The following is a 72,089-nucleotide window of genomic DNA, read 5'->3' as shown; positions in this document are numbered from 1 at the left end:
TCCAAGGGGAATGGAGTAGGTCGACATAAACATCATGTTGTGACCAAGCGCAAGTCTGACCCGACCATGGTCAGGCATCTGTATAGGAACAATAGAACTGGGCAGTTTCTGTTTCAAGAAGATCACAACTGTAAAACTGTGTATAAGCAATAGTTTATGAACAACATATATAACAGAAAATAGCTCGTACCATAAGTTTCTCAACACAGTTGGACCTATTCAACGAGTGCAGTAGTGGCACACATATCCCACGTGGCCACCATTGAAACGCCCCACAAGGACCTCAAGACGATCAATAAAGTGTAGGAACTTGTGGATGTCGTCCCAGTCAACTTCAGTGCCATCAGTAAATGCCGAGTTGTTACAGAATAACAAACAAGCAGCCTGCTTAACTCTGAAAAAACCTACACGTGCCACCAATTATAAGAAAATATTAGTTAGAAGTAGCATCTTCGTGAGAGATTCGTTGCTACTTCTAAAGTCAAATTGTGATCACTTAGACAGAATAGGTGGATTAAGAAGTAATCGAGGCAACAAGCAAGAACCAGATACAAAACTAACATGGATGAACAATTGGAACGGCGTCGGGGTGGAAGATCGTAGTGAAGATGAGACCAGGTTTTGCTATTTCCATCAACATTCGTGCGCCCACTTTCAGTCCGTAACACTTGAGGAAGTTTATCCAAGTTCGGCCATAAAAAAGCAGCGATCTTCTTGGTTCATGAACCCAACTCGAAACTTATATCCATGGCTTGTCTTCACTGTTACCATTAAACTGGTGTATTCAGTTATGGCAAGGCCGAGCATCTTGAGTACATGTGTTCTGGCAGAGCAAGGAATGCATTGCAGGAAAAATAATATGAGAACACAATTTATTCCCTATATCCAAATCTAGAAATACTTTCCTCCTTCACATCAGTGTTGAGCATGGTAGTAGTACCTTTTATCCAAATATAGCAATCCAAATTTCCAAATTAGTCGACATCATGTTCAAAAAACCCCACCCTCCCGGATAGAAAAGAGGATTCTAGGAACATAATGTGCGCGTTTTAAAATCCTGTGTTACGATGAGAAGGAACAAGTGTGGCGTCTCGCCGAGGGCACGGAAACCTGTAGGGTCCTCGCACTTTGGGCACTGCAAATGAAACACACTAGATTCAGTAGGTCGAAAAATGCATCAACGGCGGTGGCTGCCATCCTAGGAGTACCCGCGACCAAGGGACTTGGATTTATCGGGGATGGATGAAGAATTCATACCAGGTTCTCCATGAGAAAACCCTATGCAATCACCGAGCGGGGGTTTTCTTTGAACAAGCAGACAAGAGAGAAGGGATTCAGGCTGAGTGAAATATTGCCGCTTCGTCCGTCCAGCTTACTGCTAAAGCTGGAAAGGTGGGGGGTTTGTGATTTGACGGTTCATTGGGCATTAATGCGGCGCTACGACCGGGGTGTTTCTACCGTGCAGTTGTGCACTCTAATTTGGTGCATATGGCATGTGGATCCCGTTGTCGGATGCCCCACATATCAGCGCAAGGAAGTAGAAAGACAGGAGTAACTAGTTATTACACATAAATATATTTTTGACAGAGAGATATTCCCTCTGTAAAGAAATATAAAGATCTTTTATATCACAACTTTATACATAAGAAAAATCAAGGGGAATATATATAACATATATAATTATAAAAAATAGAGTTTTTTTAACACGGTATAGACGAGTTGGTGATGACGGTGTGCCTGTCATCCTCAATATAGGCCGTCCGATTTATATCTGATGGATAGGAAGGAAACTATGGCAATTTTGCAAAAAGGTACCCTCACACCTCTCCGCATTTGCAAATAAGGCCTTGCCTCGTTCATCCTTTTCTCTCACAAGATAAAATACTCATACAAATGCATCTTGATGTTACATGCAACGCACGGGCATTATGGGGGTTCAGCTGAGAAATACTCAGACAGGCTCACGGTTCTGGACTTTGGGCCATAGGCCGCTGGGCCTGCATGTTTGGCGGCCCATGTGTTCTACCTCAGTGCTTTTCATATTGCAAGCAGTCGGTACGGCGCTGGTTTTAGATGCTGTCGCAAGGCGATACACAAAATTGAATAAAGCACAGCAGTTGTTGGAATGAAATCAAACGACAGTTCCTAACCAGCAATCAGAGTTGCAATTCTATCAATGATACTGTCGTACTGCTTATACACACAGGACACTTGTTTCACCATGCCAGAGTATTACATCAAAATCTCTCGGCAGATAGATCAGTTGGGCAGTACTAAAGAATTTCAAAGTTGATTTGGACCAGCTCTCCTTGCCGAGAAAGTTCGATTTTGACATCATCCCCTACCGCAAGATATGATTTAGATTTGAACCTTGACCATCCTTTAGCATCAATCATCATGCGACCATCCTTTTACTTACGGTATATTGAGCAGGTTCATTCACACCAAGGCTGCGCATGGCAAGAGAGACTTGGCCACTGTCGCGCGGATTGTTGAACAACTCCCTCGTTGCTCTAGGAATTCTCTGTTTGCAAACAGGAAGACATACCCAAACAGTTAGATCAACACAGTGAATCATGCGAAACAACATGGAAATAAAAAAGAACGAAACACTTGGGCGGCCAATGCTTACCAAGAAGGTGGACATGTCGGTTTTTGTAAGGACTTTGGTATATGAAGTGCAAACTTCAACCCAGTCTGTTGCCGGTACAACTTCTCGTTCGGTTGCCGCTGCATGGGCCGGAGCAGATGCAAGTGCAAGTGTTGGTGTAGGTGCCGGTGTCGATGCCCGATCCTCCGGTAGATCAGCCTGATCCGCTGACGCGGTCGGTGCCCAATCCTCAGCTGGATCAGACTGAGCTGCTGCCGCTGTCAGTGCTAGAGCAACTGCCGGTGCTCGATCCGTTGCTGAAGGTGGTACCGATGTGCGAGACAGCGGTGATCGTGTCTGGTCTGGTATGATCAGCTTTCTAATTTGACTAGGCTTCGTGACCGTGATCCAGTTTTTCTTCATTTCTTTTAAACGCGAGAATGACTAATTGTGGCGTTTTTGTTAAACCAAACTACAGTTCATCATAGGGATTCATGTTGTACTCAGACAACAGACTGATCCAATTTTTTCCAGTAATATAAGTGATGGACAGTGCCTTCGTTACTTACACGACATAAGAAGTGAAACCTGCAAAAATAGCCATCACAGAGCAAACCAAACGGTTTATTCTGTGATGAATGTCACATGGCAAACCCTGCATCATAAAATTGCAGGAAAATAAAGAAAACATGACATTAAATCAATAAGATTTAGAAAGTTAATCAATAAGATTTACTTGATGTGACACGAGTGAATCCTTACCAGGAAATCACTATGTTGAAGTACTAAACAGAAGATTGATCATCCAACTACGGGTGGCATGCAGGGCCCCCGCCTACTCCTACAAGCAGGACAGTCCAAAGGTCGTGACAAATCATATGGACCGAACATCCATGGGACTGGAAATCCTGGTGGGTGCGATAAACCCTGCAATGCATACATATATTGGAGTGTAACCATAATTGATAAACCGTCCTCACAAAAAAAATGATCTGGATACTTCAAAATATACAGACTGAATTGAGTGGACAGACATTAACATAGACCATTCTCAGGACTGACCACACACCAAAAGCGGCAGTACTAATAAACAATATAGGGTTCACAAACACAAATCAAGTACTGAACAATAGTACTTACTACAGACAAGCAAAGTTGCACTAATTAAACTCTGCAGACTATTCTTGCCACCGACCTACGGGATGAACCCCGCATAACTGACTAGGCCATGGACTTCGTGAGAGATGTCTACATGCACCATCACCATCTTGTCAACCTTGGAGAACCTAACAGAGTGGTCTTTCCACTCATAAACATGATCATGAAGACAGGCCGCATCAGATTTGTTGGGAAGCTTTACAAGAACCACACCCTTCATAATCGAAGGCACAGCCAGGAAATTGCTATCGTCAAGTACAGACTCGAGAACACGCCTGACAACAATGCTACAGGAAAACACTAGTTCAGGACACGTGGCGACAAGGACACAATAGCTGGATAGTTTAGCAGTAGAACTCATCCTCAGGTCTTCCAGTTCACACGACATGACTTTGAGAACTTCATCTCCACCGCGGACCTGGTTCTAATTCAAACAGAAACCATATTTTATTACTACCTCCGTTCAGGAATATAAGATGATTTTCGATATTATACTCCATATATGACTACATATACGCACAGAAATGAGTGAACAAAGACACTAGAACATGTCTTCAAAGGCATGAGAGCAGAGGGATTACTTGCAATATCCATAACATAAGTTACTGAGGCAAATATGCCCTCTTCAAAGGTAGCATTGATGTTCATAAAGTACTCCCTCCATCCCAAAATTCTTGTCTTAGATTTGTCTAGATATGGATGTATCAAGTCACATTTTAGTATTAGATACATCCGTCTCTAGACAAATCTAAGATAAGAAATTTGGGACAGAGGGAGTAGTTGAAAGTAATCTATAAGAAATCAGTGTCAACCTCTCGCATGTTTTGGTCAAAAGAGGAATTTATAACCGTCATTTGGCACACAAAAATCACATGCAAGATCACGCAGAAAGTTGTACTACTAGTACTAGTACTGCGTGTTAGATGAAAAACACGATCAAGATCGAGAAAAAGATCGTCAAGAAGAGATATTACCTGGACTTGCTTAATGAGGGATCCCGGAGAGGGGGGCTTGGACAGGGCGATGGCTTTGAGCTTGTCTGTGGTAGTCTCGGCGGGGTGCTTGCGCTTCTTCGTACCATGAGCCTCGATGGTTTTGGCCAGAGCCATAGACATCACTTCGCCCGGTGCTCCAGTGTCCATCAAGAAACTGTCAAATAGAAATAAAAGAAAAAAACCATAATCACAAACCCAAAAGAAGAAAAGAGAGGGAGTTATAGGATCAGTCTCGGGGTTGCAAGACCGGGCCTTGGCCAGAATCAACACCATTGATGCGCCCACCTTTCCTTCTTTGGGAGAGAAGAACAATGGCAGAAGCAGGTCAGGGTTTTCTTGAAGAAATGAGGAACAAGATGAGGGAGAAGCGAGGGTTGGGTAGAGAGGAAGCTGAGAGAGAAGAGTCAAAGGATGGTTGCTTTGTCCGTCCTACTTACTGCTGGAAAGGAGGGGTTTTTTTGTCATTTGACATCTCATTGGTCATTATTGCGGCGCTTTGATCGGGGTAGTCTACCGTCACTCTACTACGGAGTAATTTAGTGCATGTCTGGTGGACCCCGATGCTGGCTGTCCCACACGTCGGCGAAAGTGAGTAATTTAGTGCATGGCTGGAGGATCTGCACGGTAGAGCGTGTCCAATGTTTTTCTGAAGAAAAAATGATTACAGCAAGCGTTTCCACTCTTACCACGGAGGAGTGCGAAACACGGCAGCCAGTTGAACATACACAGTGCTCCTACTACTAGGCATGTGCAGTGGTTCATATGTCAGTACTACAAAATCTTGTTGCGAGTGTAGTAAGATATGACGACGACAAATGATGTTGTGCGCATGTCAACTATATGAACAGTAATGTAGTAACATAGTACCACTTTCTCGACTGTCCGGTCGAGAATGAACGATGAGATCAATGTTAACAGAACTAGGTCTACAGCACACGGAGAGTACGGTGCTACAGTACTCCACAAAACATGAACTATATGAAGCACGAATAGTGTTAGGCAGGGTGTATGAAGGGTGCATGGGATGGGAGCAAAAGTTCCCTTCTCGACCCACTTTTGGGTGTTTGGTAGAGTGCATGAAGGGTGCATGAGTCCACACTAGTAGGTTAACAGAAATACACGAAGAGGAAACAACTACCGTCTAGGTGTGTAAGTCATCTTACGTTGTGCACTGCGACCAAGGTGGAGAGGAAAACGAGAAAACTTAATGTCTTTTTGCTAATTAATAGCATTGCATGCAATCAACTAACCACTGCATGTCATGTTTATTAGTCTCAAGTCATTGAAAGCATGCACGGCCCACATCTCTTATTGGTTGATATGTGACAAAACAAGAAATGGGGAGGGAGTTAATGTACCGTGCCTAAGTGTTTTGGGATTATTTGGTGTTCATAAGGTGACTTACACACTATATTGAGGTGATAATGCAACCAAACACACCCACACGCTTTGTGCTACAGTGACTGATCTGCACCGTCTGAGTTTGATCCAACGGTCATGTTGCGCCGCGACATGGACATGCCCATGCAGAGGGCGCCTAAACACCACTGAAGTCCCTCTGCTTATCGAGGCGCACGACGTTGGTGATGCAGGGGGCGAAACGGCTGAAAGGCAATGCAGTCTACGGGAAGGCGGAGGGAGCTAGCTGAGGAGCGGGGAATCTTTTGGTTTTCACCATGGTAAAACACTAGTCGACGACTTCTCACATCAAGGAGCAGTGGGTTTTACAGGCAGAGCCATCGTGACTAATTGCTGACGCGCCTGCTCCCGTCAATTAAAAAATTAAAAATCCTACCGCGCCTGCTCCCGTCAATCAAAAAATTAAAAATCCTGCCGCACTCAAACACCAGAGCAATGCCGTGGTGGATGTTTAAATTTACCTGCCGGCAAGTAGATAAAAAAGGGGTGAAAAAACAAATGTGGCGGCGGCCTAGCTAATCGGTCGAACTAGCCCAACTAGCTAGCCACCGTGCTTCACTGATGTACTCGGCGGGAAAAGTGGTCTTTCGTGATTTGATGACTCATTTATTTACTTGCTTCGGCGAAAACGCGCGGTAGGGCATCCCACGTCAGGAAGAATATATGCGTGCACCACCCGGGAGGACCCCGAAACCGCGCGGTAGGGTGTGCCATGTCCCGGCACGGAGGAAAAATGTGCGTTTAAAAATTTACTGTATCAGACGTAGTACCTATGGTTCGACCTCGGGACCCAGCCAGTCGGTCGAAAACACCCCACTAGCCACACAGCTTCATCATGCTAACATGGCACGGAGGATAGGTGTGGTTAGCTCCGTCTCGACCAGCCACAACGTCTCTTGTTCTAGGTGATTCTTCTATTTTCCAAGCTTTTTTTAGTTGTAATAACACCATGGCAAGCTAGCGCCGCTCTTCGTGTGTGTGCATGCAAAGGTTAGACGATGGAGAGAAGAGAGAGATCGCAGACCTAGGACCCACCAGTAAGTGAGTCAACGACCATGCACGTGTAGACGAGGCACTCCCTCTACTCTACTCAACGTAATACTGTATAAAATCAAGTTATGGGACAAAGCCAACAACCGTTGTTGTTTCAGGCTATCGACTTACGCTTCGTAGTCCAGGTTGCCAGTTCGAATCTCGTCTTTCAGATTTGTTAGTTTTAGGTCCAAATTTGATTAATGACAAGTGGGACCCCCGTGTGTTCTTCCGATATTTCAGTGTAGGATGGTTTTTTTTAAAACACTTTGCGCGGTTAGACAAGTAACGGCACAAGTTACACGTATTTTGCAAGTTTACGAACAAAATTGACAGCGGCATAGAATATCACATCCACCCCGTAGCTTAGATGCTATGGTGATACGAGTTTTTACACCGTTGGAAGTGAGATCCAATGGCTTGGGAGTAGTCTTTGTAATTATGCGCAATTTCCAAACTCTCCAAAGGTTTTTTTGCAAATAAAACATTCAGGCCTCGTGTGTGCCGCTGCATCTTGGATCCAACGGCTCCCCGTTGCTCATATTAGGTGCTCCCCGTAGCTTAATTACCCGCTACAGTGATATGAGCATCTAGGTCGTATGATCAGTGATCAGATGGCACATGCGTCGTACTTGTACTTTCTGCGCAATTCCCAAACTCTCTCTGCCGTATAATGCAAAAACATTCAAACCTCCTACTGTGGGCCGTTAGATCTCCGTCAACTCGTATCACCATAGAATCTACGGTGCGGGAGCACCTCATATTCTCCCGTACAAGAAATCATAAGGTGCTCTCGCAGCTTGGATGCTACGGTGATACGAGCTTCGAGGTTGTTTGATATGAGATCCAATGGCATCTGAGCAGTCTTTATGCTTGTAAGTAGTGGCCGAACTCTTTGGGGGCTTTTCTGCAAAAAACCATTCAAACCACCGAGGAGGCGTTGGGTCACAAATCCAACGGCTCCGAAGAGCTTGTATCACCAAAGCATCTAAGGTGTGGTAGGACATGATATTCTTACATACAGGAGAATATGATGTCCTCCTTCATCTTAGATGCTACGGTGATACTAGCTTCGAGGTCGTTGGATATGGGATCCAAGGGCATCTGAGTAGTTTTTGTACAAATTGTGCGCAATTATCAAACTCATCAAGGTTTCCTGTAAAAATATTAAGACATCATGTGACCTGCTATATCTCAGATCTACAAGCTCCAAGCAACTCGTATCGGCATATAGCATCTAAGGTATGGGGGCACATGATATTTCCCGGGGAGGAGGGGTGGGGGTGCACAACCAATCGGCGGTTGGGAGGGTGGGGACAAATATAATCTAAACAACCCTAAACAGAGCTTCACAATTTTATCTAAGGTCGAGGGGTTGACCCCCGACAATCATAGCTCCGCCTAATTAAACACAACATTTGCATGTACTGTAGTACTGGACTTAATATTCATGTTTCAATTTCATGTTCGTTTTAAATATTGAATTGAGGACCATGCATGTCTTACCTTGTACTCCCTTCGTTCCTAAATATTAGTCTTTTTAGAGATTTCAAGTGGACTGGCACATACGGATGTATATAGACATATTTTAGAGTGTAGATTCACTCATTTTGCTCCGTATGTAGTCGCTTGTTGAAATATCTAAAAGACTAATATTGAGGAACAGAAGGAGTATTTTTGAATTCGTGTCATGCATGCATGGTTTGGAAAAATAGATGCACTATACTTATTGGATTGTTGTTGTGTTCGTGTGTGGGTGTCATTTGCATTGAAAAACTTAGCAGGGATATCATGAAATGTGAAATCCACGTTGAGATCACTATATCACAAAGTCACCCTAATTCAACAACTCGTCATAAATCAATTACCATGTTGAGATTAGTATTTGCAAGGAAAATACGGGCATTGTAATACACATAGATTCGTTCGGCAACTTAAAAGGTTCCTTTTGTATTCTCGAATGGTAGGACCCAACGGCATACCAGCCAGACCTTGGCTCGTGTTGATCCTAAATAAAAAATAAAAAATAAAAAAACCGGGCGCGTGTCCTTCTGGTGGCGTGCGTGGTACGCACATTAGGCAACCCCAACCAGTCGAGCCTCCGTGTTTCGAGTCGAAATATCTGGCGGCCAAAATTCCAGCCCTAGGAAATTCCCCTCATGTCCCCGGTCCATAATGGCTACCGATGAACAATGGAGGGATGCTTTAGTAACTAGACAACGTTGTGTTAAAAAAAAATTAACTAGACAACGTTACCTACCGTGCCCAGCACGGTTCAATTCCCTCGGCCGGCGCTCGCTAAGGTCACCCGTCAAGTGCATTGCCTAGTAGTACTACTACTACACCAGGATGAGCACATAATTGAGCCCGTTTGTTCGTGCCTAGTACTTTAGTTAATATATCAGGCAATGCACTGGTATGGAGGGATTATCCTTTTGCTCTGCATATATAACTTGTCTGAAGTCTAACTAAGCAAAATGTTTGACCAAATCCTTTCTTAAGAGATACAACATGACAGATGTATGGCTTGAAAATTTATTGCATGATGCAGGTTATGATATTGTTTCGAATCCTGGATCTTAAATTTCAGAAAATCCCAAAGTGACCATAAATTCTTGAAACTAAGCATGGTCACGTGATATGGCACAAATATTACTTCGTAATTTTTTTCTTCAATTTGAGACAAGCTGCTTATGACAAGTTGCACAAATGAAGAGCCAAGGTATTTTGGAACAAAGACCTGTCACGTTAAGGCGAACGCTTTCACAATTGAAACCGCGGGCATTTACGTGCCGCCACGAGTTCCGCTTCTCATCGGCAGGTGCCGTCCGAGCAAGCGTGTGAGTCGATGGGAGGCGTGCGAGCAGACCGCTGTGCCAGCTGACAGGGAGGCGTGCGAGGAGACGCTGTGCAGGCTCACCGGGAGGTGAGCCCTTTGACCAGGCTCCGCCGCCCACCTTCGTCCCAACTGCTCCCACTTTTATTATCGCCGGGGCCGCAGTTTAAAACCAACCCCACACTACCCCGTATCTCTACAATCTTCTCTCTTCCTCTCCGATTCTCCTGTCGTCTATCTCCAACTAGCCTGACCTAAACGTTTGCCATGCCGCATCACGATGGTCTGCCCTTAGTCTTCCAGTTTCCTCAGGAAGACACCCAGCCGAAGTCTCATGAACATAAGGCGCTTTGGGACGAGCTTGAACTGGCCTTGCGGGAAGGCGCCGCCCCTGTCCCCGCTCCCGTTCCGGCTCCCGTCGCCCCGACTGCGCCAGCGCCCATGCCCGTGGCATTGATGGGCTGGGAGCCGCACATTGTCGCCGAGCTTGATGCCATGGGGTTCCACGAGGACCCCGCCGACTTTCACGTGCCCATGCACCTGCCAGCGCATGCGCCTGCACGTGCACTGCCGTGCGCGCCCGTGCTAGTACCCGTGCACCTGCCAGCGCATGCGCCTGCGCGTGCACTGACGTGCGTGCCCGTGCCGGTGCCCGTGCACACGAATGTCTCCGCCGCGTCGTTGACAGCGCCTGTCCCCGCGCGGGTGCCAGTGCCCCCCTCAGCGGCATGGATGGCCGCTGTCGACCGCTTCCTTGCACCAACGCCAGGCGCCTCCTCCCGCCAGTTGACTCGCTCCTAGAGACCGAAGTCCAGAACATTGTGGCCTTCCTTGTAGCTAGGGCCAACGTCCACGAGTACGCCAACAACGGCGCAAGACGCTGTCGCCGCCGTCGGTCAGTGGCCTGACGACACATAGAGCATGGCGCAGGAGCCGCTTCCCACCGCAAGATGCCCCCGCCGCCGCCGCGTAATCTAAATTTGCCATGAAAAACGTTCGGATTGCTATGCTTAAAATGCGAACGTTTATCATTTCCATTTATTTTAGATCGATTGCCGTATAATTTAAAGTTGGAGTCAGACTGAACGAAATCTATGGTTTGATCGATTGAATGTTCTGCTAGAGCCGTATCAAATTAAATATAAAACGTCATCAAGCCACATGTATTCCTTGTCATCCAACGACCTAGACTGCTTCAATGTCGAGCGCTCAACACGTTTAGCGTGCAGTTAATTTCATGCCAAAAATAGTGCTAATCACATAATAACATGCAAATAATATCCAACTTAATATCCGCATGCACTTAATGTACTTTCAAATTAACGTGCATTGCACATACACACTGACTAGTGCTGCTAGCACGTGAAACTGGTGCCGTAACTTATGAATGCGTCCAGATATGGTCAACGGCAACATCGCCCGTGAGTTCTTCGTGTATGCCCGTGCGTCTAAACGTAGAATGGGAATCGAGACATACCAGTAAGTGAAGGCGAATAGTACTAAAAATAATATTACATGTTATCAATTAAATAGGCTGTGGTAATATAAAAACATTATGTGAACAAAGGGAGGTACAACAAACATTGTTGTTCTACGTATGTTGCCTATTGACGTGCGGCTTGAAGGCCCTGGTCGCATGTTCGATCCTCGTCCTTTATTTTTAATTGTTATATGGGTCCAAATTTGTTTCATGACATGTGGGCCCCTTGGTGTGTATTTTGTAGCACTTTAATTTGTGGGTCCAAATTTGTTCCATTCCAAGTGGACTATCGGTATGTAGTTTTGTAGCTTATTTATAATAATTAAAGAGAACAACAGAGTTTTATGCAATAATACCATGGTGCGATGTTGAAGCCGAGAAAGGACGTGCGAGAGAGCAATGACCGAGCCAGAGGGAAATTAACTAGGGGAGTTGCGGGGGTTGCAATGGTGTTTCGAGTAGTTGTGATCCGAATGCTACGAAAATATAATCTAAACCGACTGGAATAAATGCCTACACAAACTAATCCAAGGTTGGAGTGCCCCTCGCAATGTAAATAGCTCCGGCTTTGCGAGGGATGGAGAGGTAGCTTCAATGTGTGGAAGATACGGCGTGAGAAAGCGAGGTCAATCGAGAGACATATAGATAGAGAGACAAAGTGAGTGTGGTCCAACATTCATGGAACAAATATATATGCTCTGGAGATATATTTTCCGATTGAGCTTTTGGCAAGGGTGAGGGCTGTAAGATAGAGCTTGAGAGATGATCTAGTCACAGACGTGTAGATATATATTTTGTGCGTGGGAGGAAGCAAGGTCGATCGTTCACATAGGGTCGTCGTGCGATCGAAAGAGTGAGTTGGGTTGGAGAAGGTGACCTAGATAGACAATGTGTGTGAGAGAGTATACAATGTGAATAAGTCGAATTGGGCTCAAACATGGTGATATATCGTTTTTGTCAAAGAAAGAGCGAGGTCAATCGAGACATACAAAGAGAGAGAGAGAGAGATAGGGAGAGAGAGAGGGAGAGAGAGAGAGAGCGAGCGTGGCCCGCCATGAGGTCGAAAGAGTGGGGGCGGCTTCGATGGACTGATCTTGATAGACAATCTGTGTGAGAGAGTATAGAGTGTGTCGATCGAGGCCCGAACAGGGAGATATATCATTTGTGTGTGAAAGAAAATGAGGTTAAGCGAGACTCAGATAAAGAGAGCGAGATTGAGCGAGTGTGGCCCGCCGTGCGGAAGAAAGAGTGAGACAGTCTCGAGGGAGTGACCTAGATAGACAACGTGCGTGCATGCGCACGAGAGGTTGGGGGGCTAGATAGGCAATGCATGTATTTAGCGCGAGAGGGTGAGAGGGAGAGGGAGAGAGAGAGAGCTCGGCATGGGGTGCAATGGTGGGTGTGTGAGGTAAATACATTTCGTAACAGAGTGGAAAAGGGGGGTTGTGTAGTTGAGAGAGTTAGAGATCGAAACACGGAGAGAAAGAATGGATGTGTGTTGGAAATCGATAGCTTCCTAAGGTGGTTAGGAGTGGAAGATTGACCGATACAGGAAGTATGTAGCGTGTGTGCGGGGGGGGGGGGGGGGGGCTAAAAATAACATTTGAATGTAGATAGTACGAGACTTAATATCGATGTTTCAATTCGGTGTACATTGTAAGATTTGAACTAAGGACCATGTGTATGGGTAATTATTTCGAATTCGTTCCATACTAGGTTTCGAAAAGTTGACATTGACTCGATTTGTTGTGCTATTTTGTAGGTCATACGTTTGAATCCATCCAAAAGTTTTCTCACTACCATGGTGTTCATCATATACATATGAATTTGTATTAAAAAGTAGCGTGGATACAGTGAAATGCGAAATCCACGTTAGAATTGGGGATCGCTATGTGACACACACTCTAATTCAAATAACTAATTATGTGACACACACTCTAATCCACGTTAGCGTGGATACCGTTTTGATTTTTTTCAAATAACTCCTTATTAATTAATTTATAGTATCTTGTTTCGAATGACTAATTATTGCATGGAAAACACGGGCATGGTAATACATATAGATTCGTTTGCAAATGAAAGAAGATTCGTTTGCATTCTCAAATGTAGGCGCACCAGGGTCGTGTCGTGTTGGTCGCATGTGTCGGACGGACGCGTAGCACCCAGCCACCCACCAAAAAAAGGACGACGACAAAATAAGTTTGCGCTTCCACGTTTCGGATTGAAATATCTGGCTGCCCCAATTCCAGCCCTGCAAAATCTCCCTTCTCCACCATCCTCTTCCGCGCCCAGATTGCTCAAATCCCTTATTCGCCGCCAACTCAAGCAAAGTTCGAATTGCCCCTCATCTCGTCTCTTTCCCCACCTCTGTGCCGGACGACGACGACGACGAAGACGACGGTCGCGCTTGACCACCGCACCGGAGCTACCTCATCTACGCCCTCGTCCACCGCACTGGGTGGTCCACCGACAACGTCGGCTGCCCCAACCGACGTGCCTCACAGACACCGACTTCCACCGCATCAGGTGCGCTTCACCGACGCTGTCTCCCAGCTCACCGGGGCTACTTCACCGAGCACATCGTCGCGCCTCCGCCCCCCGAGGCCGCTGGGGCTTCACCAACGGTCTCTTCCACCGCATCGTAGCGCTCCGCTGCCACTTAAGATCTGCATCCGTGCGCGGCCAGCCAACGCCAGCGCATCACCCTCAACGGCTCTGAAGTGACCCGCACTCTAGCTAGGCGAGCATGCCCAAACGCCGGCCCGAACTAGGTATCCACACATCACTCCCTTCACTGTCCCGACGATGTTTCACTAGTAGAAAAAGGGTCATTTGTCCCGGTTCATAAGGGCCTTTAGTCCCGGTTCTAGAACCGGGACTAAAGGGTCGTTCTAAAGCCTCCCCCCCTTTAGTCCTGATTCTTACACGAACCGGGACTAAAGGCCGTCCACGTGGCCGCTGTCTGGAGCTCCACCTTTAGTCCCGGTTGGTAACACCAACCGGTACTAAAGGTATTTTTACGAAAAAAAATTGAATTTTTTTTTAAAAAAATTGAATTTTATTTTCAAATTTCTGAATTATTTTCCAATTTAATCTCTAATCACCCCTCATCACTGCTCAATTTAACCTCTAATCTCTAATCACCCATCATCATTCCAAATCATCTAACTTCCCGGCCGGTCACCCATCCTCTGACTACTCCAGCCTGAGCACGCTTAACTTTCGGGTTCTATTCCCCCTCGTTTCCAAGTCTGCACTTTTTGTTTACCTGACAATAGAAAGATGTCAATCCTATTAACCCTCAGGAGTTTAGCTTGAGCATGAAATCACATGTTTCACTGTTTGAGTTTGAAACTATTATTCTAAAAAACAATAATTATTTAGTAACACTAATATTTCTTCAATAAGTAGTTTGACCATAGTTTGACCACAGTTTGACCACAGTTTGACCAGATTTGACCAAAATTCAAAAAATTGAAATAATTATTTAGTAACACTAATATTCTTGAATAATTATGTAGTAACACTAATATTTCTTGAATAAGTAGTTTGACCATAGTTTGACCACAGTTTGACCAGATTTGACCAAAATTCTAAAAAACTGTAATAATTATTTAGTAACACTAATATTATTGAATAATTATTTAGTAACACTAATACTTCTTGAATAAGTAGTTTGACCAAAGTTTGACCTGATTTAACCAAAATTCAAAAAAATGAAATTTGAGCATAACTTTTTTTCCTTTTAGAGTTTGAGGATTCTAAAATTTGCAAACAGGCCATAGGCGGTCAAAATCGGATGCGGATTTTTGTGTTGAACATTTTGATATATTATACATTTTTTCCTGACATCGTATGCAAAAGTTATAGCCGTTTTACATTTTCCCTACACTTTTTGCAAAACATGTCCATATTTAAGTTTTTAGATTTTCCTAACTAGTACATGTAGTAACATAACTACATCTGGAAGGATTTTAATTTTTGATGTTTTTATCATTTTCTTTAGCTTTTTACAAAACTGAAAAGGCGATCCACAGGGGGGGGTAGAGTTTGAAAATGGGACCTTTAGTACCGGTTCGTGCCACGAACCGGTACTAATGCCTCAAACCCCATTAGTACCGGTTGGTGGCTCGAACCGGGACTAAAGGTCTAACCTTTAGTACCGGTTGGTGCCACGAACCGGTACTAATGGGCATCGCACCCTTTAGTCCCGGTTCGTGGCACCAACCTCGGACTAAAGGTCCCATTTGAACCGGGACTAATTCATGTACGGTGCCCTAGCCGCTCGAACCGGGACTAATGCTCACATTAGTCCCGGTTCGTAATGCAACCGGGATTAATGCTCTTTTCTGGCCGAACCAAAGCCCTATTTTCTACTAGTGTTTGGATATCCTTTCACTGCTCTCTTAACTTACACGCCTATCCAATCTGACTTTAACTCTTATTTCTTCTGGAGATATCATCTGAAACAAGAAAATCCATTTTAGCGAAGCATGACGGCGCTACGGGATCTGGTACACATCCTGCACACCCGTATAACCTTGTAAGTATATGTCCTCCAGTACAACAGCAAGGTTGATTCCTCTTATTTGATCGACCATTCGCCGTGTCAAAAATGCAGAGGGGGATGCAAGGAGCACAAGGCCTGCACATCCAAGAAAGTGGTAACATGGACTTGTACATGGAACATCCCAAGCGCAAGCAGAGCTGCAGTGAGCCTGTCCAACGAGCTAGCGTAAGTCCCTGCATTTCATTTAATTCGTACTGGCATTCGTGTATGATTTGTGTGAAGTGGCGGATCCACGAACTCAAGTTACCAGGGGCGAAAATTTAACTTAAAAAATACGAAGGCACTTGCACTCCGGAAATCAACATAACTTGGGAAATGTGAAGCTATATGCACTTTGAAAACTAGCTAATGATCCAAAGTAGTTCAGATTATAAACACTAAATGATGCAAGCACCAAAAAACACAAAATGCAACATGGTGTAGAAGGAATACAAACATGGTGTGTACCTGCTTCAATTATTTGTTCTCTGGCTGAAAATATCGAAGTGTAATTGCACCTATAACTAGTGCGCAAACTGCATATCAATATATCTATCCTGCACAAGTATGCCAATAGTTTCAAACAACAGATTAGAAAAGTATTTATGCTACGTTGTCATGATACGGGGACTTTCTGGTAGATGGCGTCTACGTTTCCTCAAGCCATGAAAATGCACTATAATTTGCTTGTCATCAATGCCTTCAAATGTCTATGTCTCTCTCAACATAGCAGATCATCATTAGACACTAAATCCTTCAATGGGAGCTTGAAAAATGCTTGCATTAGATGCCTCATTAGACACTATATGTTCATCACCAGGAGCATGTAAAATGTTTGCATCAAATCCTTCATTAGCAGTCTGTTCATTAGACACTTCAGGCTCAAGAACAAGATGAGCTTGGATGTTTGCACCGGAAACTTGATTGGATACATCAGATTTAGTCAGTTCAGTATTGATTGGGGGAGTTATAAAATAAGTAGAAATTGGTTTCATTTTCTCATAGATTCCCTACATACAAGCAGTTTTACAACACCGTCAGGTTTAACTATTGGCCAGAAATTGAAGAGTTGAATTAGATATAATCAGGGCTGTGATGTAACAGCTCATTGCGCATGCTACTCTTGCAAGCTGCGACTGTCCATTTGCGCAAGCCCGATGCCATGCCTGTGCTGCCGCCGCTGCCTCCCACGCAGCTACACCCAGGGTTGGATCTTCTTCTTCTTGTCCTTCCATTCGCTTGAAGCCCAGCGACCGCCCTCCAACAAGGTCGCGAGGAAGTGTTGTGTCGGTTTGTCCAGCGACGGCTAGGTTAGGAGCGAACCAGACTGGAGGCTGGAGCGGATGAATTGGGATTTTTCCTGCTGTCGATCGATATGGGAGGCACTCGTTTGGGCCGCGAGCCCGCTATAGGGCCTGCCTTGCACTTATGTTATTGGCCTATCCAAATTGAAACATTTTTCTTCATTTTTTACATTGCCTGCTCGTGCGTTGGGACGAACAAAACTAGCCTGGGCCAACCTGGACGACTCAAACTAGGTGTACACTTTCGAGCCACCCGAGGCGGCCACCCATACCAGCCCCTATGGTGGCGTCGCCCCTTTTTGCGTGTATGATAGGGGTAGTGAAAAATATTCCAGTGGCGCTTTTGATTTACCCACAGAATGGTTGAATTGCTTGTTTCTATGAACTAAGTTCGCCAATAATGTGAAGGATGTCAGTCTTTTCATCCTATTGTAGATTGCTTAGATCTCGATATGCCAAAAGTAATCGCATGAAATATACAGTAAAAGCCAGTGTGATGTGTGTGGCTACAACTAGTCTGACTACACGTCCTCATATAACATATCAAGGACGCACCATCTTACCGGATTAACCATTCGACTTACCAATGCAGTGTGGGAAGAAAGAAGTATTGGTACTGCGTATCCAAGCAATTGATGCCATGGACTCCTTCGTACAACCTTGTAAGTGAAAAAGAAGTTGCAGTGTGCCTGTACAAAGAACTAGCGTAAGTTCAGTTACTTACTTCTCGGAATTTTAGTTAGCCACTTATTGCAAAATTGTTCAGTTACGTTGCTTGGCTTAATTTAGTTTGCTACTATTACATAATGCCACAGCCTGTTAATCCTATTATAGACTGCACCTATCTATGTGTTTGATAGTTACTGTTAAGAATTACCTGTTTGCCTGAACTTAAATAGCTACTTGTTTGTTTAACTGCTTTGCTGCTGCAACAATGGGTTACAATGATGTTAATAACTACTTTTCAGCATCGAATTGAAACTCTTTAATTCCTTGTTTATTTAACTGGTTTGCTGTTATAACTCTCAGTTGAGATGTTTTGCTAACTTCAACTTTTCTGAATCCAATCGGGACTTTAATGGCAAAACAGGTTAGCCCAAGATCAAAGAGCGAGGTCCCCATGGACGTTGTATCATCCCACAGCAGTGGCATCGGCCCAATCGTGCATTATGAATTGCCAACTGCTAATGCTCTAGAGGCTAAACTAGTGGTAGAAAGAGATTCTGCTTCTGCACTTAGAGATGAAGTTGACATGTTGAGGAAGCAAACAGCAAAATCAGTAGCAGTACTCAAGACAACCATTAAATATTTGGTGGATTTCAAAACGAAGCAAGCTGAGACTGACCACATTGTTAAGGTCCTGAAGGAAAAAAGAAATTAAATTCCCACTTGGTAAATCATAGGTGAAATGTTCTTTCCATCGTTGAATAACCTTTGTGTTGTTTGTTCATGTAATCAATCAAACCATTTGTTTTAGAGATCATGTAATAATTTTTTTGTTTTTTGGTTTGTAATTTTATTTGAGCACAAGTCTATATTAATTGATAAGACTCGGAGACATTTCATTTTGATTGCTATGCCAGACCTACAAATATGCCAATCGGGCTGAATGTGCATTCAACAATAATAGTAGTATAGATGGACCATAAGTGGCACGCATCGGAAAGGGCCAAGATGCTGTAGTAGCTTGGCTAAAAAAGGAATGTTGTTGTAGCAAAGAAAAGTACAGCGGCCTGGCTTATGTATGTTAGTTGATATTATTGATCCATATACTCTATAAGTGTTTATATGTCTGTTAGTTTTGTACATTCTTGGTTGATTCACTCGGTATTTGAATGGGAGTATACATTATGGGAGTACACATTATGCTGCGTGTGACATTTGAGTTGGACATGAAGTCTTCCAAATATTCGAATTCACCTTAAACTGGATTCTAGCTTCTGAATTTGAGTATCGGAATTTGTAAACCATATTCATATATGACAGTGGAATACATCTTTGTCGTCCTTTTGAAGATATATAAAACACATAGAATGATTTATAAATATTCGTATAGGAATACAAAATGGATTCGAATTTAGTTGCCAGGGTAAACGTGGATGCTTATTGTCCCAAAATTCGAAAGAAGCGGCAAAATGTCCACTCCCACGTCGGCTGCCCAAAGCCAAGTGTTTGCGAGATGGAAATTACTGTGTACCCATTACACGGACAATCCATCAGCCCGATTTCCACTGCTCTAAATAGGGGTAGGATAGTAACTTCAATAAGACGTGACAAGACCGCCTCTGAGCCCATTCCGACACGGTAGGCGCCAAACATGGGCGGCAAAACACATTTGATTCAAGCCCATCTGAAAGACCTTTGTTTCTCCCTCCATTTCCCCATTCATACACGGTGGGCGGCAAAACAAACTCGACTCGGCCGAAATCGATGTAGGCAAATATTTTCAATAGGGGCAGGTTTGTAACTTCACTCAGACGTGACACAACCGCCCTACCTGTCAGCCCCGTTCATACACCGTGGGTGCCAACCATGGGCGCCAACCACCTTCTCCTCGCCCGAAATCGCTCTGGACAAATATTGGCGAGATGCAAGATTACCGTCGTATCCCCAACCGACGAGACGTCCAAATTTTAAACGGGGGCTAAGTTCATAACTTTCCCATATTTCAGACAGGCGCGTCCCAAAAACATGGTTCCCCATACCTCTCCCTCCATTTTCCCATTCATACACCGTCCGCGCTAGAACACCATCCCCACACCAGCCTCCGTCTGCCACCCCATCCATCGTCGCCGTCCTCCACCACATCCATCGCCGCCGTCCTCCACCACATCCATCCCCACCGTCCTCCACCATGCCAGAGCGCCTACCAAGACCGCGTCGTCCACTGCTAGAGATGGACGTTTCTCATCCACGGCGACGGAGCAAGAGCCTTGCATCACGTCCTCTCGCTTCATCGGCGGCATCGTCCTCTTTGCCGGGGCCGCTCACACGACCTTCTCTTCCACCGCAACGGGACTTATCCCCCGATGCACCCGTCTACCATCGTAGATCTGCTTCAACGCCACCAACAGCCCCGATGCCTACACGGCGCCGCAAGAGAGGTGGTACTTCATATCTCCTCAACTTTTTGATCTCAACCAAAAAATAGATCTTAACTTGGTTACTCTACTTTCTTTTCAGCTCTTAGAATTTAGTTCTTAGTTCGAAGCAAACAATGGCTGCTAAATATCATTTCTCCGATTTCCCCCTTTTATGATCACTATACTATCAGAATACGTGCTTCGTGTCATAATAGCACTGCTCGACCCATCAAGCTAAACAAGCTTAGTTGTTCAAATACGAATCTGATATTATTAAAATAGATTCATTTAATTGGTCAGCTAAATGTTCCTAAATTAGTTTTGAAAATGCATGTTCACCGCTCGGGTGTGTGTCTCTACAGGGTGCCCACGGTGGGCCGGCCACCCTGGGATTTTGGGTCATCCCAGGCCCCGATTCCCCTCTGTTCTGCTGCGCGCTTCCGATCTCTACTCGCCCCCAGCCGCCTGCCTCGCCGGCGACTTGCCATCCCTGGACGACATGACTCTAGGAGGAGACACCGGACTAACAGGAGGTCAGGAGCCGCTCGCCCAACAGCGTCACCGCTGCCCGGGCGCGCCGCCGTGCCTACCTTCCCAGTCCGTTCAGCGCTCAGGCGTGCAGCACCCACTAAGCCAACCCGATTTATCCTGAAATAAGTCCTCTACACTCAGCAGCCACTCCTCATCACCCATTTTCTAATTGATTCATTACTCATTAGGCAGGACTGTCATTAGGGTTTGTTGTGCGCTCAGTGCTACCTACACTTAATGGTTCAGATGTATTTCGGTAATCTTTAGTACCTATAAAGTTCAAACGGTTTTCAAAATTCCGGCCCTAGGAACAGATACTAGTCATTTTGGATTGTTGGTCGTAGTGACATTGACCCAGATTACTACTGCAAGCCAGGTTTGTTGAAAATTTTACTTGTCTTTCTTACTCATTCAATATAATATCCAATTATTCACGCCGATTAGTTGCAAACAATAAGTGCTAGACAAACTTCTTGATTCAGATTTTGGATGGTCTCTTACTGCAGCTACAATTATGCATACTTGTCCTAGTGAGCTCACAAGTAAATGATTGATTCACTACATCTATGCTTGCCTTGTCATATTTGTTGTCAATATTCTTTTAGGGTGGACCACCCTGTTTCTAAATACTGCAACCGTAGACATGAGTTAATAGTATTTCTCTATGTGATCTCTTCCATCATGTGTGGGCAACGAACACTACATTGTATAGAAAGAAAGTGAAGTTTCCAGCTTTTACACACGCTTCGATCTTTTACAGGGAATACAATCTGCCTACTTGCTTTGTGTCGCACTACCAACACTCCACCCTTGAAGCTAAACATTATGCCACTCCTAATTCCTTAATTTATTTGTTCAAATACGAATTTCATATAATTCTAATGTTCCTACTTCAGTTTTGAAATGTGTGTCCGTATGTTATAGAGACATAAGGGATTTGTATTTCTGTGTGTGGTCTGGTCAGCACGGTTGGGGGTGAACTTTGCATATGCAGGGGTTATAGGGAGGCACTCTTCGAGTTGAATCCGCAATGCCTTCCATAGATAATCTGACTACTTTTTATGTTTTCATGAATCTCAGATTCTGAACAGCATCATAATGATTATGAGCTTGCGTGCATGAAAAGAATAAAGCAGAACAATGCCATGGTTGTCAAACTTGGCATTAAGGGACTGAAATCAAGTTTGGATGCAATGCAATGCAATGCAAACGCTCTCCACCTACAGATTCATGCTCAGAATATGATCCTAACAGTGATTCTGAGCTAGAGGGAGACCTAACTCAATGTAGCTCCCTAGTGGAGGAGTCAGAGGAAGATGCCCTATCTTATTGACCCATCAAGGTGCTTGCTCTAACTTTCCAAGGTTATATTTGTCGCACATATCTTGCAACTGATGCTTTGCATTGCTTCTACTTTGTTGAACTGCCAGTAGCTTAATTTACACATCGTGTATGTGAATACGGCCTGCCTATCCATTTTCAGAACATATTTCATCTGTCATCATACCATATTTATCCATTCAAATGTTGTTCTTGTATATCAGACGTTCAAAAGGAAGAGGGCAATTGCTGATCGTGGAGGAGCGCAAGCAAAGTATTTGGAAAAGGTAGTGGCACCTGATAAATCAAATAGCCCATTAGGTGTAGTTGCAATATCACCTGACCCACAAAACACCCCAACTCTAGAAGACTCTAGCCCTACTACACTGGTCATTTCTGATGCCCCAACTCAGCAGACCCCAACTGCAGCAAACATTATGATTATGCCAGTTGACATAGCACCAGCTCTATGACGCAAAACCCCCATTCCAGCAAAGACTACACCAAATCCAGTTGCCAAATCCCTTTTTTTGCACCAGAGAGAGCCCCAATTGTAGCAAATAGGAACCCTATTCCATTTCTTGCCAGTTTAGAAGACAAAGCTTATATTGTTGTCAGGAACTTTGTTCGCATCTTTCCTTCCTGGAAAGATTATACCGCAGACACAGAACAATTTCCAGTATTCCTCCACAACTTACGCGTAAGTAATGTACTAATGTTATTCATGGTCATTACTGCATATGTTTCTGCTGACAGAAGACACAAGATTTCATTCTTTTAAATAGGCGAGGACCAAATTGGATTGTGAAGACGAGCAAGGGTTGGTTGCACTTTTCAAGCACTCGTTGATGAAGTATCGTTCCTACCTGAGGCAAGGGCACTTCGATGGCAAGCCTCTAAACGAAATTTCTGTAAAGTCTCTGGTGCTACATTTATCCGACGCTGACTGGAATAATCTTGTTACACATTGGTCTCGGCTGCAGCGTAAGGTACTATCTATGATATCACATCACAATTTGAACTACATTTCTGCATTTGCCTTAACGTTTCACTTGTACGAAAACTGTTAGCAGGAGAACATTCGTTCTCAAGGGACCACAGAATCTCGCAACTATACTACACATTGCATTGCTCTTGTGACTACCTCTTGCCCTCTATGACCATACTTACTTTCATAGCTGTTTGATTATGTAGCATCACTGCACATGTTAGCCTCGTTATCGTCCATTTGGTGGACATTATAAGATCCGTATGGACTCTTACATAAATTTAGAATCAACCCAATGCTTTGAAGAGGTTTAGCTCTGCAGTCCTCTTGTAAGGACTAAACGTCGTCTATGACTGTACTTACATTAACAGCTACTCCCTCCGTTCCATAATATAAGAACGTTTTGTACAGTACACCAGTGTTCAAAACACTCTTGTATTATGGGAAGAGGGATTGGTTCATTGTGTAGCATTCTGCATATTATCTCCCTCGCCCACCATTTACTAAAAAAGATCAGATCTATATTTAATCTTACCAAAAAGTAGAATACACAAACAATGCTGATAACCCACAAGTATAGGGGATCGCAACAGTTTTCGAGTGTAGAGTATTCAACCCAAATTTATTGATTCAACACAAGGGGAGCCAAAGAATATTCTCAAGTATTAGCAACTGAGTTGTCAATTCAGCTACACATGGATAACTTAATATCCGCAGCAAAGTATTTAGTAGCAAAGTAGTATGATAGTAACGGTAACAGTGGCAAAGGTAACGATAGCAAAAGTAATATTTTGGGGTTTTGTAGTGATTGTAACAGTAGCAACGGAAAAGTAAATAAGCGAAGAACAATATGTGAAAAGCTCGTAGGCATTGGATCGGTAATGGAGAATTATGCCGGATGCGGTTCATGATGCAACAGTCATAACATGTATTCCGAATATAGTCATACGTGCTTATGGAAAAGAACTTGCATGACATCTTTTGTCCTACCCTCCCGTGGCAGCGGGGTCCTAGTGGAAACTAAGGGATATTAAGGCCTCCTTTTAATAGAGTACCAGACCAAAGCATTAACACATAGTGAATACATGAACTCCTCAAACTATGGTCATCACCGGGAGTGGTCCCGATTATTGTCACTTCAGGGTTGCCGGATCATAACACATAGTAGGTGACTATAGACTTGCAAGATAGGATCAAGAACTCACATATATATTCATGAAAACTATAATAGGTTCAGATCTAAAATCATGGCACTTGGGCCCTAGTGACAAGCATTAAGCATAGCAAAGTCATAGCAACATCAATCTCAGAACATAGTGGATACTAGGGATCAAACCCTAACAAAACTAACTCGATTACATGATAAATCTCATCCAACCCATCACCGTCCAGCAAGCCTACGATGGAATTACTCACGCACGACGGTGAGCATCAAGAAATTGGTGATGGAGGATGGTTGATGATGACGACGGTGACGGATTCCCCTCTCCGGAGCCCCGAACAGACTCCAGATCAGCCCTCCTGAGAGAGTTTAGGGCTTGGCGGCGGCTCCGTATCGTAAAATGCGATGAATCTTTCTCTCTGATTTTTTTCTCCCCGAACACGAATATATGGAGTTGGATTTGAGGTCGGTGGAGCTCCAGGGGGCCCACGAGGCAGGGGGCGCGCCGGGGGGGGGGGGGGGGGGCAGGCGCGCCCCCACCCTCGTGGAAAGGGTGTGGGCCCTCTGGCCTTGATTCTTTTGCCAGTATTTTTTATATTTTCCAAAAATAATCTCCGTGAAGTTTCAGGTCATTCCGAGAACTTTTGTTTCTGCACATAAATAACACCATGGCAATTCTGCTGAAAACAGCGTCAGTCCGGGTTAGTTCCATTCAAATCATGCAAGTTAGAGTCCAAAACAAGGGCAAAAGTGTTTGGAAAAGTAGATACGACGGAGACGTATCAACTCCCTCAAGCTTAAACCTTTGCTTGTCCTCAAGCAATTCAGTTGACAAACTGAAAGTGATAAAGAAAAACTTTTACAAAGTCTGTTTGCTCTTGTTGTTGTAAATATGTAAAGCCATCATTCAAGTTGGCTTTAAATGAATAGAATGGTAAAGTTTATACTCCCCCTCCACCAACAAGCACACTCCACGGCCATCCGAAACAACGGGGTACCGTCCAACTAGCAACGGCCCTGGGGGAGTTTTGTTTGCAATTATTTTGATTTGATTTGCATAAAGCATGGGACTGGGCATCCCGGTGACCAGCCATTTTCTCGTGAATGAGGAGCGGAGTCCACTCCTCTTGAGAATAACCCGCCTAGCATGGAAGATACGGACAGCCCTAGTTTATACATGAGCTATTCGAGCATACAGAACAGAATTTCATTCGAAGGTTTAGAGTTTGGCACATACAAATTTACTTGGAACGGCAGGTAGATACCGCATATACGAAGGTATAATGGACTCATATGGGATAACTTTGGGGTTCAAGGGATTGGATGCACAAGCAGTATTCCCGCTTAGTACAAGTGAAGGCTAGCAAAAGACTGGGAAGTGACCAACTAGAGAGCGACAACAGTCATGAACATGCATTAAAATTAATAAACATTGAGTGCAAGCATGAGTAGGATATAATCCACCATGAACATAAATATCGTGAAGGCTATGTTGATTTGTTTCAACCACATGTGTGAACATGTGCCAAGTCAAGTCACTCGAATTATTCAAAGGAGGATACCACCCTATCATACCACATCACAACCATTTTAATAGCATGTTGGCACGCAAGGTAAACCATTATAAACTCCTAGCAAATTAAGCATGGCATAAGCAACTATAATCTCTAATTGTCATTGCAAACATGTTTATTCATAATAGGCTGAATCAGGAACGATGAACTAATCATATTTACAAAAACAAGAGAGGTCGAGTTCATACCAGCTTCTCTCATCTCAATCAGTCCATCATATATCGTCATTATTGCCTTTCACTTGCACGACCGAATGATTGTGAATAATAATAATAGTGCACGTGCATTGAACTGAGCTGGAATCTGCGAGCATTCAATAAATAGGAGAAGACAAAGCAATATGTGCTCTTGGTTAAATCAACAACAATGCATATAAGAGCCACTTCAACAATTTAATCATGGTCTTCTCCTACCGACCCCCAAATAAGAGAAAAGAAATAAAAACTATTTCTTCCTTTGAAAAATTTAATCATGGTCTTCTCCTGGTCTTCTCCTGGGTCCTTGCTTCCTTGAAGGACCGCCTTGTTACATTTTCCTAAACATATTTCTTCCTTTGAAAAATTTCTGAAATTTTTAGTAAACTTCAAATAAAAGTGAACCAAGCTCAATAAAATTGATAGCAACTACTCCTACAAGTGCCTAGAGCCTATATCATGCATTAGAACTACTTGGAACCATATAAATTTGACATGCAAGCTCAAGAACATGGTCAGCTAGGCAGCACAAATTTGCAATGAATAAAGCACTAGAACAAAAACTAATTGGACCAATGGAGGGGTCACATGCCAAGGAACAATCCCCCAAAGCAGTTTTGTGAGAGGTGCTTTGAGCAAGGAATCGAAAATCGCAGCAAAATGAGCTAGAACTCGTGATTGAGCTGGATGGTGATTTTTTTGGGAGGAAGAAGAAGTGTGTGGGTGCAGGAATAAGTGGAGGGGAGCCACCATGGGCCCACGAGGCAGGGGGCGTGCCCAGGGGGTGGGCGCGCCCTGGACCCTTGTGCCCAGGTGCTTGCTCCCCTGCTGTGTTCTCAGTGTCAGATATCTTCAAATATTCCAGAAAAAATCATATGTAAATTTCAGGGCATCTGGAGAACTTTTATTTTCGGGGTATTTTATATTGCACGGATAATTCAGAAAACAGACAGAAAATACTATTTTTGCTTTATTTATTCTAAATAACAGAAAGTAAAAGGAGGGTACAGAAGGTTGTGCCTTCTAACTTCATCCATCTCATGCTCATCAAAAGGAATCCACTAACAAGGTTGATCAAGTCTTGTTAACAAACTCATTCCGAATAACATGAAACCGGAGAAATTTCGAATAACACTATGTTACCTCAACGGGGATATGCACATCCCCAATAATAAGAATATCATATCTCTTTGTGACAGCAGGTAGAGGAAATTCAAAACCTCCAAAAATAATCGATGGAATTTTTCCAATAGAGTTTATACTATGAACTTGAGGTTGTATCCTCGGAAAGTGTACCGTATGCTCATTGCCATTAACATGAACAGTGAAATTGCCTTTGTTGCAATCAATAACAGCCCCTGTAGTATTCAAAAAGGGTCTTCCAAGAATAATAGACATAATATCATCCTCGGGAATATCAAGAATAACAAAGTCTGTTAAAATAGTAACGTTTGCAACCACAATAGGCACATCCTCACAAATACCGACAGGTATAGCAGTTGATTTATCGGCCATTTGCAAAGATATTTCAGTAGGTGTCAACTTATTCCAATCAAGTCTACGATATAAAGAGAGAGGCATAACACTAACACCGGCTCCAAGATCACATAAAGCAGTTTTAACATAGTTTCTTTTAATGGAGCATGGTATAGTGGGTACTCTTGGATCTCCTAACTTCTTAGGTATTCCACGCTTAAAAGTATAATTAGCAAGCATGGTGGAAATTTCAGCTTCCGGTATCTTTCTTTTATTAGTGACAATTTCTTTCATATACTTAGCATAAGGATTCATTTTGAGCATATCAGTCAAACGCATACGCAAGAAGATAGGTCTAATCATTTCAGCAAAGCGCTCAAAATCCTCATCATCCTTTTTCTTGGATGGTTTGGGAGGAAAAGGCATGGGTTTCTGAACCCATGGCTCTGTTTCCTTACTGTGCTTCCTAGCAACAAAGTCTCTCTTATCATAACGTTAATTCTTTGATTGTGGGTTATCAAGATCAACAGCAGGTTCAATTTCTACATCATTATCATTGCTAGCTTGAGCATCTACATGAGCATCATCATTAATTTTATCACTAGGTTCATGTTCATTTCCAGATTGTGTTTCAGCACCAGAAATAGAAACATTTGGATTCTCAGGTGTTTCAGCAATAGGTTCACTAGAAGCATGCAAATTCCTATCATTTTTCTTTTTCTTCTTTTTAGAAGAACTAGGTGTATCAACATTGTTTCTCTGAGAATCCTGCTCAATTCTCTTAGGGTGACCTTCAGGATACAAAGGTTCCTGAGTCATTTTACCAGTTCAAGTAGCCACTCTAACAGCATAGTCATTATTCTTACTATTCAATTCATTGAGCAAATCATTCTGAGCTTTAAGTACTTGTTCTACTTGAGTGGTAACCCTAGAATCATGTTTCTAATGAGTTTAAGTTCACCTTTAACTCTAGACATATAATCACCCAAGTGTTCAATCATATAAGCATTTTGTTTTAATTGTCTACCAAAATAAGCATTAAAATCTTCTTGCTTAACCATAAAGTTATCAAACTCATCCAGACATTGGCTAGCAAACTTAGTAGGAGGGATTTCAGCTTTATCATATCTATAGAGAGAATTTACCTTTACTACCTATGTCGGGTTATCAAGACCATGTGTTTCTTCAATAGGTGATGAATTAAGACCATATATTTCTTCGACAGGCGGTAAATTAAGACCATGTATTTCTTCAACCGGAGGTAAATTCTTAACATCTTCAGCTTTAATACCTTTTTCCTTCATAGATTTCTTTGCCTCTTGCATATCTTCAGGACTGAGAAATAGAACACCCCTTTTCTTCGGAGTTGTCTTAGGAGTTGGTACAGGGAGTGTCAAATTATTTTCATTTGTCAACATATTATTCAATAGAATTTCAGCTTCATCTGGTGTTCTTTCCCTGAAAACAGAACTAGCACAACTATCCAGGTGGTCTCTGGAAGCATCGGTTAGCCCATTATAAAAGATATCAAGTATTTCATTTTTCTTGAGAGGATGATCATGCAAAGCATTAAGTAATTGGAGAAGCCTCCCCCAAGCTTGTGGGATACTCTCTTCTTCAATTTGCACAAAATTATATATTTCCTTTAAAGCAGCTTGTTTCTTATGAGCAGGGAAATATTTAGCAGAGAAGTAATAAATCATATCCTGGGGACTACGCACACAACCAGGATCAAGAGAATTAAACCATATCTTAGCATCACCCTTTAATGAGAATGGAAATATTTTAAGGATATAAAAGTAGCGGGTTCTCTCATCATTAGTGAACAGGGTGGCTATATCATTTAATTTAGTAAGATGTGCCACAACAGTTTCATATTCATAGCCATAAAAAGGATCAGATTCAACCAAAGTAATTATATCAGGATCAATAGAGAATTCATAATCCTTATCAGTAACAAAGATAGGTGAAGTAGCATAAGGAGGATCATATTTCATTCTAGCATTCAGAGTTTTTTGTTTAAGCTTAGCTAATAATTTCTTAAGATCACTTATATCATTGCAAGCAAGAAAGTCTCTAGCAGTTTCTTCATCCATAACATAGCCCTCGGGCACAACAGGCAATTCATATTTATTGGGATAGTCTTCATCATCACTTTCATCAATATTATCAGTTTCAATAATTTCATCCTCTCTAGCCCTAGCAAGTTGTTCATCAAGAAATTCACCAAGTGGCACAGTAGTATCAAGCATAGAAGTAGTTTCATCATAAGTATCATGCATAGAAGAAGTGGCATCATCAATAACATGCGACATATCAGAATTAATAGCAGAAGCAGGTTTAGGTGTCGCAAGCTTACTCAAAACAGAAGGTGAATCAAGTGCAAAGCTAGATGGCAGTTCCTTACCTCCCCTCGTAGTTGAGGGATAAATTTTTGTTTTCGCATCATTCAAGTTCTTCATAATGGCCAGGAGATATAAATCCCAACTGACTCAAAGAATAGAGATATGCTCCCCGGCAACGGCGCTAGAAAATAGTCTTGATAACCCACAAGTATAGGGGATCGCAACAGTTTTCGAGGGTAGAGTATTCAACCCAAATTTATTGATTCGACACAAGGCGAGCCAAAGAATATTCTCAAGTATTAGCAACTAAGTTGTCAATTCAGCCACACCTGGATAACTTAATATCTGCAGCAAAGTATTTAGTAGCAAAGTAGTATGATAGTAACGGTAACAGTGGCAAAGGTAACGGTAGCAAAAGTAATATTTTTGGGTTTTGTAGTGATTGTAACAGTAGCAACGGAAAAGTAAATAAGCGAAGAACAATATGTGAAAAGCTCGTAGGCATTGGATCGGTGATGGAGAATTATGCCGGATGCGGTTCATCATGCAATAGTCATAACATAGGGTGACATAGAACTAGCTCCAATTCATCAATGTAATGTAGGCATGTATTACGAATATAGTCATACGTGCTTATGGAAAAGAACTTGCATGACATCTTTTGTCCTACCCTCCCGTGGCAGCGGGGTCCTAGTGGAAACTAAGGGATATTAAGGCCTCCTTTTAATAGAGTACCGGACCAAAGCATTAACACATAGTGAATACATGAACTCCTCCAACTATGGTCATCACCGGGAGTGGTCCCGATTATTGTCACTTCGGGGTTGCCGAATCATAACACATAGTAGGTGACTATAGACTTGCAAGATAGGATCAAGAACTCACATATATTCATGAAAATATAATAGGTTCACATCTGAAATCATGGCACTCGGGCCCTAGTGACAAGCATTAAGCATAGCAAAGTCATAGCAACATCAATCTCAGAACATAGTGGATACTCACGCACGGTGGTGAGCATCATGAAATTGGTGATGGAGGATGGTTGATGATGACAACGGCGATGGATTCCCCTCTCCGGAGCCCCGAACGGACTCCACATCAGCCCTCCCGAGAGAGTTTAGGGCTTGGCGGTGGCTCCGTATTGTAAAACGCGATGAATCTTTCTCTCTGATTTTTTTTCTCCCCGAATAGGAATATATGGAGTTGGAGATGAGGTCAGTGGAGCTCCAGGGGGCCCACGAGGTAGGGGGCGCGCCCCCCACCCTCGTGGAAAGGGTGTGGGCCCCCTTGCGTTGATTCTTTCGCCAGTATTTTTTATATTTTCCAAAAATAATCTCCGTGAAGTTTCAGGTCATTCCGAGAACTTTTGTTTCTGCACATAAATAACACCATGGCAATTCTACTGAAAACAGCGTCAGTCTGAGTTACTTCCATTCAAATCATGCAAGTTAGAGTCCAAAACAAGGGCAAAAGTGTTTGGAAAAGTAGATACGACGGAGACGTATCAAATGCCAGTGCAGAAGTGTAGCTCATTGCTCTTGTCAGTACATTTTGTCCTGTAATGCTTGTACTTCCAGGGATTGGTAGTTGATTATGTAGCATCAATATGCATCTTATCTTCATTATCCTCTATCCCTTCTAGTATTATCATATCTATAATTACTCTCTACAAAATGTAGAGTACAAGCAATGCTTATGAAGAAGACTATGTGCTGAAATTCTTGAGTTATCCTTCCCTTGACATGGAGAAGGGCATTATAAAGCCGGTGTTAACTGTTAATGTAAGTCAGTCCTTCTAAAGCCTTTATCCTCAATTGCTGTTTAATTTTCTCATACTCCCTATCGTTTACTACTGTTTAGTTTGATGTTTCTACCAAAATGCATGTTCGCAAGAACGGTAAGTTCTAAGTTTTACTTGTAAAACCTAATTCCTTATTCATACCATGCACATTACTCAATACTCCCTATATGTATGCTTGTTTTGTGGATCTATAATCCAGTATGTGGTGAAGCAGCCCACGTTTGCACCTTGTCATCTCCTGTTTTATCTTACTGATGTGGCTGATGATATGAACAACATGCCATGCACATTAACCAAAATAGATACAATGATTTTCTTTCCCCTTCATCTATGCTTGTTATGTTGACATTGTAATCCAGTAGTGTGGTGAACCTCCCCGCATTATGAACAATGCCAAATTATGCTATTGATATTTTGAACTTACTCTTTATTTTCTAATTTGAAATTGGATGGAATTGACAGCACAGTTATCATCTTTGTTTATACACATGCAAAACCTGTCATCTCTCTGCTTTGTTTCAGGGTGATATGCCTGATGGCATGCACAAGTCTGTTGAAGGCTGTGCGACAAACCCAACATATATTGCAGCAAAGAAGGAAAAAACATCTTGAAGATAGCGAGACAACCCCAAAGTCTTGTCTTGATGCAGTGTTCAAGTTACTTGAGACTAGCAGTTAGACAAGCTCACAGAATTCGTCGTCTCAATCAGTTCGACTTCTTCAGTCCCAAGTTCTAGCAGAAAGGCATTCTACAACTCAACTTCTACTTGAAGTCCTATCTCTAAGAAAGATTGCGGAGAACACCAATGAGAACCTCATCGCTAAACAGCTACACCTGGAAGCTATGACCGACATGCTAGGCCGGTCTCACAGCCTTGCTCAGCAGCTTGCGCAGCAGTTCCCACGCAAGGCTAACCTTTCTTGAACTGTCTTGGAAGTGGTCTCGGTTCAGTATTATTTTGTTACGCTGCAATGGTGCCCAGTTTTTGTAATCTGCTTCTTCATTGCGCTTTATGATCACTGATGGTGAACTTCGATGCCCAGTGGATGTAATATACCATAAATCCTTTATTGTATAGTGTAGGTTTATTCTTAGTTACTATGCCATAATTTCTTTATTGTATAAAGTAGGTTTGTTCTTAATTCCTACTAGTTACTGCCATCATTCGCTATCTGAAAAAAATCAGATGTAGTCGACCGGGCCAAAACATTCGCCTCTAACGGGCCTGGTGTTTAGCGGGCCACAATTGGGCCGGCTTGCATCATTCTTGGTCCCGAATGATTGGGGCCTTCACACTTTGCGCGAGGCCCACAACTTACACCGGCCTATATTTTAGTTGGGCCTTTTGTGGACCCAGCGCTTAGTTTGGCCCAGGTAGCGTTGGGCCATTAACAGGCTGAATATTGTATTGGCCTGTTACGGCCCAGATGAAACCATGGGCCTTTAGCAGGCCGAAATGCATATTGGGACTCAATTTTCACTAGTCATCGACGGGCCTTCAACAGGCTGAAATGTAAACCGGGCCTTTTTGGGCCCAGTTATATCACGGGCAGTTACCAGGCCGAAACATATCTCGGGCCTTAGTTGGCCCACTGATATCATGGGCCTTTAAGAGGCCGAAAGCTTAGTACAGACATCAACGGGCCGAATTATGCGACAGGCCTTTAACAGGCCCAAAGTCACATTGGGCTTAACTGTTGCCACCTTTATCATGGGCCGTTAGTGGGCCCGATGTCCCGTCGGACCATATATGGCCCATGGGTAGCACGGGCCATTCCCAGGCCGAAAGTCACACCGGGGCCCATGTCTACATCGGGCCTCTAACAGGCCGAAAGTCACTAGGCTATAATTGGGCCCAAATATTCGGCGAACAATTAACGGGCCAGATTTGGCTTCGGGCCGTAAATGGGCCCAAATATTCGGCGAACAATTAACGGGCCAGATCTGGCTTCGGGCCGTAAATGGGCCTTTATTAAGCAGGTCGTTATTGGGCTAGCCCACTAGTACCTGAGTAAGTACTACGGGCCTTTGACTGGGCCGGCCTTTTTAACCTATATGGGCCTGTGTTGGGCCGTGCCTCGTGTCGACGTATCATATGCGCTATGGGTCCAATGAGTGGATGACATTTGTCCCAACGGTGAGCCGACACGTGTTTCCTCCAGCCAATGATGATTTAACACGTGGAAAATCCCCATTGGTCGGGGCTGTTAACGGGTTATCGGATCCAAAACCGGACCCGATAGCTTAACGGTGTTCCGTTACGGTGGATGCCACGTGTCGGTCACCCTTGACGAAAGCACATCTGTGACGCGCGATTTATCGTCATGGAAGTGGACACTTCCGTGATGATAATTTTGGTAATGTCATGGAACACTTCTACGACAGCACAGGTATGACTAACTTGATTCTGTCATAAATTTGTCATGGATGTACATGCATGACAGAAAACATGACCTACTGTGACAAAGACGTATCATCATGGAAGTGTATTTTTTTGTAGTGTTAGGGCTTGATCCCTAGTATCCATTATGTTCTGAGAATGATGTTGCTATGACTTTGCCATGCTTAATGCTTGTCACTTTGAGCCCGGGTGCCATGATTTCATATCTGAACCGTTTATGTTATCACCATTATATCTATGTTCTAGATCCAATCTTGCAAGTTATAGTCACCTACTACGTGTTATGATCCGGCAACCCCGGAGTGACAATAGTCGGGACACTTCCCGGTGATGACCGTAGTTTGAGAGTTCATGTATTCACTATGTGTTAATGCTTTGTTCCGGTTCTCTATTAAAAGGAGGCCTTAATATCCCTTAGTTTCCAATAGGACCACGCTGCCACGGGAGGGTAGGACAAAAGATGTCATGCAAGTTCTTTCCATAAGCACGTATGACTATTTACAGAATACATGCCTACATTATATTTATGAATTGGAGCTAGTGCCGTATTGCCCTAGGTTATGACTGTTATATGATGAATATCATCCAACGAATTCACCGATCCAATGCCTACGAGTTTCTCTCATATTGTTCTTGCCAAGTTACTACTGCTATTGTTACTACTAAACTTGCTACATGTGACACCCAAAATTTTAATTTGGAATTTTCAAACTTTTATTTCTATTTGAGGAGGGTACTTGAATTTTTTTCTTTTAAAGGACCCACCCTCTCAAAAACTTTCTTTTATGGCAAGTGTTTTATTTGGATTCACCCAAGACTTGATTTTTGGTCTTGAAGGTTTGCCCTGTTTATTTGTACTCAAAACCAAATGCTTTTCACTTAGGAAAAATTTCTTTTGAAATCTTTTAAATGGCACAATGGTATTTTTGAGTGATCTTTCCCCTTTTCAAAAATCCCTCTTGCCATGACCCAAGTGGAAATCCACTCCCATAAACCTTTCCCCACCTTTGGATCATGTTGTACCTCAAATACAGCAAGTTGAACCTCTCCATAAAAATTTTCCCATTTATTTCTTATCAAAAACAATTTCTGCCTTCTATCTTGATCCTTGGAGGTTTTCAAAGGAGCTACCCTTTCTGCTTTGAATTTTGCCTCCAAACCAATTCCCCTAGCTAGTCCTTTGAACCCTCAACCAAGATCCATGAACATCCACTGGTCTTCAGTTCAAATTTTTCAAACTATACTTGCTGCAAGTTTGGACCAGATTTGCCAAATTTGATGAAATTCCTTTAAATCCTTCTCCTAAAAATCTGAGAAAAATCAGGCAGCCTCTGGGTGCATTGAGAGGTCACCTCACCAAGTCCCAGCTCCAGAAAAAAATTTATTCTTGCCAAATCATTTCATCGAGCACCTACTGGACACTGTCGCTGTCATGTTCAGTTAAGTTCAGAGAACAGTCTCAGTGCACTGTCGTTTTCTTCAGTGTTCGTTGTCCATCTCGCCAGTGTCGCTGTGGCACCTTGCTCCCCGTCCCCTCCCCCTTGTCCTCTGCACCGCACGAGCGCCTGGAAGGTTGCGGGCGTCGGCGACGAGCAGGAGGAGGTGGGCCGCCCCGTGACCGACGGCAGCGGCGGCTTTGCGGCCGCCAGAGAGGGGCGCAGCGTAGACGGCGCCACCCAGCGCCGCCCAAGCCACCGGAGGCCGCCGCGTGGCCACCCACTCCCCCGTGCACGCTGCCACCCTCGTCGTGAACTGCCAGGCGCGGAGCGCGCTCTCTGCCGCCGCCGTGCCCGTACGGCCACCCCGTCGAGGACCGGCGCCATTACGCCAAGACCGACCAAGATTAGCGGGGGAACGGCACCAGTACACCTCCTTGATGCTGCCTGGCCACTTAAGCTCCCTGCCAAGCCACTGCCTCACCATAATTGCTCGCCGGAGCGATCCCGTTCACGGCCACCCCCTCGATTCGCCTATAAATAGAGGCCCCGAGCTTCAACTCGTACCCACACCACCTCTACACTCCACCTAGAGCACACCTAGCCACTGGTAGAGCCACGGGAGAGCTTTCTTCCCCAACTCCGGCCGCCGCGACCCGCCACGGGATCCAGCTCGATTCGCTCCCGTGCGTGCACCTCTAACCCCCAACTCTTGCCAGTAGCTCTCTTATGCATCCACTCTCCTGACCCGCACTTCAATTCGGAGTTTGCAGCACCCACCGGAGTTCTCCACCATCGCCCGAGCCGCCGTCCGACGCCATGGTTCGACGCCGGCGACCACCGCAGTCTTCGGGCGCCGGCGAACTTTTTAAACCTGACATGTGGGACCCCCACGTCAGCCTCTCTTCTTTCTCTCCCTCGAAACGTTTTCTGATGGCGCCTTCAGGCAGAATACGTTTTCCCTTTGGGCTGGCGCATTTTCTGACAGTCTTATATTTTTGTCTAGTTTTTTATAGTATTTATTTGGAAATTTTTTGGGACAACTTTTATACACGCGTTGATTTTCACGTTAGTATACGTTTTCACTATACCGTAGGTTCCGGAAGAGGTGACGGAGCCGCGAACTTTGCCGAGCTAGACTCCGACTTCTCCGAACTAGGCAAGCATGTTTGAACCTTTGATATGACGGGTGTTTTGCATGTTTGCTTGAATGGTTTGTGCATGGCATATGAGCATCGGTGAGCATCTCGTTGCATGTAAGGCAACTATCCGTGTGCTCCAAAGTTACTGTGATCTCTGATGAGAGATGGCCTAGTCATGTGGTGACATGAAAGGCAGTAAGGTGGTATTGTTGTAGCATGCCAGCCTTACGATATTCGATAAACTCCGACGTTAACGTGAACTGAGTCACGTTATCGTTCTTCCCCTTTCCGTGCCGCCACATGTTTTCTGCCAAGAATGCGGTTTAGTAAGTTGGTAACCTCTTTCCGTGTACACACCAAATATAGGGGCCGGGATGAGGGTTCCATGGCCCTGGATTAAAGCCAGTCATCTGGTCAGGGGGCATGGGTGTTTCCGGTTGGGACCGAGAGGGGGGCACCCCTTAGAGCGCGCGTATATAAATTTGATCCCATGCTACGCGAGGTTGTAGCCTCCCCGTCTCAAGGTGTTTCTTGAACGTTGCCGAGGGTGGTTCCTGGCTTCGGAATGTTGAATGGGTGTGTACTGGTTAGATGTGTTTCTTCCAAAACACCGTAAACGGAACTAGTCCCCGTGACTACTGAAATCCGTTGGCTGTGGTTAAAGTACAAACTCTGCAGAGTCAAATCCTTCCAAGTCACCGTATCTATGGTCAAGGACCATGGCCAGTATGTCAATCCTCGTGGTAAATCCCCTGTGAACAAGCTTGAGTGGTAAACCCAGTTTAATTGTTATTCCTGTGGATGGACTAACCTTTTATTTACCTTGTACTCGTAATGATTTATATTCTTGGGTTACTGAATTATTGATTTAAGATATAAGCCCTTTATGTGATGTCGCTTCAGACGTCCGACTGTGGCACTCTTGTTATTTACTTTTGATATAAGCCCTTTATGTGATGTCGCTCAGACGTCCGACTGTGGCATGCACTGTTGTTTATTCTTTCAATATAAGCCCTTTATGTGATGTCGCTCAGACGTCCGACTGTGGCACGCACTGCCTTTTATATTCTATTATAAGCCCTTTATGTGGTGTCGCCTTGACGCCCGACTGCGGCATTGTTATTCTTGTATTTTCCTCTCGAGGAGTCATTCAGACACTCGTTTGGCCCTCAGCATTTATTTTGGGATTTCGGGAGGACTACCGCCCGACTTCTCTTTTATTTTCCCACGCATTATTGTCCCTTCGTCTGAGTGCACTTGATAATCTGTTCGCATGCATCATGTTTACATTTGTTATATCTTATGTCCGAACTGTCTTGCGAGTACTTTCATAGTACTCACCTGGCTTGTTGATTTGGCCAGATGTTGACGAAGGCGATCTCATGGATGAAGAGTTTGATAGTGAGTCCGACGCCTAGAGGAATCCCAGTCAGTCCCGTGCGATCCTGGATATTGGTCACTTGTATCATATACGCTTCCGCCACCTGCAATAAGCCTCCTCGAGCCTCACTCCGACGCTCGAAGAGTTGTTAGTTTTCAGGAGTCTTATCACCCACTTCGTTGTGATATATCCACCACCGTTGTTATCGTGAGTTAGTAGTTATGCCACCCTATCCGCCGTTATGTTTTATCGGCTTGCATGTAATAAAATTGTTGAGCAGTCTCCGCTCAACCTTGTATTATATTCAGTACTCCTGGTATTTTTCTTCTGTGACCAAGGTATTGTCTACCAGTGAGAAGGAATTCTTCTCTACTGGTCCGTAAAAGGGATTGGTCTCTCAATAAATATTTTATTGAAAAACCGGTCGTGACAAGCTTGGTATCAAAGCCAGGCTGACTGTAGGAAGCCACTAGGTGCGATCGCTAATCGGTTATTAGCGTCTTTTGCGATTGTTTCAGCATTTTGCAAATGTAGCTATTTTCTGTTGGTCATCATAAATTTATGACATGACTACTCAGAATTTTTGCCTACTTTTGTAGATGCCTGGCAGCAACTGCGAGACTCGGGTGTTCACTAATGTGCCCGAGGGGTTTGTCAAACTCCTCGTCTCCATCACCAAGCTCGCGATCGGGCCAGCGACTCGTCCGGAGTTCACGGTCTATCAGCACAAGCTCAGCGACGACGTGTCTATGCACCAGGCCATGGTGCAATTCAAGGGAGGACGTTCCGCGTCTCGCCACTTCCGTTTTGTGGGAAGGGCCATGCCTACGGAGAGGCATGCCATGTAGATGGCCGCCCGTGAGGCGATAGCTCGCCTTCGGGACATTCTTCCTATGATGAAGACTCGTCGCTACCGCTACCTCCCATGCCATGTGCCATATACTTGTCACTATGCATTCACCTGCCATAGGGGAGAGCGAGATGAAGCCATCGAGATGGTTGTGGAGTATCTCAAGGCTCTGGAAGAATCTTTCGACAACCTCGTGGATGATCTTGTGGCTGCCCGCATGTACTTAGTTCGGGGCGGTCCTGCCAGCAGGAAGGAGCTTCTCCACACGGCACCGCCTCTGACATTCGTCTCATCCTCAGCATCTTATGCACCGGCCTTTTTGTCCACTGCTCGCCGTCTGCCTACCACTGAGGAGTTCGACCGAGTCATCACTCCTACTCCAGTCAGAGCTGCACCGCCTGCCGCACCCGCACTGCCGCTTGTCGCACCCGCGCCATCACCTCAGCGCAGTGCTACGCGCCTGGAGCCTGCTAGAGAGGAGGTGGAGGTTGATTCTATTGCACCGCTGAGTCTTGCCCTCGGCAAGGGAAAGGACATCGTCACCATCTCCGACTGAGTGCGCCGAGTAGCCGCGCGTTATGTCTGCTTGTATGTTCTGTTTCATGTGTTTAAGCTTGTAGTAGTTGTGTACGCTGCTTTCCGGAGAGCTGTGCTAGTCTTAATAACATGTCAGGAATGTGTACGCACATCCTGAGTGCCGTATCGTAGGTTTGCGTATCGCGTGTAAGATTTGTGTTTAAGCAGTCATTTCTCCGAGCAAAATCGTTTATGTTCTCTTGAAAAATCTTGAGGTCTTTTAAATTTTTGCCTTTGCAAGATTTTCCGGGTGCCACACAGTTCTTCTCATGAGTTTTTGCTAAATAATACCCCAGAGTGGAAAATGTCCCGTCCGTGGACTCGTTCCATGCCCAATCAGCCAGAAGAGGCTTATGGAACACAGACCAGCAACAATTTCACTCAGGGACAGTCTAGTCAACAGGACAGCGAAGCGGCCTTATGGCAAGTATGCCGCCTTTTCGAACAAAGCCAGCAACAGCCGCAAGAGATGATGAATCACGTCATCAATATGGGAAACCACCGTGAGCCCTATCAACCACACTCAAAGTTGTCTGAATTACAGAAGACTCGCCCTCCAACTTTTGCTCATACCGATAGGCCACTCTAAGCCGATGATTGGCTTCGTGATATCGAAAGGAAGCTAATTATTGCGCAGTTTTCAGATCATGAGAAGGTACTTTATGCACCCCACTACCTTACTGGAGCAGCTGCAGCATGGTGGGAAAACTTCCTACACATGCACCCCAGTGAACACAACATCACCTGGGAGGAGTTCAAGGAAGGCTTTCGTGGGGCACACATCCCCAGGAGCATCATAAAAATCAAGAAGAGAGAGTTTGATGACCTCAAGCAGAGAGGCATGTCAGTGACAGAATACAACGGTCAGTTTACCCAGCTATCTCGTTATGCCTACGACGAGCATATGACTGAGAACAAGAGGATGGAGAAATTCTTGGACGGCCTGGCACCAGCGTTAAGATGCCAACTAGTCGTGCACACTTTCCCGGATTTTAAAACTCTGGTTGACAAGGCCATTACCTTGGAGAATGAGCGCCGCAGCCTGGAGGATATCCGTAAGCGAAAGAGGGACAAGACGACTCTTGCTCACAACAACCGAAGCAGGACTGAGGTCCTGAGGACTGAAGCAAGGAAATCCACGACTACTGATCTAAAGCCAACCAGGCAGTTCCATTCAAGGTACAAGGACTTCACGTACCGTCCAGGGGTCACTTGCTACGCTTGTGGTGAAGAGGGGCACTATGCCAAATAGTGCCCAAAGCCGAGGAACGCGGCCCCCAAGCCAAACAATGGTGGGAACAATCCAGCCCCCAAGCGCAACAATTTCAACCCCAGCAATAACCACAGGAAGGGTCACCTGAACCATGTGACCAGGGAAGAAGCGTAGAATGCCCCAGACATCATGCTCGGTACGTTCCCTGTCAACACAGTACCTGCCACGGTTTTGTTTGATTCTGGAGCTTCCCATTCATTCGTTTCGAAGAGTTTTGTTTTACAACATGGTTTTCCGATACTTCCCTTGGAAAAATCTATGATCATCAAGTCCCCCGGAAATAAGCAGATCGCTCAGAGTTACTGCCAAGGAGTGATCATTGAGTTCGAAGGACTAAAGTTCCAAGCTAATCTCATCGTGTTGGAAAATAAAGGACTGGATGTCATCCTAGGGATGGACTGGTTGACCACCAACAAGGGATTTATTGACTGTTTCAATCAGACTGTGACCCTCACTCATCATCACGGCAAGACAATAAAGGTCACCGCTCAAGAAAGACCACGGTCACGGCAACCAAAATTGAACAAAGTGGACATTTCAGAATTGAGAAAAGTTCCAGTGGTATGCGAGTTTCCAGACGTATTCCCTGAAGAACTACCAGGCATGCCACCAGACCGAGAGATAGAGTTCTGCATTGAACTAGCACCCGGCACCGCTCCCATCTATAAGAAACCTTATAGAATGGCACCCTCAGAATTGGTAGAGTTGAAGAAGCAGATAAAGGAATTATTGGACAAAGGTTTTATTCGAGCCAGCTCCTCACCATGGGGTTCGCCAGTATTATTCGCCAAGAAAAAGGATGGGACACTGAGATTGTGTATAGACTATCGAGCTCTCAATATGGTCACCATCAAAAACAAATATCCGATGCCACGGATAAATGATTTGTTTGACCAGCTCGCACAAGCCAAGGTGTTCTCAAAGATTGATTTGAGATCGGGATATCACCAATTGAAAGTACGGACAGAAGATATCCCTAAGACAGCGTTTACCTCCAGATACGGATTATATGAGTTCACAATGATGCCTTTTGGACTAACAAACGCCCCCGCATATTTCGTCCACCTCATGAACAAAGTGTTCATGAAATTCATGGACAAATTTGTTGTGGTGTTCATTGACGATATTCTGGTTTACTCAAGGACACCAGAAGAGCATGCTGAGCATCTCAGAATTGTTTTGGGAGAATTAAGGAAACATCAGTTGTACGCCAAATTTAGCAAGCGTGAATTTTGGCTAAGGCAAGTTGGTTTCCTAGGCCATATATTAACCCAAGAAGGCGTGGCCGTAGACCTAGAGAAAGTCAAAGCCATACTTGACTGGAAGCCACCAGCCAACGTGACAGATGTGCGAAGTTTCCTTGGAATGGCTGGATATTACCGGAGATTTATTGAAGGATTCTCCACTGTGGCAAAACCAATGACACAATTGCTCAAGAAGGACAAGAAGTTTGTATGGACGGAAGCATGCGAGAATAGCTTCCAAGAGCTCAAGAAGAAACTAACCACCGCGCCGGTCTTAACTGTGCCAGACATACACAAGAGTTTTGAAGTGTATTGTGACGCATCTCGGAAGGGCCTCGGATGTGTGCTGATGCAGGATGCCAAAGTTGTCGCGTATGCTTCCCGGCAACTACGGAAGCATGAGGAAAATTATCCAACTCATGACTTGGAGCTAGCCACAGTCATCCATGCACTCAAAGAGTGGAGGCACTTTCTGCTGGGAAATCGTTGTGAAATATATACGGACCATAAGAGCCTTAAATATATTTTCACACAGCCGGAGCTAAATTTACGCCAACGACGCTGGTTGGAATTGGTCAAGGACTATGATGTCGGCATTCACTACCATCCAGGGAAAGCAAATGTAGTGGCAGATGCTCTTAGTCGGAACCCCAGCCCAGACAATGACAGTCCGCAAAACTTGAGGCCTGAGTTTCAGCAGGAGTTCGCAAGACTCAACATGGTGTTCGTCACTGAAGGCACCGTATCGAATCTGGAAATACAACCCACCCTAATGGAGCAAATTAAGAAGGCACAACAAGGGCACCCCAGCATCGAAGGAATAAAGAGAAAAATGAGCCTTGGCAAGGCTTCAGAGTTCATCACAGACAGTGAAGGAATATTATGGTACGGGGACAGACTTTGCGTCCCGAACATTGAGGAACTCAAGCAACAAATCCTAACCGAGAGCCACACCGCTCCATACTCGATCCACCCTGGAGGAACCAAAATGTACAAGGACATTCAGGAAAGATTTTGGTGGCACGGTATGAAAAGGGATATAGCAGCATTCATTGCTTGTTGCGATTCCTGTCAGCGCATTAAAGCTGAGCATCAAAAGCCAGCAGGGCTGCTACAACCAAACAGGATACCTGAGTGGAAATGGGATGAGATTGGGATGGACTTCATCGTCGGACTACCTCGATCGCAACGCGGAAATGATGCCATATGGGTCATCACAGATAGGCTAACCAAGGTAGCCCATTTCATTCCCGTAAAGACGACCTACTCCACACAAAGGCTAGCCAAGCTATATCTCTCTCGTATAGTCTGTCTACATGGAGTCCCAAAAACTATAATATCCGACCGAGGCACTCAATTTGTCTCAAAATTTTGGGATCACTTCAACAAGCTCTGGGCACGCAACTAGCATTCAGTACAGCGTACCACCCTCAGACTGATGGACAAACGGAATGCGTAAACCAAATCTTAGAGGACATGCTGAGAGCCTGTGTGCTCACCTATGGATCCAGTTGGGAAGAAAGTTTGCCGTATGCCGAGTTTGCTTACAACAACAGTTACCAGGCCAGCCTGCAAATGGCACCCTTCGAAGCATTGTACGGACGGAGGTGTCGTACCCCACTAAATTGGTCAGAGACAGGAGACAGTCGTATCTTCGGCCCAGACATGCTCAAGGAGGCCGAGGAGAAGGTTAAACAGATCAGGGCCAGACTCAAGACAGCTCAAAGCCGACAAAAGAGCTATTACGATCAAAAGCATCGTGAGGTCAGCTTTGAACCTGGTGACTCTGTATACCTACGAGTGTCACCTATGAGGGGCCTGCAACGGTTCAAAATTAAGGGGAAGCTAGCCCCGAGATTTATTGGACCATTCTGTATAGTTGCACGAAGAGGCACGGTAGCCTACCAACTAGACCTACCCAAGGAGCTGTCAGACGTCCATGACGTATTCCACGTCTCGCAATTGAGAAAATGTATGAGTAACCCGGAAAAGCATGTGTCCCATGAGAGCATTGATGTGCAACCAGACCTCACCTACAAAGAGCGGCCAGTAAAGATATTGGAGGAGTCTGAACGGAGGGCCCGACAGAAAACAACTAAATTTTTCAAAGTTCAGTGGAGCAACCACACTGAGGATGAAGCTACATGGGAAAGAGAAGATTTTCTTCAGGCAGAGTATCCATATCTATTTGAGGATCAGCAGTAATCTCGAGGACGAGATTTTTCCTAAGGGGGTAGGTGTTGTGACACCCAAAATTTTAATTTGGAATTTTCAAACTTTTATTTCTATTTGAGGAGGGTACTTGAAATTTTTTTGTTTTAAAGGACCCACCCTCTCAAAAACTTTCTTTTATGGCAAGTGTTTTATTTGGATTCACCCAAGACTTGATTTTTGGTCTTGAAGGTTTGCCCTGTTTATTTGTACTCAAAACCAAATGCTTTTCACTTAGGAAAAATTTCTTTTGAAATCTTTTAAATGGCACTATGGTATTTTTGAGTGATCTTTCCCCCTTTTCAAAAATCCCTCTTGCCATGACCCAAGTGGAAATCCACTCCCATAAACCTTTCCCCACCTTTGGATCATGTTGTACCTCAAATACAGCAAGTTGAACCTCTCCATAAATTTTTTCCCATTTATTTCTTATCAAAAACAATTTCTGCCTTCTATCTTGATCCTTGGAGGTTTTCAAAGGAGCTACCCTTTCTGCTTTGAATTTTGCCTCCAAACCAATTCCCCTAGCTAGTCCTTTGAACCCTCAACCAAGATCCATGAAGATCCACTGGTCTTCAGTTCAAATTTTTCAAACTATAGTTGCTGCAAGTTTGGACCAGATTTGCCAAATTTGATGAAATTCATTTAAATCCTTCTCCTAAAAATCTGAGAAAAATCAGGCAGCCTCTGGGTGCATTGAGAGGTCACCCCACCAAGTCCCAGCTCTAGAAAAAAACTTCTTCTTGCCAAATCATTTCATCGAGCACCTACTGGACACTGTCGCTATCATGTTCAGTTAAGTTCAGAGAACAGTTTCAGTGCACTGTCGTTTTCTTCAGTGTTCGTTGTCCATCTCGCCAGTGTCGCTGTGGCACCTTGCTCCCCGTCCCCTCCCCCTTGTCCTCTGCACCGCACGAGCGCCTGGAAGGTTGCGGCGTCGGCGACGAGCAGGAGAAGGTGCGCCGCCCCGTGACCGATGGCAGCGGCGGCTTTGCGGCCGCCAGAGAGGGGCGCAGCGTAGACAGCACCACCCAGCGCCGCCCAAGCCACCGGAGGCCGCCGCGTGGCCACCCACTCCCCCGTGCGCGCTGCCACCCTCGTCGTGAACTACCAGGCGCAGAGCGCGCTCCCTGCCGCCGCCGTGCCCGTACGGCCACCCCGTCGAGGACCGGTGCCATTACGCCAAGACCGACCAAGATTAGCGGGGGAACGGCACCAGTACACCTCCCTGATGCTACCTGGCCACTTAAGCTCCCTGCCAAGCCACTGCCTCGCCGTAATTGCTCGCCGGAGCGATCCCGTTCACGGCCACCCCCTCGATCCGCCTATAAATAGAGGCCCCGAGCTTCAACTCGTACCCACACCACCTCTGCACTCCACCTAGAGCACGCCTAGCCACTGGTAGAGCCACGGGAGAGCTTTCTTCCCCAACTCCGGCCGCCGCGACCTGCCACGGGATCCAGCTCGATTGGCTCCCGTGCGTGCACCTCTAACCCCCAACTCTTGCCAGTAGCTCTCTTATGCATCCACTCTCCTGACCCGCACTTCAATTCGGAGTTTGCAGCACCCACCGGAGTTCTCCACCATCGGCCGAGCCGCCGTCCGCCGGAGAAAGTGTCGCCGTCGACGTGGTGCTCTCCGTCGGTCGAGTCCACCACCCACCGACGCGGAAGGACACGCTGAAGCTCTTGGTACACTCCGATCTCCCTGCCTCGCCATGGTTCGACGCCGGTGACCACCGCAGTCTTCGGGCGCCGGCGAACTTTTTAAACCTGACATGTGGGACCCCCACGTCAGCCTCTCTTCTTTCTCTCCCTCGAAACGTTTTCTGATGGCGCCTTCGGGCAGAATACGTTTTCCCTTTGGCCTGGCGCGTTTCTTTCCGAAGCATTTTCTGTTTTCTCAGTTAAGTCCCTGGATCTTTTCTGTTTCATCACAGATTAGTCCCTGGACTAAAACACTTATAACTTTTTAATAAAAAGTGATTTTTGAGTGATTCTTTTTCTGACAGTCTTATATTTTTGTCTAGTTTTTTATAGTATTTATTTGGAAAAAATTTGGGACAACTTTTATACACGCGTTGATTTTCACGTTAGTATACGTTTTCGCTATACCGTAGGTTCCGGAAGAGGTGACGGAGCCGCGAACTTCGCCGAGCTAGACTCCGACTTCTTCGAACCAGGCAAGCATGTTTGAACCTTTGATATGACGGATGTTTTGCATGTTTACTTGAATGGTTTGTGCATGGCATATGAGCATCGGTGAGCATCTCGTTGCATGTAAGGCAACTATCCGTGTGCTCCAAAGTTACTGTGATCTCTGATGAGAGATGGCCTAGTCATGTGGTGACATGAAAGGCATTAAGGTGGTATTGTTGTAGCATGCCAGCCTTACGATATCCGATAAACTCCGACGTTAACGTGAACTGAGTCACGTTATCGTTCTTCCCCTTTCCGTGCCGCCACATGTTTTCTGCCAAGAATGCGGTTTAGTAAGTTGGTAACCTCTTTCCGTGTACACACCAAATAGAGGGGCCGGGATGAGGGTTCCATGGCCCTGGATTAAAGCCAGTCATCCGGTCAGGGGGCATGGGTGTTTCCGGTTGGGACCAAGAGGGGGGCACCCCTTAGAGCGCGCGTATATAAATTTGATCCCATGCTACGCGAGGTTGTAGCCTCCCCGTCTCAAGGTTTTTCTTGAACGTTGCCGAGGGTGATTCCTAGCTTCGGAATGTTGAATGGGTGTGTACTGGTTAGATGTGTTTCTTCCAAAACACCGTAAACGGAACTAGTCCCCGTGACTACTGAAATCCGATGGCTGTGGTTAAAGTACAAACTCTGCAGAGTCAAATCCTTCCATGTCACCGTATCTATGGTCAAGGACCATGGCCAGTATATCCTTATCTATGTCAATCCTCGTGGTAAATCCCCGGTGAACAAGCTTGAGTGGTAAACCCAGTTTAATTGTTATTCCTGTGGATGGACTAACCTTTTATTTACCTTGTACTCGTAATGATTTATATTCTTGGGTTACTGAATTATTGAGTTAAGATATAAGCCCTTTATGTGATGTCGCTTCAGACGTCCGACTGTGGCACTCTTGTTATTTACTTTTGATATAAGCCCTTTATGTGATGTCGCTCAGACGTCCGACTGTGGCATGCACTGTTGTTTATTCTTTCAATATAAGCCCTTTATGTGATGTCGCTCAGACGTCCGACTGTGGCACGCACTGCCTTTTATATTCTATTATAAGCCCTTTATGTGGTGTCGCCTTGACGCCCGACTGCGGCATTGTTATTCTTGTATTTTCCTCTCGAGGAGTCATTCAGACACTCGTTTGGCCCTCAGCATTTATTTTGGGATTTCGGGAGGACTACCGCCCGACTTCTCTTTTATTTTCCCACGCATTATTGTCCCTTCGTCTGAGTGCACTTGATAATCTGTTCGCATGCATCATGTTTACATTTGTTATATCTTATGTCCGAACTGTCTTGCGAGTACTTTCATAGTACTCACCTGGCTTGTTGATTTGGCCAGATGTTGACGAAGGCGATCTCATGGATGAAGAGTTTGATAGTGAGTCCGACGCCTAGAGGAATCCCAGTCAGTCCCGTGCGATCCTGGATATTGGTCACTTGTATCATATACGCTTCCGCCACCCGCAATAAGCCTCCTCGAGCCTCACTCCGACGCTCGAAGAGTTGTTAGTTTTCAGGAGTCTTATCACCCACTTCGTTGTGATATATCCACCACCGTTGTTATCGTGATTTAGTAGTTATGCCACCCTATCCGCCGTTATGTTTTATCGGCGTGCATGTAATAAAATTGTTGAGCAGTCTCCGCTCAACCTTGTATTATATTCAGTACTCCTGGTATTTTTCTTCTGTGACCAAGGTATTGTCTACCAGTGAGAAGGAATTCTTCTCTACTGGTCCGTAAGAGGGATTGGTCTCTCAATAAATATTTTATTGAAAAACCGGTCGTGACACTACAAAATCATTGCTATCACTGTTACCGTTACTATAGTTGTTGCTACTACTATCAAAATTGTCATACTACTTTGCTACTGATCACTTTGCTGCAGATAATTAATCTCCAGGTGTGGTTGAATTGACAACTCACCTGCTAATACTTGCAAATATTCTTTGCCTCCCCTTGTGTTTAATCAATAAATTTGGGTTGAATACTCTGCCCTCAAAAACTGTTGCGATCCCCTATACTTGTGGCTTATCAAGACCTTTTACTGGCGCCGTTGCCGGGGAGCATAGCTATATTTGTTGAGCCACTTGGGATTATTATCAAATTATCACTATGAAGAATCTGAAGGATGCTAAAACTAAGATTTTCCCTCTAAGACGAGGGAAGGTAAGGAACTGCCATCCAGCTCCGCTTTAGATTCACCTTCTGTTATAGGTAGACTTGCAACACCACGACATGCTATCAATTCTGATATGTCGCAAGTTACTGATGAAGCTACTTCTGCTGTGAATGCTACTCATGATGATGCTAGTACCTTGCTTGATGATAATGTGCCACTAGGTGAATTTTTTGATGAACAAATTGCAAGAGTAAGACAGAATGAGATTGTTGAAACTGATGAAGAGCTTGAAACTGAAAATCTTGAAACACCTATTAGACATAGTTCTCCTAGATATGAATCGCCTAAGATACCAGAAGGTTATGTTATGGATGAGGAGACAACTAAAGACATTCTTGCTTGTAAGGATAGAGATGATTTGAAAAAAAATTATGCAAGTATAAAGAAAAGACTTTGAATGCTAAAATGAAATGTGATCCTCAGTTTGCTACTTCACCTATCTTTGTTGATTATATGGATTATGAGTTCTCTGTCGACCCAGATTAAATTACTTTGGTTGAATCTGATCCTTTCCATGGTTATGAAACTGAAACTGTTGTGGCACATCTTACTAAGTTGAATGATATAGCCACCCTTTTTGCTCATGATGAGAACATTCACTATTATTATATTCTCAAATGATTTCCGTTCTCATTAAAGGGTGATGCTAAGGCTTGGTATAATACTCTTGCTCCTGGTTGTGTGCGTAGTCCCCAGGATATGATTTATTACTTCTCTGAAAAATATTTTCCTGCTCATAAGAAACAAGCTACCTTATAGGAACTATTTAACTTTGTGCAAATTGAAGAAGAGAGTCTCCCACAAGCTTTGTGGAGGCTTCTCCAATTGCTTGATGCTTTGCCTGATCATCCTCTTAAGAAAAATGAAATACTTGATATCTTCTATAATGGACTAACTGATGCTTCTAGAGATTTCCTAGATAGTTGTGCTGGTTCTGTTTTTAGGGAACGGACTATTGAACAAGCTGAAGAATTATTGAATAACATATAGAAAAATTATGATGATTGGACTATTCCTGAACCACCGCTTAAACCTACTCCTAAGAAGAGGGGTATCTTATATCTCAGTCCTAAAGATATGCAAGAGGCAAAGAAATCAATGAAAGAAAAAGGTATTGAAGCCGAGGATGTGAAAATTTTACCTCCTATTGAAGAAATACATGGGCTTGAAACACCACCACCACCTAAGGTGGTAGAGGTAAATTCTTTATTGAGGTTTTATGACGGTGATATTCCTTATAATAAACATCCTAGTTAATGCCTTTATGTGTTTGAAAATTACACTAGAAAGCAAGGTCACTTCAATGCAAATGTTATGAAACAATTGAAATACAATTATGATATGATTGCTCGCTTGAGTGACTTGTTATTTAGAATCTCAAATGATGTTAGAGGTGTAGGAAAGCATGCCTCTATGGTTCAAACTCAATTAGAACAAGTTGCTAAATCTCAAAGAGAGTTGCTTGATGAAATGAATAATAATATGAATGAGCATGCTGTTAGAGTAATGACTAGAGGAGGTAGAATGACTAAGGAACCACATTATCCTAAGGGACACCCAAAAAGAATTGAAAAAGACTCTCAAAGAGTTGACACTGATGTACCTAGTCCTTCTAAAAAGAAAAAGAAGAAGAAAAACAATAGGACTTTGCATGCCTCTAGTGAACCTCATGTTGAAAAACCTGCTGATAATGATAATGAAGTCTCTATCTCTGATGCTGAAACTCAATCTGGTAATGAACAATCACCTTCTGATAATGAAAAATATAATGATGAGGTTCATGAAGATACACAAACAAATAATAAAGAACCATACAATGATGTCGAAGTAGAACCAGCAGTTGATCTTGATAACCCACAACCCAAGAATAAAAGATATTATAAAAGAAACTTTGTTGCTAGAAAACATGGTAAGGAAAGAGAACCGTGGGTTCAAAAACCTATGCCCTTTCCACCTAAGTCAACCAAAAAGAAAGATGATGAAGAATTTGAATGCTTTGCAGAAATGCCGAGGCCAGTCTTTTTGCGTACTCGCTTGATTGATATCTTAAAAATGCCTCCTTATGCAAAATACATGAAAGACATGATCACCAATAAGGAAAAATACCAGAAGCTGAAATCTCCACCATGCTTGCTAATTATACTTTTATGGGTGGAGTACCTAAAAAATTTGGAGATCCGGGAATACCAACTATACCTTGCTCCATCAAAAGAAATTATGTGAAAACTGCTTTATGTGATTTAGGAGCAGGTGTTAGTGTTATGCCTTTCTCTTTACATAAAAGACTTGATTTGAATAAACTCACACCTACTGAAATATCTTTGCAAATGGCTGACAAATCAACTTCCATACCTATCGGTATTTGTGAGGATGTGCCCGTTGTTGTTGCTAATGTTACTATCTTAACTGACTTTGTTATACTTGAGATGCCCGAGGATGACAACATGTTGATTATCCTTGGTAGACCCTTCTTGAATACTGCAGGGGCTGTTATTGATTGCAATAAAACCAAGGTCACTTTTCATATCAATGGTAATGAACATACGGTGCACTTTCCGAAGAAACAATTCCAAGTGAATGGTATTAATGTTATTGAAAAATCTCCGACAATCACTACTGGATGTTTTCAACTACCCCTACCTACAGCCAAAAAGAAATATGAAATGCTTATTGTTGGGGACATTCATATCCGCATTAAGGTAACTTAGTGTTTTACGAAAGTTCTTCGGTTTCATGCTAATTGGAAGTGGTTGTTAATAAGACTTGATCAACCTTATTAATGAATCATTTTTGAGAGGTATGAAGTTGATGAATTTAGTGAGCACTACCTTATGTCCCTATCTTTTTGTTTTCTATTTTTATTATTTAAATAAAAGAAAATGCCATGTTTTGTCTATTTTCTGAATTTCCCGTGCAATAAAAAATGACCCAAAAATAAAATAATGCTCTAAAAATTTAATATGATTTTTTTGAATATTTAAGAACTTTTGGTGCAAATAACATCAGAGGGAGGTGCGCCAGGTGGGGACAACCCACCTGGGTGCGCCAGCACCCACAGGCGCGCCCTCGTTGGTTATGGTCCCCACGTGGGCCCCCTCACTTATCTCTTTGTCCCACATCATCACCTACCTCCAGAAAAAATCACCATTGATCTCTCTATTTTGTTCTTGCTCTCAAACCCGCGGGTTTCGATATCTTTGCTCAAAGCTCCATTTCCGAAACTGTTTCGGGGATTGTTGCTTGGTATGTGACTCCTCCGTTGGTCCAATTAGTTTTTGCTTTAGTGGTTTATATTTTGAATAATTAGTTGCTCTTGGTGCTGCTGTAGATGAGCTTGCATGTTGAATTCTTAGAGTTCTAAGTAGTTTGAATGCTTGATATGGCCTCTATGCATCCCTACGAGTAGTTGCTATCAATCTTGTGAAGTTTTGTTAAGAAAAAATTTGTGAACTAAAAATTTCAGAATTTTGTTCATAGGAAAAAGATTAGTATCTTTAGGAAGTTTGCTTCCAAGAATAACTCCAAGGGAGTTATTGGGGATTCATTTGACAGTGACCTCCATACCCGGAGAATGGCGGAGGTACGGCCGTGCGAATGGCTGCATAACCCATTCATGGAAGGGGCCGGAATCCTTCAAGAGTTTGCACAATATGCTACTAATGCCGGCCTCACCGACTTCATCCCAGCTGAATGTGAACAATATCATCTCCTCACAAATTCCTTTGTGCAAAGTTTTCATTTCTTAAGTAGGAATAATCCTCCCGAGCTGCAGTTTAACTTATATGCTGAACCCCATCAGATACCGCTTACTGAATTTTGTGACATATGCTTGCTCCCTTCTGATGATGGTTTAGTAGAGCCTAAGCCCGCGGAGTTTGATGGTTTTTACCGTACTCTGACAGCGGGGGATGAGAGAGGGGTATCGGGTGTCACTGCCACTAGCTTACACTTTCCGGTTGTACATTATTTTCTCTATTTATTACGAAGTGTTTGCTTGCTTGAGAGAAGGTAGGTGCACTCAGTGCTCCAGACTTTACTATTTTACGTCATGCACTTTAGGGCGACAACACTTATAGCTTGGGAGCTATTGTGGCACATCTCCTCCACATTAACAGATCCAAGGGTAAAATACATGGTGGTATTTATGCTACTCGCTTAGCGAGTCACTTTAACATCCAGATACGCCAGCATGATTATCCTTTACGCAAGGTTTATTTAGATCGTCAGGCTATGGCACACCACCAGTTTATTGCTGGCAAGAACACTGACATTCCTGTTCCTTATAACCTGGTTTTTAGTGTGGACACTCGTGATATCATTCCATTGCCTGCACCTGCTTTGTTTGATCCTATTGCCAGGGACGGATACAGGATTATGCCTGATGACATTGTCGCCTACCAGAACAACCTGGTTGCGGCAGAGGAGGAGCCTCAGGAGTGGGACCCTCAGGTGCCCACTCCCCAGCACTTCGACATAGGACCCCATGGTTTCTTCGAGTGGTGATTACCAAGTTAGGCCAAAAGCCTAAGCTTGGGGGAGTACGTATTTCCACCGACATTATGTTCATGCTCACACATTTCATTCCAGTTGTCGGTGTTCATACTTTTTTATTGTATTATCCATGCTAGATTTATTTTCTCACCCTCTTCTTATGTGTTTGAAAAGCTTTGAGAAAATACAAAAATATTTCCTGCTTCTTTTTGTTTTTTCTTTCTAGTGTAGTTAGATGTAGTATTTAAAAACAAAACCCGAAAAGATTTCCTTATTCTTATTTTGCTTGGTGGGAGCTCTCCCGTGTAAGTAGTATTTCTCATTTTTGTTTTTCTTTCTTTAAGTTGCGTTCTTTTAGAAATCCAAAAACTCCAAAAATATTTCAGTGTGTTTCTCTGAATTTCTTTTCTTTTTATTGAGTCGTACCAAGGAGAAGACCACGATGAAATGTTGAGTGACTCTCATATTCATTATTATTGATCTAACAGAGAGCCCGTATTACCTTGTCTTCTCCTTTTTGAATAAATTGTTCGCAGATTCCAGCTTAGTCTAGGGCACTCTTGCACAATTATTATTTTCATATCGTTCGATCGTGCAAGTGAAAGGCAATAATGATGATATTTGATGAACTGGCTGTGGCAGAGAGAAACGGGTATGAACTCAACTTGTTGTATTTTTGTGAATATTTTTAACCTAGTATCCATGATTCAGCCTATTATGATCAAACATGTTTGCAATGACAATTAGAGATTATACTTTATCATGCCATGCTTGAGTAGCTAGGAGTGGATAATGATTTATCTTGGATGTCAACATTGCGTAAAATGAGTGTGATGTAGTATGATGATATGGTATCCTCCTCTGAATGTTCGAGTGGTTTGACTTGGCACATGTTCGTGCATGTAGTTGAATCAAAACCAACATAGCCTCTATGATATTTATGTTCATGGTGTTCATATCCTACTCATGCTAGTATCCAATGTTACTTATGCATAATGCATGTTCATGACCGTTTTCGCTCTCTATCTAGCCGCTTCTCAACCTAATTGCTAGCCTTTGCCTATACTGAGTGGGAACTCTTCTTGTGCATCAAAACCATGAAACCCAAGTTATTCCAGATGAGTCCACCATACCTACCTATATGCGGTATTACCCTACCGTCCTAAGTAAATTTGCATGTGCCACCTCTAAAAACTTAAAATAAATATCCTTTTTTGTGTGCCTGGATTGTTCATAGGGCGCTACGAGGTAGTCGGTATCTTCCATGCTAAGTGGGTTATTCTCATGATGAGTGTTTATTCACTCGTCCTTGCGCGAGAGGGGCGGTAATAGGGATTCCCAGTCCCGAACTCAAATTGCAAATAATTAAACAAACCCCCCAGGACTGTTGTTGGTATGGATGGCACCTGTTGTTTCGGACAAGCCATGGAGTGTGATTGTTGGTGGAGGGGGAGTAAACCTTTACTTTTATCACTGGGGAACCGCCACTAATGTGTTTAGCATGGAAGATACCGATAACTAGTGATCGCGAAGTAAACAATAAAGGTGCATTTCTCAAAATTTCATTTACCTCCGTTTAAAAAACTTGAGCTCTGGCACCGCTGCAAATCACTGCTTCCCTCTGTGAAGGGACTATCTATTTACTTTTATGTTGTGTCATCACCTTCTCAAATAAGTGCTAGAACCTGAGGGCACTATTGTCATCCTCATGCATTGTGTGTAGCTAATGTTGGGTGCATCATGAATGGATCTTTTCTACCATGAATTACAATGTTTAGTCGCAGCTTGAAATTTGGAGGTGCTCTGCGTTTATGTTTTCAGAAAGGGCTAGCGAGATACCATTATTGTCATATCATATCATGATTGTTTTGATAAAGTGTTGTTGTTTGAGATATCTTATTATTGCTCAGTAGCTGATTATGTCATTGATATGAGTTAATATAATTTTCAAGAGTTATTGTTGACATGGTTAGTTATAATCTTGGCTTAAAACCTGGGTGCTGTTTAAGCTTATTTATGTAAACAAAAGCAAAAGAGTTCGTAAAAGTTTTTCTTTTTCACTTTCAGTTTATCAACTGAATTGCTTGAGACTGGCAAAGGTTTAAGCTTGGGGGAGTTGATACGTCTCCAACGTATCTACTTTTCCTAATGCTTTTCCTCTTGTTTTGGACTCTAATTTGCATGATTTGAATGAAACTAACCTGGACTGACGCTGTTTTCAGCAGAACTACCATGGTGTTGTTTTTGTGTAGAAATAAAAGTTCTCGGATTGGAACGAAACTTTGTGAGGATGTTTTATTCAATAAATAAGAATTTCTGGAGCCAAGAACCACAGGAGGAGGGCACCTGGGTGGGCACAACCCACCAGGGCGCGCCCCCCTCCAGGCACCGCCAGGTGGGTTAGCCCTACCTGGTGGCCCGGCAGACTCCAACCCTGATAATATAAAATCAAATATTTGGAGAAAAAATCAGGGAGAAAGAATTATCGCGTTTCACGAGACGGAGCCGACACCACCTCCTGTTCTTCATCGGGAGGCCAGGTATGGAGTCCGTTTGGGGCTCCGGAGAGGGGGATCTTCGATCTTCGTCATCACCAAACCTTCTCCATTGCCAATTACATGATGCTCCCCACCGGGAGTGAGTAATTCCTTCGTAGGCTCGCTGGTCGGTGAGGATTTGGATGAGATTCATCATGTAATCGAGTTAGTTTTGTTAGGGCTTGATCCCTAGTATCCATTATGTTCTGAGATTGATGTTGCTATGACTTTGCCATGCTTAATGCTTGTCACTTTGGGCCCGGGTGCCATGATTTCAGATCTGAACCGTTTCTGTTATCACCATTATATCTATGTTCTAAATCTGATCTTGCAAGTTATAGTCACCTACTACGTGTTATGATCCGGCAACCCCGGAGTGACAATAGTCGGGACACTTCCCAGCGATGATAGTCGTTTGAGTAGTTCATGTATTCACTATGTGTTAATGCTTTGTTCTGGTTCTCTATTAAAAGGAGCCCTTAATCTCCCTTAGTTTCCAATAGGACCCCGCTGCCACGGGAGGGTAGGACAAAAGATGTCATGCAAGTTCTTTCCATAAGCACGTATGACTATTTACGGAATACATGCCTACATTATATTTATGAACTGGAGCTAGTGCCGTATCGCCCTAGGTTATGACTGTTATATAATGAATATCATCCAAAAAATTCACCGATCCAATGCCTACAAATTTCTCTCATATTGTTTTTGCCAAGTTACCACTGCTATTGTTACTACTGCACTTGTTACAAAATCATTGCTATCACTGTTACCGTTACTATAGTTGTTCCTACTACTATCAAAATTATCATAGTACTTTGCTACTGGTCACTTTGCTGCAGATAATTAACCTCCAGGTGTGGTTGAATTGACAACTCAGCTGCTAATAGTTGCAAATATTCTTTGGCTCCCCTTGTGTCGAATCAATAAATTTGGGTTGAATACTCTACCCTCGAAAACTATCGTGATCCCCTATACTTGTGGGTTATTAGTGGTTGTCGCGGAAGGGACGGGAATCATGGCCCGGCAACTGATGTTGCCTGGGAAATCGGGGATTTCGCACGGTAGACTTCTCTGGGTAATTCATTTGCTCTTCTCCCTCCTTTTTGTTTACCATCTCGCTCGATGCTTCTAGCTCTTTAATACTTCCACTTCTTTATTACTGCTTGTTGTCTTTGCTTGCAGCCCCTTAGGCCGAAGAGCCTGAACTGCTGGAAGAAGTGGCCAACATAGGGAGAGATGCCGCGGATGAAGCCGCCAAGATTGCTGCCGCGGAGGGGCAAGGACATGCTGCCGGGAGTGTTCAGGAGCCCTTGACAGAAACAGAGCTGATCCCTGACGGCGCGTCACGGGTGGGGGCGATGGTCGAGTAGAAAGTCCCCCTTCAAACCATGGACCCCCTCCCCTCATTTGGTATAGTGGCAGGGGCCTTGCAGCCATCCTCGAGATAGTTGGCGCTGGTGCTCGCGTAGCCTGGGCTCGGAGCCCCCGGCTCGTTAGTGGCGACGAGCACGGAACTTGATGAAGAGCTCCAGCGCATTCTAGCATTGCTGTACCAAGGGGTCGATGAGGTAGACGATTCTGTTGCTGTTGAGATGGAGTTGTCTTTCCTGGAGTCCATGGCGGCAGACATCAAGGAGATGCAGGGCCGACACAGCCACAAATGGAAGGTGCTCAACGAGAAGCGCAAGTCCGCCAACAAGGTGGACCGGCAGCTGAGGGACAAAGGTAGCGAGCTGCGCGACTGGCACGGCAAGCAGTTCCTGTCCTAATGAGGCACCAGGAGACAATCTCGATGGCGAGGGAGGACATTATTGCCCGGGAGGCTCGCATGGAGGAGCGCAAGGCACTTCTGGACACCGAGGAGCAGGACATCTCTTCCCGAGAGGAGAAGCTTGAGGCCACCCTCCGTGCTAAGGACGATGATCTGGAATCCCTCGTGTAGCAGTGCACCAAGGAGCTAGAAGACAAGCACAAGGCCTCCCTGGATGCCCTCAGTGTTGATTCTGCTACCCAACTGAAGAAGCTCACTAATGACCTTGCCGCTGCATCCACTGCCAAGACCGACCTCGACCAACAAGCGGCCAAACTAACTTAAGAGCTTGCCGAGAGTGCCAAGGACACTACTGCAGGATGCTGCTAACGCGACACTACGATAAAAGACCCTTTGACGAAACTGTGTGCGATGCATTAATCACAAACGGTGATGTAAAAAACTGTCAAAAAGATGCAAAACGTTTGCGATGGTGGAGCCATCAAACACGGTTCTGATTTTAGTTGCGTGTGCGATGCAGGGCATATGGTTCAGTTCAATTAACTGTTTGCGATCAGGAAGAAGAACAGAAACGGGCAGCGAGATGAAGGCGTGTGCGATATATGACATACCGTTCACTCGGATTAACAGTTTGTGATGAGGCGGAACAACAGAAATGGGCAGATAGATAAATGTGTGTGCGATTAAGGGCATACGCTTCAAAAGGATTAACTATTTGCGATTAGGCAATAGAACAGAAATGGTCAGCCAGATCAAAGTGTCTGCGATTGACGGCATACACTTCGCATGGATGAATTGTTTGCGATTAGCCACAACAAACAGAAACAATTAGACAGATCAACATGTGTGCGCTAGACGGGCACACATTCTAATTAAAAGAAGCGTGCGTGATGGTAATAACGAGCGCACACGGTTGTTGGAACAAGACGTGTGCTGATATTGCTTATTGCGGTGCACCCGATGGTGCAAACGCCATGTACGCGGCCGAGAAAGCGTGCCCACATTACACCGTTCGGGAATAGTGCCGCACTTAGAAATTATAGAACGGTCAATAAATTTCGAGCCTGCGTCCCATCAGATTCCAAATTACTACCATGCTATATTTAATTGCAAACCTGTTCACACCGATCAAAACCTAAATGATTTCCCACTTAGGAGCGTATTAGTACTCGGTTATAAATACTACTACTCCAAGATGACTGCACATTCCTCCTCAACTCCTCATCCACAAAAACAAACAACTCATTCATCATCGTTCCCTTGTGTCTGCCATGGCTAGCATGAGTTCCGGGTCAAGAGATTACCACTAGGGAGAGGCGAGCATGGAAGCGGAAGCACGAGAGATGTCCCGCCTCACCGTGAAAGTAGCAGACATGTCCCGCCGTGCGGCCGTAGCAGCACAGAGGTGCCGCCGTGCCGCCGAAGCAGCACGGAGATCCCACCGCGCCGTCAATGCAACAGACTAGTCCGGCCATGCTGCAGAAGCAGCAGAGATGTCCCACCGCGCCGCGAATGCAACAGAGATGTCCTCCCGTGCCACGGTGGCGTGGGAAAATGTCTCGCGGGCAGGCGAGGAATCTTACAGGCGCATGAATGCGGTCGTCCATAGGCAGATGGATCAGATCTCCGGCTGGGCGAGGTTGTAGGACGACATGAAAGCCTTGTTTGAATAGGCTACCGGCATCATCCGGCAACTACGTGAGGGCAATGCGAAGCTCCGGGCCGAGCGCGACCTGCTGAGGGCGAAGATCGTCGAAAGTGTGAAGCAACAGGAGGAGACCACTGCCTTGTTGAAGAGGACCGGCGTCATCGTCAAGAAACTTATGGAAGAGAATGACATGCTCCGCATCAAGCGCCAAAGGCTGGTGGAGGAATCCATGGATGCTCTCAAGCAGCGTCTTGAGGACACGAAAGAGCTAGTCGCCGCTCACCGCGGAGAGTAGTTCCCGCGTCCTGCAGCAATGCATCAAGAAAGTAGAGATTAGCAATCCAGATCGTTGTCTTCCTTCTTCTTTTGCCCTTGTGTATTTCGGGCGTTGCCACATGTGGCTTTTTTAGTTATCTTCCCAAATATGTAAGACAATTATTATCCACTATCATCATCCTTATATTCATCAGTCTTGCTATAAGTCGCAGTCGATGCTATATAGGTCCGTCGGATCTTACATCAAGATCCGTGCAAAACTTCCTTTCATATTTTTTTCCTCTCTCTTAAATCTCAGTCGAGTGAGACATAGCCACGCCGTGAAACAGGGGCTCGGGCGCCATTAATGGAGACGTTGGGAGGGAGGAGGGTGATACGTCTCCAACGTATCTATAATTTTTTATTGTTCCATTCTATTATATTATCTGTTTTGGATGTTCAATGGGCTCTATTATACACTTTATATTATTTTTGGGAATAACCTATTAACTGGAGGCCCAGCCCAAATTGCTGTTTTTTTGCCTATTTCCGTGTTTCGAAGGAAAGGAATATCAAACGGAGTCCAAACGGAATGAGACCTTCGGGAACGTGATTTTCTGAACAAACGTGATCTAGAGGACTTGGAGTGGACGTCAAGCAATCAACGAGGAGGCCACGAGGTAGGGGGCGCGCCTACCCCCCTGGGCGCGCCCTCCACCCTCATGGGCCCCTCGTGGCTCCACCGACCTACTTCTTCCTCCTATATATACCTACGTACCCCGAAAACATCAAAGGAGGAGCCAAAACCCTATTTCCACCGCCGCAACCTTCTGTACCCGTGAGATCCCATCTTGGGGCCTTTTCTGGCGCTCTACCGGAGGGGGCATTGATCACGGAGGGCTTCTACATCAACACCATAGCCTCTCCGATGATGTGTTAGTAGTTTACCTCAGACCTTCGGGTCCATAGTTATTAGCTAGATGGCTTCTTCACTCTCTTTGGATCTCAATACAAAGTTCTCCTCGATTATCTTGGAGATCTATTCGATGTAATCTTCTTTTGCGGTGTGTTTGTCATGATCCGATGAATTGTTGGTTTACGATCAAGATTATCTATGAACAATATTTGAATCTCCTCTGAATTCTTTTATGTGTGATTGGTTATCTTTAGAAGTCTCTTCGAATTATCAGTTTGGTTTGACCTACTAAATTGATCTTTCTTGCAATGGGAGAATGCTTAGCTTTGGGTTCAATCTTGCGGTGCTCGATCCCAATGACATTAGGGGAAACGACACGTATTGTATTGTTGCCATCGAGGATAAAAAGATGGGGTTTATATCATATTGCATGAGTTTATCCCTCTACATCATGTCATCTTGCTTAAAGCGTTACTCCATTCTTATGAACTTAATACTCTAAATGCATGCTGGATAGCCGTCGATGTTTGGAGTAATAGTAGTAGATGTAGGCAGGAGTCGGTCTACTTGTCACAGACGTGATGCCTATATACATGATCATACCTAGATATTCTCATAAATATGCTCAATTATATCAATTGCTCATCAGTAATTTGTTTATCCACCGTAATACTTATGCTCTTGAGAGAACCCACTAGTGAAACCTATGGCCTTGGGGTCTATTCTCTATCATATTAATCTATCGTTATTTCTATTACCGTTTATTTTGCTTTCTTTACTTTTAGTCTTTATCATAAAAATACCAAAATTATTATCTTATCATCTCTATCAGATCTCACTTTTGCAAGTGGCCGTAAAGGGATTGAAAACCCCTTTATCACGTTGGTTGCAAGGTTCTTATTTGTTTGTGTAGGTGCGTGGGACTTGAGCGTGGTCTCCTACTAGATTGATACCTTGGTTCTCAAAAACTGAGGGAAATACTTACGCTACTTTACTGCATCACCCTTTCCTCTTCAAGGGAAAACCAACGCAGTGCTCAAGAGGTAGCAAGAAGGATTTCTGGCGCCGTTGCCGGGGAGTCTACGCACAAGTCAAGACATACCAAGTACCCATCACAAACTCTTATCGCTGGCATTACATTATTTGTCATTTTCCTCTCGTTTTCCTCTCCCCCACTTCACCTTTTCCTTTTCTTCGCCCTTCTTTTGTTCGTCTTTTCGTTTGCCTTGATGTCTTACTTGGCTCGTTTGCTCATTTGGTTGGAATAATTGTGTATTTATTGCTAAACAGAGAACCGAAGATCTATGGATCCTCATCCGTTTGCCAATCTTTTCAAGAGATCCAATTATGATGAACCAATTCCTAGTGATTTGGGTGCACTAGATTATCTTTATAAGGTTTTGCTTGAAACCCGTGAATCTGAAAATTGTGATGAAGTGCTTTATGAAGTGATTCACGATAGATATTTGAATAAAAAGCATGATTGCAATGATATTATTATAAATTCTATTAATGTCAATTGTGTTAATGATATGCAAAACCCTAAGCTTGGGGATGCTAAGTTTGCTATGTCTACTACTTGTTGCAATGATCATCATTGGGGTGATTCTTCTTATGATCTTGAAAATTTATTTAAGCCCCAAGATGAATATGAGATTGATAATAGTGTTTGCAGTAATATTGAAAGTGGGTTTGGAAGAGTGTCAACTTTAGATCCCACATATTTGGAGAATATTCAATCTTATGAAATTTTTGATAAAAGTGGGTTTGGAGAGGTCATGACTTTAGTAAATGTTAATCCCACTATTTTGGAAGAGTGTCAACTTCGCATGCATGTGGATCATGTTGAAAATATTTTATGTGATAGCTATTTAGTTGAATTCGATTATCATCCTACATGTAATTATTATGAGAAAGGAAAATATGGTTGTAGAAATTTTCATGTTACAAAATTACCTCTCGTTATGTTCAGATTGCTATTGTTCCTTTCTTATTCCTTGCATATGCTAGTTTTTGCTTGCCTTGCAAATTTGTTTTCTTATAATATTCATACGCATAGGAAGTATGTTAGACTTAGATGTGTTTGTCATGTGTTTTATGATGCTCTCTTTGCGCTTCAATTCATGTCTTTCATGTGAGCATCATTAAAATTATCAATGCCTAGCTAAAAGGCTTTAAAGAAAAGCGCTTGTTGGGAGACAACCCAATATTTTTCCTTGCTGTTATTCAATAAATATTTGATCTAGCCTCTGGTTAGATGTGTTTTTATGTTTTAATTAGTGTTTGTGCCAAGTTAAACCTATAGGATCTTCTTGGATGATAGTTATTTGATCTTGCTGAAAATTCCAGAAACTTTCTGTTCACGAAAACAATTGTTTAAAATCACCAGAACGTGATAAAATACTGATTCCAATTTCAGTAGATCAATAAACAAATTATCTAGGTCTTCCTATTTTGGTAGATGTTTCTGAGTTCCATAAGTTTGCGTTTGATACAGATTACTACAGACTGTTCTGTTTTTGACAGATTCTGTTTTTCGTGTGTTGTTTGCTTATTTTGATGAATCTATGGCTAGTAAAAGAGTTTATAAACCATAGAGAAGTTGGAATATAGTAGTTTTAAGACCAATATAAATAAATAATGAGTTCATTACAGTACCTTGAAGTGGTGTTTTTTTATCTTTCAATAACGGAGTTCACGAGATTTTCTGTTAAGTTTTGTGTTGTGAAGTTTTCAAGTTTTGGGTAAATATTTGATGGATTATGGAACAAGGATTGCCAAGAGCCTAAGCTTGGGGATGCCCAAGGCACCCCAAGGTAAAATTGAAGGACAACCAAAATCCTAAGCTTGGGGATGCCCCGGAAGGCATCCCCTCTTTCGTCTTTGTCTATTGGTAACTTTACTTGGGGCTATATTTTTATTCACCACATGATATGTGTTTTGCTTGGAGCGTCTTGTATGATTTGAGTCTTTGCTTTTTAGTTTAACACAATCATCCTTGCTGTACACACCTTTTGAGAGACACACACATGATTCGGAATTTGTTAGAATACTCTATGTGCTTCACTTATATCTTTTGAGCTATATAGTTTTTGCTCTAGTGCTTCACTTATATCTTTTAGAGCACGGTGGTGGTTTTATTTTATAGAAATTATTGATCTCTCATGCTTCACTTATATTATTTTGAGAGTCTTAAACAGCATGGTAATTTGCTTTAATTGTGAAATTAATCTGAATGTGATAGGCATCCAAGATGAGCATAATAAAAACTTCCATATTGAGTTCATTGAATATCATGAGAAGTTTGATCCTTGATAAGTGTTTTGAGATATAAAGGTGGTAATACTAGAGTGTGCTAGTTGAGTAATTGTGAAACTGAGAAATACTTGTGTTAAGGTTGGCAAGTCCCGTAGCATGCACGTATGGTAAAAGTTGTGTGACAATTCTTACACATAAGGTGTTCTTTTATTGCTTTCCTTATGAGTGGCGGTCAGGGACGAGCGATGGTCTTTTCCTACCAATCTATCCCTCTAGGGGCATGCGTAGTAGTACTTTGCTTTGAGGGCTAATAAACTTTTGCAATAATTATATGACTTCTTTATGACTAATGTGAGTCCATGGATTATACGCACTCTCAACCTTCCACAATTTTCTAGCCTCTACGGTACCGTGCATTGCCCTTTCTCGCCTTGAGAGTTGGTGCAAACTTCGCCAGTGCATCCAAACCCCGTGATATGATACGCTCTATCACACATAAACCTCCTTATATCTTCCTCAAAACAGCCACCATACCTACCTATCATGGCATTTCCATAGCCATTCCGAGATATATTGCCATGCAACTTACCACCGTTCTGTTTATTATGACACCCTCCATCATTGTCATATTGCTCTGCATGATCATGTAGTTGACATCGTATTTGTGGCAAAGCCACCTTTCATAATTTTTTATACATGTCACTCTTGATTCATTGCATATCCCGGTACACCGCCGGAGGCATTCACATAGAGTCATATTTTGTTCTAAGTATTGAGTTGTAATTCTTGAGTTGTGAGTAATAAAAGTGTGATGATCATCATTATTAGAGCATTGTCCCATTGAGGAAAGGATGATGGAGACTATGATTCCCCCACAAGTCGGGATGAGATTTCGGACTAAAAAAAGAGGCCAAAGAAAAGAAAAATAGAAGGCCCAACAAAAAAAGAAAAAAAGAGAAAAAAATGAGAGAAAAAGAGAGAAGGGACAATGTTACTATCCTTTTTCCACACTTGTGCTTAAAAGTAGCACCGTGATCTTCATGATAGAGAGTCTCCTATGTTGTCACTTTCATATACTAGTGGGAATTTTTCATTATAGAACTTGGCTTGTATATTCCAATGATGGGCTTCCTCAAAATGCCCTAGGTCTTCGTGAGCAAGAAAGTTGGATGCACACCCACTTAGTTTCTTTTGTTGAGCTTTCATATATTTATAGCTCTAGTGCATCCGTTGCATGTCAATCCCTACTCCTCTCATTGACATCAATTGATGGGCATCTCCATAGCCTATTGATTAGCCGCGTCAGTGTGAGAATTTCTGCCTTTTTGTCTTCTCACATAACCCCCATCATTATACTTTATTCCACCCATAGTGTTATATCCATGGCTTGCGCTCATGTATTGCGTAAGGGTTGAAAAGGCTGAAGCGCGTTAAAAAGTATGAAACAATTGCTCGGCATGTCATCGGGGTTATGCATGATGAGAACGTTTTGTGTGACAAAATTGAAGCATGGCCTAACTATATGATTTTGTAGGGATGAGCTTTCTTTGGCAATGTTATTTTGATAAGACATAATTGCTTGGTTAGCATGTTTGAAGTATTATTGTTTTTATGCCAACATTAAACTTTTATCTTGAATCTTTCAGATCTAAATATTCATGCCACAATAAAAATAATTACATTGAAAATTATGCTAAGATGCATTCCACATCAAAAATTATGTTTTTATCATATATACATACATAGCCAACACATAGTTCCATCGTTACATATTACAAAAGTTTCACATTGTTCATCCAACATCGTTATCCATCCAACACCATATTACAAAAGTTTCACATAGTTCAGTTCTCATTGTTCTTCTCCTTCTCCTTCCTCAGCCTGATGCGCCAAGAGCGGCGAGGCGGTGGAGGCAGCTGTGGGATGTAGTCTTCTACCACAATTGGCGTGGTCATGTCGCCCAGCTGTGGGATCACCGGCGCCACCACCGGTGCGTGGTCATTGTCAGGCACCACCACCATCGCGAGGCCACCTTCAGGCAGGACGAATGCTGCTTCCCCCCATCTCTGATAAGCAGCAGAAGAGACCAATTAGTACCCTTACAACATCACACTGCAAATAGATGAATTGTGTAGGTATGCATGGATTTAAGATTATTTGTTCAAAGCCAATTTGTCAATGATTAATATGATATCTCAATTTCCACCAAATAATACATTTGTTATACACCGCATTTTCTTTTCCTTTGGAAAAGAAAAAGGCACACTGCATTCAAGTGAATGTATCTTTTATTGCAAAGCCACAACTTAGCAATAGATTCAAAGTTAACGATTGGCACCTAGAAAAGCATTTCAACATCTTCACAGATTTTACTAGCTACAATACATTCAAAAAATAAATGATATACAGTTTGTATCTCTTTGCAATGAACACACTCTAGGGGTTTTGCCATCCCCCTTTTCCTTAGATTGTCACAAGTCATGATTTTGTTCTGGGAGAACATCCAAATGAAACCTTATACCCTAGGGGGCAATTTAATACTCCATACTACAGGAAGATACAAAGTTTGCACCCCCCTAAAATTCACTAGAACATATAGAGATTTATAAGAGCAGGTCCCTTTAGATTCATGCTAGCTAGGCAGGACCTAATTGGGGTAATTTTTTCCAAATAAGAAAGAAGTCTGCCTCTCCATCGAGCTATTTTGGCTAAAATTTTATCAATAAAAGCTAGCAGATCTTCTCTGCCAATCATGACATATTTATTCTCTAGCAGATACGGCCTATGCAAATTGTTTAATGCAACACTAGTGTTGAGTTGATGATATAGAACAGGGCCTACAACAATTTATTTTAAGACATTCACTGGCCCGGAAGTCAGATCTGGAGCCATACTTTGGTGCATACTTTGGTGCAGGGGTTTAAATAGACAAATAGTGCACTGGAGGAAACATAACAGAAACGCCAATAGAAGCAAACACTTCCTATAGGGGGGGAATAACATTAACATATTCAAGAACCCTCATTTAGTTCTTGGAAAGCTCTCATTTTGGACACAGCACTTTGACTACCTATATATATGTAAACATTTACGTATATTGGATAATTATATGCCATGTGTAAATTTGTCTCAGCAAGTAGCCTAGTTTGAAAAAGCAAAAAACAAACTTAAACGATACAAAAATACAGATTTGTGTGCATGAACATGAACCTGCATGTATTTGCCACTATGATCTAGAAATAAAAAAAGGGAATTCATTTTCAATTCCCTGTAGATAACAAACTAAAGAGGCAGCTAACACCTAGAGATTCAAACTTGCAGTTTCATCATGCAAATTCAACTGGACCTTCTTGATTTGGTATTATCAATAAAATTTATCATTCAGCTAACCATGACATATTTGACTGAACTTGATGTCTGCAAGTAGAAATAAAGTGCATATAGGATTTAACCTTTGTGTTTGCCCTAATAAGATAGCATCATGCATCTGTTCTTGAGATGGGTGAAAGGGAATGGGGAGGAAGGGTGGAGAGGGAGGAAGGAGGAAGGAGGAGGGGTACCTGGGTGGGCGCGGCTGGTCGCCGGGTGGAGAGGGATGAAGGAGGAAGGAGGAGGGGTACCTGGGCGGGCGCGGCTGGTCGCCGGGTGGCGGAGGACGGCAGGGGCAGGCGGGGTGTGGGCACGTCGGAGGAGGAGGAGGCCCTCGCTTGCCGGCTACTGCAGGGGCCGGACGAGGCCCTCGCTCGTCGGAGGGAGGAGGAGAGGAGAGGAGCGCTCGGCCGTCAGGGGCGGTGGGGGTGGAGTCCCGCGGGGGTCGGGGCGGCGGCGTCGGGGCAGCGCAAGACCACAGTGGCGGCGGCGTCGCCGACGGCGTGCAGGCGCGGCGGACGGAGGGGGCGGAGCAAGGGGGCGGCGGCGTACGGTTGGGGTCGAGTGGGGGATCTGGCAAGGGAGGGAGGGAGGCCACAGTGCAAGGGAGTAGGTGCAGTGCGGGATGTCTATCTAATGGCGCACCTCCCCCAAGTGCGCCATAAGTACGACGATAGTAATGGCGCACCTCACCCTGGTGCGCCATTAGAAATTACTAGCCCGACTGCTCAGGTTATATTTCCACCTAACCCTATCTCCATCAGAACACGCCCACTAGCCCGACTGGTCAGCACGCAGCACACACACTAGGAGGTCCTGGGTTCGATTCCCAGGCTCCCAAATTTTTGTTTTTATGCATTTAAAATGCTGTTTGATATTTATTTGTGTTTAAATATGTTCAAACTTGTTTAAATCATAACAGTAATATTTTTTTATAAAAACAGTAATAATTTTTATAAAAAATGCATTTAAAATGCTGTTTGATATTTATTTGTGTTTAAATATGTTGAAACTTGTTTAAATCATAACAGTAATATTTTTTATAAAAACAGTAATAATTTTTATAAAAACAGGGTGCGGGGGAGAGGGTGCGGGGGGTGCTCGGCGGCGGTGGAGCGGGGGAGGGTGCGGTGGGTCGTCGGGGGTTGCCGGGGGTGCTCTGTCCTTGTCGTTACCGGTGTAGGATTCCATCGTTACCCCGGAGTGTCGGCGGCGGTGGGTGGAGCAGGTGGGTCGTCGGCGGCGGTGGAGCAGGGAAGGGTGTAGTGGGTCGACGGCGGCGGTAGAGCGGGGGAGGGTGCGGGGGGTCGGCGGCGGCGCCCGGTGGAGCGGGGTAGAGGGTGCGGGGGGTGCTTGGCGGCGAGGGGGGCCGGATCTGGCGAGGTGGGATAGCGATCGAGATGGAGGGGGATCGCTAGTAATGGTGCACTGTTCCCTGGTGTGCCATTAGTAGTTTTGCAAAAAAATAAAAAATAAAAAAATATAGTAGTGGCGCACTATGTGGCTAGTGCGCCATTAGTATGTTTGGAAAAAAAATAAAAAAAATTGTTACTAATGGCGCACCATCTGTCTGGTGCGCCATTAGTGTCTTTCACACTAATGGCGCACCAGCACATGGTGCGCCATTGCTATATAGCAATGGCGCACCACATGTCTGGTGCGCCATTAGTGGCCATTCCATCTATAGCCCTTTTCCTAGTAGTGCGCCCTCCACCCTCGTGGGCCCCTCGTGGCTCCACCGACCTACTTCTTCCTCCTATATATACCTATGTACTCCGAAAACATCAGAGGAGGAGCCAAAACCCTATTTCCACCGCCGCCACCTTCTATACCCGTGAGATCCCATCTTGGGGCCTTTTCTGGCGCTCCGCCAGAGGGGGCATTGATCACGGAGGGCTTCTACATCAACACCATAGGCTCTCAGATGATGTGTGAGTAGTTTACCTCAGACCTTCGGGTCCATAGTTATTAGCTAGATGGCTTCTTCTCTCTCTTTGGATCTCAATACAAAGTTCTCCTCGATTCTCTTGGAGATCTATTCGATGTAATCTTCTGTTGTGGTGTGTTTGTCGAGATCCGATGAATTGTGGGTTTATGATCAAGATTATCTATGAACAATATTTGAATCTCCTCTGAAATCTTTTATGTATGATTGGTTATCTTTGCAAGTCTCTTTGAATTATCAGTTTGGTTTGGCTTACTCGATTGATCTTTCTTGCAATGGGAGAAGTGCTTAGCTTTGGGTTCAATCTTGCGGTGCTCGATCCCAGTGACAGTAGGGGAAACGACACGTATTGTATTGTTGCCACCGAGGATAAAAAGATGGGGTTTATATCATATTGCATGACTTTATCCCTCTACATCATATCATCTTGCTTAAAGCATTACTCCGTTCTTATGAACTTAATACTCTAGATGCATGCTGGATAGCGGTCGATGTGTGGAGTAATACTGGTAGATGCAGGCAGGAGTCGGTCTACTTGTCACGAACGTGATGCCTATACATGATCATACCTAGATATTCTCATAACTATGCTCAATTCTATCAATTGTTCGACAGTAATTTGTTTACCCACCGTAATACTTATGTTCTTGAGAGAAGCCACTAGTGAAACCTATGGCCCTCGGGTCTATTCTCTATCATATTAATCTACCGTTATTTCTATTATCGTTTATTTTGCTTTCTTTACTTTTAGTCTTTATCATAAAAATACCAAAAATATTATCTTATCATCTCTATCAGATCTCACTTTTGCAAGTGACCGTGAAGGGATTGACAACCCCTTTATCGCGTTGGTTCCAAGGTTCTTATTTGTTTGTGTAGGTGCATGGGACTTGAGCATGGTCTCCTACTGGATTGATACCTTGGTTCTCAAAAACTGAGGGAAATACTTACGCTACTTTACTGCATCACCCTTACCTCTTCAAGGGAAAACCAATGCAGTGCTCAAGAGTAGCAGAGGGTGGCAGATAGAGGTCAAAGGGCTCTCCTCTCGATGAGCACACGCAGGGGTCTGATCGCACGCCTCCCGTACTCAAATAGCTAGCCCGCACGGCACCTCCTAGCCAAAAAAAGGGGACGTGTGGCGGCACATAATTGGTAAGTAGAACGCCCACGGTTTCAATAATACTTGTATTTCTGATGTAACGTGAGAGCACTTGTTCGAAAATGACTTCGTTGATTGTTAATGTGTGCACCTTCGCAAATCGGACAGAAAAATTACCACAACATGTCGGTGCCATGTCATGACACCATGCTAAGTTTCATGATTTTCAGGCGAGTTTTGGATTTATGGGAATTTTGGAACCAAGTTTCTCGATGTTTCCAGCCGAGCCAAGACGCCCATATGTTTGAATTCCATTCCCACTTCTTCCATGGGACCTAGAAGTTCGCCCAAGTACACAGAAATGATTTTCCAACTAACTTTTGCGCACTGGAGCATGTGCTTGTACTTCAAATTTGAATTATGTGCATTGAATGCCTGGAAAATCAATTAATGTACAAAAGGCAAAACGAACCCAGAATAATTCCAAAATTTAGCACAAAACTCCTATTTGGTCTAAGCCGCCTGTGTAAAAAAATCAAGGCAGGAGAAGGCAGTGTATGTCGTTTCACACACGGAGGTGACATGTTCCCTCTCAGAACCATGAGCCTTCTTGAGAGAAGCTCCGTTTTTGCAAGAAGCTTATACCAAAGCTTGTCCCAATTCGGCCAAAAAAATTACCACAAGATGTTGGTGCCATGTCATGACACCATGCCAAGTTTCATGATTTTCAGGCGTGTTTTGGATTTACAGGAATTAAAAAACCAACTTTCTCAATATTTCCAGCCGAGGCACGACGCCCTGATGTTTGAGTTCCATTCCCATTTCTTGCATGGGACCTACAAATTCACCCAAGGACACACATGTGATTTTTCAACCAACTTTGGTGCACTGGAGCATGTGCTTGTAGTTCAAATTTGAATTATGCACATTAAATGCCCAGAAATTCAATTAACGTATAAAAAAGGCCAAACGAACCCGGAATAATTCCAAAATTTAGCAAGATACTTCTATTTGGTCTAATCTGCCTATGTAAAAAATTAAGGCGGGAGAAGGCAGTGTATGTCGTTTCGCACACGGAGGTGACACGTTCCCTCTCGGAACCATGAGCCTTCTTGAGAGAAGCTCCAGTTTGCAAGAAGCTTATACCAAAGCTTGTCCCAATTCGGCCAAAAAAATCACCACAGCATGTTGGTGGCATGTCATGACACCATGCCAAGTTTCATGATTTTCAAGCGTGTTTTGGATTTAAATGATTTAAAAAACCAAGTTTCTCAATCTTTCCAGCTGAGCCACAACGCCCAGATGTTTGAATTTCATTCCCATTTCTTGCATGGGACCTAGAAATTCACCCAAGGACACACATGTGATTTTTCAACCAACTTTGGTGCACTGGAGCATGTGCTTGTAGTTCAAATTTGAATTATGCACATTAAATGACCAGAAATTCAACTAATGTATAAAAAAGTCCAAACGAACCCGGAATAATTCCAAATTTTAACACGGCACTCATATAGTTCTATGTTGCCTCTGTAAAAAATCAAGGGGGGGCAGCGTATATCATTTCACACACAAAGGTGACACGTCCCCCTCGAGAACCACGAGTCTTCTCGAGAGAAGCTCCAGTTTGCAAGAAGCTTATACCAAAACTTGTCCAAATGCAGCCAATTTTTTTACCACAGGATGTTGGTGCCATAAAATGACACCATGCCAAGTTTCATGATTTTCAGGCGAGTTTTGAATTTCCAGGAATTTAAAAACCAAGTTTCCCAATGTTCCCGGCGGAGCCACGACACCCAGATGTTTGAATTTCATTCCCATTTCTTGCGTGGGACCTATAAATTCACCCAAAGACACACATGTGGTTTTTCAACAAACTTTGGTGCACCGGAGCATGTGCTTGTAGTTCAAATTTGAATTATGCACATTAAATTCCTAGAAACTCAATTAATGCATAAAAATGCCAAACGAACCCAGAATAATTCCAAATTTAAACACGACACTCATGTAGTTGCATGTTCACTGTATATAAATGTTCTAGCAATTCAAACACCATCCTTTC

The sequence above is a fragment of the Aegilops tauschii genome, chromosome 4 (genome assembly GCF_002575655.3).
Source record: "Aegilops tauschii subsp. strangulata cultivar AL8/78 chromosome 4, Aet v6.0, whole genome shotgun sequence".
NCBI classification, from domain to species: domain Eukaryota; kingdom Viridiplantae; phylum Streptophyta; class Magnoliopsida; order Poales; family Poaceae; genus Aegilops; species Aegilops tauschii.
The sequence above is the reverse complement of the archived record's forward strand: the minus strand, read 5'-3'. Positions refer to the sequence as shown.